The following is a 72,089-nucleotide window of genomic DNA, read 5'->3' on the forward strand; positions in this document are numbered from 1 at the left end:
GTACACACAGCACTTTTGGAGAATGTTTGTTTAGAAGTTCTTGGACATTGTCGAGGTTTCGAAGTAGTCCTCTGACGTTCCATTGTATAATTTGCGTCTCCATTATGGGAGTAAAGAAGTGCTGTGTGTACGAAATGAGTGTGGCTGGTGTCTAAAGAGAGAAGTGACTTATCTTACAGAGCCTTTAGAAGGCCCTGTAATTACCGTTTTGTCTTTTTTAGAGCGGTCGAGGGAACCCCGCCGCTTTTTTGGCGCAGTCTGCGCCGGTGCAGTTGATGTGTCCATCGCCTCAGGAGAAGCGACAGATAATGTTTTCGTTGTAGGCTTCGTCGTGACAGACGGAGCCTTAAACCCCACCGGGCTGGAGGTCGAGGGGACCTCTTTAGTTTGTGTGGTGCCCTGGCTGCTGCCAAGGTTCACAGGAGCCTTCGGTGGGGCTGTATTCAAGGAGGGTGGGGCAGCCGAGGCTGCTCCCCCCATGGGGGCTTGTGGCGTTTGCCTGGGCACGCTGGGCGTGGTCCAAGGCATTGCCGAAAACCGAAGTGGTGCTGACCCCCCTCGCACGACTTCGGCATACGATGTGTTCCCAGAAAAATGCGGGGAAACGCGCTGCCGCGCTTCTTTGTATTAATAATTTCTTTTTCCATTTTCCAGGCCACGCATGACCTGGAATATGCAGGATGGTCACCCTCACAGTGCACTTGTAGCTGAGAGTCATCGTCAGCGGTATGACCTTTGGTGCCGCATTTCGCGCAGGTAATCTGTCCTCGGCAGCTCTGGGAGCCGTGCCCGAACTTCTGACACTTAAAGCAGCGCCTCGGGTTGGGTATGTATGGTCTAACTGGCAGTTTAAGATATCCTGTTGCTATTTCAGTTGGGAGGGTGCTAGATGCGAAAGTTAGTATGATGTGCTTCGTTGGGATTTCCTTATTTTCTCTTCTTATTTTGATACACTGCACCTGAATGACGTTTTCCTCTTTCCAGCCTGTTAGAAGTTCATCATCAGAGAGGTCCATCAGGTCTCCATCTGATACAACACCCTTCACTGTGTTCATGGTTCGATGTGGTGTGATTGTGATAGGCTGATCCTCAAATGCTCTGAGTTTATGTAGTCTTCGGTACTGTGCGTTGTCCTTTATTTCAAGTAACAGGTCACCACTGGCGGTCTTTGTGGCCTTGTAGCCTGCGCCCAGCGTTTCTATGAGAGATTTGGACACTAGGAAAGGTGAAATACTTCTAGCTGTCTTTTCTGTACTTTCACAGTGAATTATGTGGTATTTGGGGAAGTTATCTTTTTTGTTTGGAACAAACTCAAAAATTGCATCGGTGCGCCACCTCTTGGAGGGGCGATTAGTTGTAAGAGGGCTAGGGGTTCTCATAAATTTGATAGCTTATTCGGCGGCCATGCCAGCCACCCACCACCGAGCCCAACAAGGGGACGCTGCGAGACGCGAAGGAGGCGCAGGCGCCAGCCGTACATGGCCGCTATAACCTAATATATTGATACAAAGTATCACTACCAGGAAAAATAAGGGAAGCGTGGGCAGAGAAGGAAGACGACGTTGCCTCCACTGCGATACCCCTGAGTGGGTACGAGCCATGGCGGTGATCATCGTCATTGGACTGTGATCGCGGACTCAGGGCCAATTAAAAACCCCCATTAATTTACCTCGCCTTGTGTAACATTAATTTACCTCGCCTTGTGTAACAATTTGGTGGAAGGTGCTGGGTAGGACGAACCCAAAGACGGGAGCTTCACTACCAGGACTTCGTCGCAGCCGCCGCCTCGCCGGACTTCCACCTTCACCGATCGTAATGGCCCAAGAGCAGCCATCCAACGCTTCGAGGCCAACTCCGATGGGTTCCGTGCCGTACTACAGAGTGCCACCAAACTTCGGCGGGACCTCAGGAGAAGACGTCGACGTGTGGCTCAAGAACTACAAGCGGGTGAGCAGAAGCAATGGCTGGGACTCGAACGAACAGCTCAATCATGTCGTATTCTCGTTAACTGACACCGCCCTTATGTGGTACGAGAACCACGAGGACATGTTAACGACTTGGGAACGTTTTGTTGAAGAAGTGCAGAAGTGCTTCGGCGATTCGGACGCAAAGAAGAAACGCGCGGAGCAGACATTGTCTCAGAGGGCACAGCTTCCAGCAGAAACATGTACGACATACATTGAAGAAATATTGAAGCTGTGCAAGATTGTGAATGGGAGGACGTCTGAAGAAGACAAGGTTGGACACGTTCTCAAGGGTATAGCCGAAGACGTGTACAATTTCTTAATTGGGAAAGACTGCTTGAACTCCGTGTCCGACGTGATGAAGCACTGTCGTACCTTTGAATCTCTCAAGATGCGACGAATTTCTCCCAAATTCGGCCGCCTGTCCAACGTCCCCACTGTGGCTAGTGTTGAAACAGTGCCACCTAACGACCTTGCTTTGACCATACGGCAGATCGTTAGAGAAGAGCTGCTTCGATGTCAGCAGAGCTATCATCGCCCCAGCGATTTTCAGGATAGGTACATAAGCGAACCAGAACGTGTGCGAACTCTTGCTTCTCTTCCACCATGGCAACCTTCGATAAACGCAACAGACGCTTATGAATATCAAGGCACACGGCAGGCTGGATTTCCCCGTCAACCACCTCCCAACTACGAACGAAGTTTTCGTCCACCTGTTTACCTAACATCTACTCCCTACAGGGCCCCCGAAGGACGGTACCACTATCCCATGCCTTCCGAGAGGAGTCGTTACTCTGAGCAACAACGTGCCCCTCGACCAAGTCCGGTATGCTACAACTGTGGTGTCCCGGGTCATATCGCACGTTTTTGTGACCACCGCCCATATCAGCGACAGTCTTGGCCTTTGTATCACCAACATTTCGACTATCCGCACTCCACGTCACGGAAACCACGCGCACCTACCGGGTCACGCTACCCCTCGCCGGCCTATGATCGAAGTTTGACGCCACTTCCAGCTCCCCGTGCTCCACGATCGCCGTCGCCACGGCAACGCGCACGTACACCGCCGCCGGAAAACTAGTCGGTGCGGCCAGTGGGGGTGAAGCCGCAAGATCACAGGTGCTATCTACAGATATACCCCCGTCAGCGTTTATGTTGAAGAACAAAGTTCATGTAGTTGTCGATGGAGTGGCTACTATGGCACTTGTGGATACAGGCGCGACAGTTTCGGTGATGAGTGTAAATTTTAAGAACCTGCTAGGACCAAAAGTGTTGTTTCGCCTGAACCGTGGGGTGACATTTCGTGGTGTAAGTGGTGACGTGTTGTGTCCGGTGGGATATTGTACTGTGGACGTGTTGCTGTGTGGCAAGGTGTTTTGCACAGAGTTCGCGGTTATTCCGCGGTCTACACATGACGTTATTTTGGGTATTGACTTCTTGTGTGAGTGTGGGGCAACTGTAGACTGCAGAAGTGGGCATCTTTCTATACACGGTACTTTCCCAACGGCGCTCTTGGAGAATTCTTGTCCGGAGGAATGCATCTTTTTCGTCTTCGTGGATACAGTGGTTCCTGCATTTTCTGCTGTGTGTGTTCCTGTGACATGTTCCAGTAAAAACTGTGGCACGTTTCACGCCACGCTCGAATTGATTCCCTCGGCATGCCTGAAAAAGAACATTCTCATTCCCCATTGTATAGTGTCAGTCGTTGATGGACGGGCAGGTGTGTGGACAATGAACAGTTCCATGGAGCCTGCAATTCTGCCAGGCGGCATGAAACTTGCAGTATTTAGACCCGAGTCATGTACGCCGCTGGTTGCGCTTGTTGATGCTACAAGCCAAAATGAACATTTAGGCTTAGAAGGTTCAGAAGATGCCCAATTGCTACAAATGGTCAGCAAGTCACTTGACCAAAGCAAACGTCATACCCTGCTCGACGTTCTGTCTAAGCACTCGAAAGTGTTCGATTTTTCTAAATACAGCCAAAGGCCCTTAATCCCAGCGTCCCGGATACGTCATCAGATCCACACCGAATCGGCGCATCCCATTAGGCAGAAACCTTACCGAGTGGCACCATCGGAGCGCAAGATCATCAACGAGCAAGTTCAAGAGATGCTGGAAAAGGGAATAATACAGGAATCGGCGAGTCCGTGGGCTGCTCCCGTCATTCTAGTGAGGAAGAAGGATGGTACGTGGAGATTTTGCGTTGACTACCGCCGACTGAATTCTGTTACCAAAAAAGACGTCTATCCACTGCCGCGCATCGATGACGCTCTAGACTGCCTGCATTCCGCGTCCTACTTTTCATCTGTTGACCTGAGATCAGGTTACTGGCAAATTCCGATGCACGCAGCTGACAAAGAAAAGACGGCATTTGTTACGACTGACGGACTTTACGAGTTCAACGTTATGCCATTCGGATTATGTAATGCTCCTGCGACATTCGAAAGATTTATGGACTCTATATTGCGTGGTTTAAAATGGCATATATGTATGTGTTACCTTGATGATGTCGTAATTTTTGGCCGTACGTTTGAGGAGCACAACACTCGCCTAGACCTCGTGCTCAGCTGCATTGAAAAAGCTGGCCTTGTATTGAATTCAAAAAAGTGCCACTTTGGCGAGCGACAGACATTGGTGTTAGGACATCTCGTCGATAAAGATGGCATTAGACCTGACCCACAAAAGACCGCGGCCGTTGAATCGTTCGAGCGTCCTAAATCTGTGAAACAACTGCGTAGCTTCATCGGGCTCTGCTCGTATTTCCGCCAGTTCGTACCCAAGTTTGCGGATGTGGTTCACCCCCTGACGAGCCTTCTACGCAAGAACAGCCTGTTTCAGTGGACCTCCGAGTGTGATGCCCCTTTTCACAAGCTGAAGTGTTTGTTAACTTCGCAGCCGATACTTCGGCACTTCAATCCTTCGTCGCCCACGGAAATTCACACAGATGCAAGTGGCATCGGTATCAGTGCCGTTCTCGTTCAGCGTTCTGGCAAGAAGGAGCACGTTGTGGCGTACGCAAGTCGTTCTTTAAGCAAGCCTGAACGCAACTACACAGTGACCGAACAGGAATGCCTAGCGGTAGTCTTTGCCGTGCAACGGTTTCGCTCATACATCTATGGTCGCCCGTTCCCTATCGTCACAGATCACCATTCCCTGTGTTGGCTGATCAACCTTCGTGACCCATCCGGCCGCCTCGCACGATGGGCCATTCGTTTGCAAGAACATGTCTTCACCATCTTATACAAGACTGGCCGTCTACACACTGATGCGGATTGCCTCTCCAGAATGCCGCTACCATCGACAGATTGTGAAGACGATAACTTTGACCACCTTATCGCTTCGCTGTCGTCTGGCTTTCCCGATGCCGTGACTTTCGCCGCTTAGCAGCGTAATGACCCAAGCTTGAAAGCTCTCTTTCCTGGAGCGAGAAATTCATTAAGCGAAGGCCGATTGTGCGTCCGAAATGGTCTTCTTTACCAGAGAAACTTGTCCACAACGGGCGCCCGCTTTCTGCTGGTTGTTCCTGCGTCCGTCCAAACGTCTGTTCTGCGTCTCACGCATGATGACCCCACCTCTGGCCATCTAGGCACCGCACGAACACTTAGTCGCACGAAAGAGCGGTTCTATTGGCCGAAAATGAGCAAAACAATTCAGAACTACGTGGCCAGCTGTATGCAGTGCCAGAGCCACAAGCGGCCCTCCTCGGGTCCAGTTGGTCACCTGCAAACTGTAAAGCCTCCCAGTTCCGCTTTTGAAAAGGTCGGCATTGATCTGATGGGACCATTTCCACGCTCCTCAAAAGGTAGCCGGTGGATAATTGTATGCGCCGACTACCTGACGCGGTACTGCGAGACGGCTGCCTTATGCTCCGCCACGGCAGTCCAGGTCTCGGAGTTCCTGTTGAACTCAGTCATCCTCCGACACGGACCTCCTCGCGTGATAATAAGTGACCGTGGTCGACAATTTACCGCTGATATTGTCGAATCATTACTTCATTTGCGTGCCTCCAAGTTCCGACACCTAACTGCGTATCATCCGCAAACTAACGGTCTCACCGAGCGTACAAACCGAACGTTGATCAACATGTTGTCAATGTACGTCGCCTCTGACCACGAAAACTGGGATGAAGTATTACCGTTCGTCACGTACGCCTTCAACACGTCGAAACACGAAAAGACAGGCTATAGCCCTTTCTATCTGCTCTACGCTCGCTCACCTCGACATACGCTGGACCCTATCTTTCCTTTTGTCATCCATGACGATTTAACAATTGCTGAAACCTTGTGTCGTGCAGAAGAGACCCGTCGACTTGCCTGCTTACGTACACTGGCAGCGCAAGAGTCCTCCAAAACTCGCTACGACAGTCAACACAGGCATGTAACCTATGCCCCCGGTGATCTAGTGTGGGTGTGGACCCCAATACGCAGACGTGGCTTGAGCCAAAAGCTACTGGCACGCTATGCCGGTCCTTTTGTGATACTCCGTCGTGTCAGCGAGGTCAACTATGAAATTGCACGTGTCACCACTAGTGGCCGACGTTCATGCAATACGGAGGTGACGCATGTTGCCCGCCTGAAGCCGTTTACACGAAGGATGCAAGAATGACTCGCCCAGAGGGCTTCGTCTGAGAGAGGAGGAATGATATACCAGGAAAAATAAGGGAAGCGTGGGCAGAGAAGGAAGACGACGTTCCCTCCACTGCGATCCCCCTGAGTGGGTACGAGCCATGGCGGTGATCATCATCATTGGATTATGATCGCGGACTCAGGGCCCATTAAAAACCCCCATTAATTTACCTCGCCTTGTGTAACAATATCTACCCAAGGTTGGATATTTACACTAGGTTAACCCTTGCCACCAGGAAAAATTGGAAGTAAAATGAAGTGAGGAGAAGACAGGAAAGATGTAGAGTGAGAACAAAAGACGAAGATGTAGGGAGAGAGAGATAGGAAAAGGCGACTGCCGAATTCCCCTGGGTGGGTCAGCCCAGGGGTGCCGTCTACGTGAAGCCGGGGCCAAAGGGGTGTGTTGGCTTTGCCGGGGGGCCTTCAAGGTCCAATCACCCAGCGTCGGCTCAACCCCCAGGATCACCTTTTCCCCGGACGCGGCAAAGCCACGCACGGCTAGGCGTGGGAGGGAGTAGAAACTCCCCCGTTAGCTCGGGTCCGTAGTGTCGCTACACACCAAACGCCTACTTGCGCAGGCGCCCCTGCGGGGGACTTCGAAACAAGAAAAGGTGAAATTGTTCTCACTGGTTTGCCGGGTGTGTCAGCATAGATAACGTGGAATCGGGGAAAGGATACTCTCTGGTGACCAAAAAACTGGAATACTTCATCGGTGCGCCCTCTTTTCTGAGGGCGATCAGGGAGTGGGGGGAAGGAACAAGCCATAAGAAAAAGTTCATTTTCGGCAGCAGCGCCAGCCACCCACCATGGAGTCCTACAAGGGGACGCTGCAGGGTCTGTAAGCACAGGACCTGCAGACGCCAGCTGTACACCACCACTATAACCGAATATGATGTATCCAAGGTAGGATAGCCATACAGGGTTAACCCTTCCCGCCGGGAAACACGGAAGTCAACGGAAGAAAGTAGAGGACAGGAAAGATTTGAAGTAAGAGAAAAGACGAAGATGTAGGAAGAAAAAGATAGGAAAAGGTGACTGCCGATTTCCCCTGGGTGGGTCAGCCCAGGGGTGGCGTCTACGTGAAGCCGGGACCAAAGGGGTGCGTTGCCTCAGCCGGGGAGCCTTAAAGGTCCAATCACCCAGCGTCAGCTCAACCCCCAGGATCCCCTTTTCCCCGGACACGGCAAAACCACGCACGGCTAGGCGTGGAAGGGAGTCGAAACTCCCCCGTTATCTCGGGTCCGTGGTGTCGCTACACACCAAACGCTTACTTGCGCAGGCGCCCCTGCGGAGATAGTAACATGTTGGTTGGACATATACGCAGTGCACAGAACGGAATACAACTCAATTATTACCGAATTTCTGAATGTAAAAAGTGATCTTAATGCAATAATGATGATGATATATGGTGTTTTTTTGGCGCAAGGGCCATTCGATGGCCAAAGAGCGCCAGTTCATGGGACAAGGAATGTGGACAATGATTGTGATTAGCGGCTGTATAAGGGCCATAAAATTCTTCGCAGTAAGGCCAGTAAGAACATACAAGTAATAAAATCATGACTATGCCATGAAAGGTGTATGTGGTGTTAATAGATGACAAAAGTTGGTGATAATAAAAGACGATGGTGGATATGTATGGCTTTACCACAAGTGCCTCACTCATTCATACACTTTCGTCCAAGGGCCGTGAGGCAAGTGCTTTCTTGTGTAGCCACCGCAGTGAAAACCTCTCTGGAGAGGTCGTGCTAAGGCATGCCCGGGTATATGATATGAAAACTATGAATTTCTTTTAAAAACGCTAACAATGATTTATGACTAAAAAGCGGTTCCCTACCGACGAACATAGCGGGGTGTAAAGGTATATGTTGTCGGTAGGGTAATGAAAAGTGTTGTTTTCTTATAGTGTCCAATTGTTTGCACTGAATTAAAATGTGAAGAACTGTTAGTGCTTCACCACATTTGTCACACAATGGTGGATCGCCACCGGACAGAAGATATGAGTGTGTCGTGTATGTGTGTCCTATCCTGAGTCTCATTAATGTTACCTTTGTATGATGCGATTTTGATACTGGAACCAATGGCCAAGGTGTGGCTGGATAACGTGTGGTTTGTTTTGTATGTGTCTATCCCACTTGCTCTGCCAGTAGTCCCTGAGCTTTCGTTTGAGAGACTGCTTAAGATCAAGGGCCAGGATTGATATGGGTGTAGTGGCGGTGCTTTTGTGGACGGATGCAGCGAGCTGATCCGCCGTCACGTTGCCTTGAATCTCATGGTGCCGCGGTACCCAGCACACTACAACATGTTGTTTGAGTGTGTGGAGTGTGCACAAAATGGAGTAAACTGAGACGAGGACTGGGTTTTTGTGTTTTTAAGAGTGTGCAGAGCCGTTACCACACTGAGGGAGTCCGTATAAAAACTGCTTTTTGTATTTGTAATTGCTTGATGTGTTTAGCCGCCACAACCCTACTGAAACGTTCCGTATGAAATCTTACGGAAAATATATGGACTCCGTAACATTTCCTTATGCTACATACGGAAACAATATGGAGTTTTATGGAAATATACGGAAGTTGTATGGCATTTAGGGAAAGCTTCTTATGGAGTAAATAGAAGGATAAGGAAATTTTATGGCGTATACGGAGAGTTTTTTATGGAGTATACGGAAAGATAAGGAAAATGTATGGCATATATGGAAAGCTTTTTATGGAGTATATGGAAGGATAAGGAAGTTTTATGGCGTGGATGGAGTGAGTTTTATGGAAAATATGGAAAGATAAGGAAACTTATGGAGCATACAGAGAGTTAATTATGGAAGATATGGAAGGATAAGGAAAGTGTATGTAGTGTACAGAAGCTTTCATAAGGAAAATGCAGAATGTAAGGTATTACGGAAATATACAAATTTTGTAAGGTGCTAACGAAAATGTGCAATAGTGTATGAAAGGCATGTGCATTGTTGCAAAAATGTGGAAACTCTACAGTTGTCACATTTTCAGCAGGAAATCCGAGCTCTACAAAGTTATAAATGAATGCACAGCGACATATATAGTACAAAAGAATAACGCAGGCTAGTCTGTGTTGTCAGTCACCGCTGTTCGCCCTTTTCCAGAATGAATACAACTTCTGCAGATGACCAGGTGCTAAAATCTGTCAAAAGGAAATTGTGTCATTCACAAGGAATGACAATAACTGTCATTTTACTTGCATGCTGTCACACGAAAACAAATCAAGCAAAAATGCATAACTTCAAGGGCTCGTTTTTTGGTAGAAACAATAATAATGAAAACTAAATTTAATGTGAATGAACTTGTCAATATTAATGAAATTGTTCTCATTAACATTGGCAAAGAGAAATGTCATTTTAAAATATCGACCATGAGCTTAGCTCTCCTGAGCACCGACAAAAGAAATAAAAATTTATGAAAACTAATTGCATGTAGCCTAAATATAATTTTTATTGATAGTATGTGCTCCCACAATATAAATACAGCTATACACAACTTGCCACAGCTTCATGACAGAAACGAGGTAGGGGCAGAGGGAGTGGTCAGAAAAATAATTAAGTATGAGAGCACAACTGATATGTACAAACACATAATGGTGCTTATTATTGATGCACGGATGGTCGTGTATAGAGCTGGGTCGTTTTGAGATTTTCAAAAGCATTGTTTCAGACCACCATGCAGATTACGCTTCAATTGTAGTGCTACATAAGACACAACTTATGGGCCAGCTTTAATGAATATTGAGATTATAGGTTAAACAAATGCTTTAGAATATATCATATCATGGCTGCATGGACGCATACAAGTTATGTAAAGCGCAATAAAGTGAGGACGCATGAGCTTCTCTTGATGCTTCAGTTCTACATAGATGCTTCAACTGTGCTGCAAAGAAATTTATCCAATGTCTGTGTGTGCAACATTGTCCATTTTAAACTATCTATATGTATATATAAAATTCCTACTGCGAGTTAAGCTACGAAGCACTTCATAACTCTTCCTTTTATTAAGGGCAATTTTTCAAACAATCAACATTATTCATTTTCTGTCTCATGACTTCGTGCCCGCAATTCTTGGTTTGGCTCGATCACAATTGTGCAGCCCTTATTTTGGAGGAATCAAAAAACATCAACCAAAATATATTTTCGAACTGCTTCTCGGTGATATTGCCTTCCCTCAACTGCCACAGCTTGAGATGAGTCATATAGCAAGTCTCGCGCATACCTAGGGCCTACCCTTGAAGAAACTGGTCCGGCTGTGAAATGCTCAGTTTTTTCTCAAATAAATTTTTTGGTTTGAGTTTTCTCACTTCTCGAGTCCCTTCACAATCAAGCAGACCCAATGTTCCCCTTAGTCCTTAATTGTGTTATATCATGAAATAAATAAAAAAAATTAATAATGAAAATAAAAATACTAATAACTGTTGCGCAAAAAACACAGTCCCACATACGTACTTGAACGCAATATTGCTTTTATTTTGTTTTAGAACCTAAGGCATTAGAAAAGATAGCAGTACAATAAAAACGTTAAGAAAAACAAAAAAAATAGATTTGGCGAGACTCGAATCTGCGCCACTCAGTTGTGCTCGCGTAGGTGAACTGAGTGCGTTAGCTTGCTAAGCTAATCGCGCTGAAGGGTATGCTAAGTTTAAGTTATGTATATAAACTTTATTTTTACACGCTATGTGTTGGCATATTTACGTACGATATACGATCGTATCTATTGTTGTGTGCATATGTTTTGTGATTGTATATTTGTCACATGCTTTTCCCATGTCTTTCAACAATAGATTGCTGCCCCGCCGCCGCGGATGAAAACAAGTATTTTCACACCCACACACAAGCTTGAGCAGTTGAAGGTTGTTTCCCGGGGCTCTCTTGCGATGGAGTCAGCCACCACAGGGAATTAGAGTGATATGCCATTAATTCCTGCATCTAGCTGTATTCCACTTTGGAGCTCTATCGCTTGATGACAAATCGAGCGCGGGGCGCGACGCTATTGCGCACGACCATGCCTCGCGTAGTGGCGACATCAGCTCATTGCGCCGGCCGGCTTGCTTCGATTTTCTTCAGAGCGAAGAAATGTCATACCTTGAAAGATTGCGTACTGCACTATGTCAAACAGTTACTGCTTTGTAGCCATCCTATGATTCATTGAGAATTGATAACTCTGATATCACTACTGTAGAGCTTTGCGTTGGCGACACGCACCGAACGTGAGACCGCACTACGTCAGTCATAGAAGCAGTAGGAGGCTGTCGTCTGCTAGAAGAAAAACAAAACAAAGACCTGCGAAAATATTATTAAGTTGTAACTTGTTTTTAACTAACCGTTTATCACTTTTAAAGTTATTTTGCCAGATAACATACATTTTTTTCAGTTTATAGCAGCGACAGATGTTTTTTTTATTTTCCTCACACAGATACCCAAGTCAAATCCATTCACAGCTAAAGCCACATGTTGTTTGTCTTCTTTGTTTTTGTGGGCATGCCGTTTCGGTGCGTGTCTCATGTGTTCGCGGTGCTACACACGAGAGCACGAAATGTTAATTTTAAGCAAGGAAGCGCCGTTCCTCGTTCGTGTGATGTGCTAAGATTGCGCCCTATTCCCGCGGTTGTTCGAGTGCGGATCAAGTGCGAGTCGTCCAAGGAATCGGCGGGTTGGGCGGGCGCTCGAAGGACTCCGAGGTGACGGCTGACGCCTGTGGTCGCTTCCCTCAGGACAGTATGAAAGAAACTAAAGGTAAGGGGGACACGTTTTTATGTAGACCAAGTATGACACTCAGTGCAAGTGTGTGTGGCTGCACTAGAACGAGGCGTCGTGAAACGGCAACCTTACGCGCCTTTGCGAGTGCGGTTGCCGATTCGCTTTGACAACGCTAACGCCCGCAGAGCCATGGCGCATCGGCGCGGCTTTACTGGAGCTAATTCGAGACAACTGCGGCAACATGCATGTGTATGGTGATCGATTTTTTCATATGTGCAATGTAGTGAGGAAGACGCACACGGTGCTTGCTACGTTGTTGATTGAACGAAGCCTGCAGTGCCATTTGATGCAAAGCAGCATTTTGTTTACGTTCGCGGGCGATACAATTTGTAACTTGGCTCGATTCACCTAGCCAACCACCTAAGTGGGTTGATTAGCATACGTTCACGGTAGAGCGTTATTATGCCCCTAAACAGTGGCGTGTGCTTGTTGAAAGATATAATATGTGTGCCTAGTGTAGAGAGAGAGAGGTGTTCGTGCAACCTGCATGTGTACCTGCAAGACGCCTTTGCTTGTAACTAATAATGTACCGGCCAGCACCTACATTGCACGCCTGACTTTCAAGAAAACTTGCATGCACAATGTGAGATTTTGTAATCTGTCAGAGTTGCTTTTTATAAAATAATACACTGCCAGCATGTTCAAAATATGTTTCGCTGCTGTGTGGCAGGGGTGCGGTTATCACGCTGTTGTGTAGTTGCTGATGCAAGCACTTATAGTTTTGATGCGTTAATATTTATCATCTAACTCATCAGGCGTTTGGCTGTTTCAGCACAAAGAAGGCAAAGAGAGAAGGAAGACGGGTAATGACAGGACCAGTGCCGACTTTTGTTTGCAGAAGAATACCCATGTTGGTGTATTTATTATGACAGCCTTTCTGTGTTGCTTTTTTGCCCAATTTATGCAACAACAAAGTTGTCAGCAATATGAGAGAGAACACTGAAATTAGCTTTTAAAGATCATGGTGACTAAATGCCTAGTAACTCACAGCACAAAGTAACAACAAAAGACATCAGTATAATCATTGTGGATGAGTACAGTCTTGCATCTAAAAAATATATTGTGCAAAATGTTGCCTAAGTAAGAAACCTCTCTATGTTTGCAAATAGTGTGACGTCACTTCGAGCCCCGTGCCAGCCATTCCCTCCCTCTGTGCAAGGGCTAGTTGGCAAGGAAGTTGTTTGTGACGTTCCTGATAGACCACTGAGATGTATGCGGTTCTAAACCTGTAGCCTAATATATACGTAATCTTTTGTGCAGTTACATCGCTGCATCTGACACCTACAACTTATTTGCATATTTACATTGCTCCCTTAGGACCTAACACACAAACTTGTTGTTTGCATTGTCACTTCATGAATATCGAGCGGTAAAGGTACTGAGTATATGTGAAACAAGAATCTCTGCTTATTACAAGAAGACATATGAGGCCTTCGATAAAACGAGTTATACCTTCATTGAGCTTGCGTACTCGTCGGGGCGATTCATACATGCAGCTTCAGCAAATGGTACCTTCCAGCCCGGTGACCTTGCAATTTTTTTCTGCACACAGCGCAAACACCGAGATGTACCCACTCGCAGATGGTCACGTCAAGTGCATATTTACCTTCACTAAAATGTCGAATCAAGTCTTTTCATCGACCGGTCCCTGCCATGAGTGCTAACGTCTTCGCAAACAAGACACATTGTTATTGACACTGCACACACCACGCACAGTATTCTCAGCTGAACCGATATTCTCAGTACCTTTCAATGCACACTACATGCCGCAATCAACAGTGCACATTTTTGAAGACTATGCCGCTGTTGCTCGCACAGGCCACCACGTGTGTTCACTTCTTCAAGATAAACAGACAGCGTGGCAAATATTTTACCACACAGTTTACCACACAGTTTACCACACAGCTGGATGTTTGCTGACACATACTACAGCTAATGTCGACATTGTAACGTGAAGTGCAAGCTTTGAAAAATAAAACTTGCCCCAAACATCGCACGACGGTACCAGGCTGAGCCACCAGCGGGAGTGTTTTTCTAGCCACACCTTTTACATGTGCCAGTGACATCATGCTGCGACGTACCTCGGTAGGGGCCTATCGCTGCATACTTTATGTGAATGAGGGTCCTGTTAGTGAAAGCAGGCATTGTTGATTTCGTAACTTGTTCATGCCCAACTGGACCTTCATTTGCACAAGTTGTCTGACTGATATTCAGGCAAACGTTTGTGTAATAAATTATACAGCTGGCAGTCTGTGCTTGCCCCATACTGTTGTAACTGGTGTTTCTTGTTGTTACTTTGCACTGCTCATTACTGCTCACCTACAGAAACTAGCCTATCTTGCCGCTGTTTTGGACAAGATGCAGCTGGCAAGTGCGATAGTGTTCATAACTCTAAATTCTCGAGCAAAAATTATCGTTTCATATTCAGTTAGTTGCATTCATATAAGTACACTATAAGAAATCATTGATTAAACATGAATCCGTGTTCCTTTACATAATGCTCACAACTTTTATATCAAATTGAATGGTGTTTATAAAAAACATGGGTTTTAGCTAAACTTCATGCTCTTTTCTCGAACAGCTGACAAAACGCTATTGCATGCTTACTTGCCATGAATCAGACTGTGTTCGAAATACATTGCAATTCTTCAGCGGACTGCCAGTTTACTTCACATTGGGGGAACATTTATTAACCATGGATTGATTAATTAAGAACGGAAAGAAAGAAGCGGCAGGCCGGGATACTTGATATTGGCATCCGTTTTGCTACCCAGCGCATTGTCATGCAAACTTCCTATAGAGTGGTTATGCGTCTTGCATGTGTGTCTGTAAACCAAGACCTTTGGGTGGAACTATATTTATCTTACAAATGGTTGCAGGACTGTGGAGGCTGTAGGGCTGCTTAGGAATGGTGGAATCCCTGGACATGTGTTCAACCTTGCTGCATCAGCTCCTTGGTGTTTTCACGGCATCTTTACAGATGTGTTGGGTGAGTAAAGCAAGCAGGTTTCAACACAAAGAAAAGTATAATATGGCAGCACCTCTTGTGCATGCCTTACATCCCAAGTATGTCAAATATTTATCTTGCCTTGTGGCCTGTAATTTTTAAAGAGACACTTCTTTTTGCTTTATATTTGAGCATTGATGCTTCGACAGCAATGTATTTGTGTTTGACAGCAAGTGTTCTTGAACAAATAACTGATCTCAATAATGAAAAGACACCCTTCATACTTGGTCCTTAGGATAAGCTAGCACATATCTGTAGCAGATTCAATTATTCATTTTTTACTGAGATGATAATGGGCAAGTAGCAAAGGCAAGTTCGGATTGGAGTGGTCGGTGACGTCTGTTTAGGCTCTGCCATATTGCTTTGCAACCAGAGTTACTTGTGGCCACATATACAATGAAGCCACATGACGTGCATTCTAAATGAGATTACCATATCACATTTCACTGCATCTTAGTATGTGCCAAACGAATGCAGATATCATTAGCTTGCCACTATAAAGGGAACCTAAACCAACACAAGGTTGAAATTAGCTTGCCACTATAAAGGGAACCTAAACCAACACAAGGTTGAAATTTAGTCGTGGTGTTGCAGCTGTGTATGACTCTACAATGGATGCATAGCCGTGATAATTTGTCTATATGTTGTCGCAATAGTAATGTTACACACATTGTACGATACAAAAGAGGTCCTCGCTTATTTCGCTTTTTTTTCGCTATGCTTCTTTCTTGTCTCTTCTTGCCATGTGCTCCTCCTCACTGTACAAGGAGCAAGAGCAGTGGGCACACAAACACGTATTTAAAAAAAATGTTGTAAGGTGAGCACTGAGAAGCTGAACACTTCCAAAAGGCTCAAAGAAGCAAAGGTATTGTTTCTAGCTACTTTTTGGGCACCCATAGCTAGTTGTGCTGCTGCAGTTAAAAAATACCGTAATTGTTAAAAATTAATTGGAGATGGTTTGGCACCCATAATTGCAGTTACATACAGAACTAGGTTTCAATGCGTAAGCAAAATCTGTTCACTCTAAATCAATCCTAATGATATCTGAAATTCAGAATATTCACAGAAAAGCTCAGGAAAAGGCTAAGTGGTTGCCCCTTGAACGTGAGGGAGATACCCTGCTTCTAAAAGGTCAATAGACAGTCTAGTAGTCTCGATATTACATGCACTATAAAATATTCTGGTGTGGTGCTTTTCATGCATGTTATAATGAGAGGGGTTTTTAATAGAACTGTTGTCACTTTGCCCTGCATTGCTGAAATTGTTCACATAGTTATAATACATGAATCACTTTATGCCTTTTGATTTTAAGCAAATGGTTTGCTTATCCAGTCGGTTTAACTTGATTTGGATAAAATCATAAATGCTCTAAATTTTTTTTTACTATACAGCAGGTTTATATTTAAAATACGCGACCATTGATGTGAACGCAGTTGGTGGCGTGGTTGATTAATCTTTCACTATCACCACTCTAACTACACCTGCTACAGTGCATAGTGTGACAAAATAATGGTACTTAACAACACTGGCAGCATACACTTTTATGTCTCAAAATCGGTTAAAAAGCCTGGTAAAAATGTGTGTACGTTTTTTTTTCGCTCCAACTAAATATTCCGGTCTACTCAAAGTAGCTTCCGCTCTTTTAAGGGCCTCAAACTTTTAGGTGTTCAAAAGAAGTATCAATGCCATATACTTTCTTTGTCAGCCTACTCACCACTCTAATAATGAGAATTACCCGACAACATTACCCAGTAAAATAAAGGGATGTTATAAAAAGTAATGTCTATTCAATTGTCAAAAAACGTTGCCAAGTTACGTTTTTGTTCACTTTTCTTTTCACAATTTTGTTAAAGTTACTTTTGATAACTTCCCCTATAGTTTGTTTGGCATCATTTTCTGCTAGTTCTCATTATAATGTGTTCAACAAAGACAACAAACACTTAAATTTATAGTTCTTCTTATAGTTCTGAAGTTTCCTTTACTCATGAATCTGAAACAGTGAATCTCAGTAATCTTAGCAGTGTGTGACTTGTTTTTTTTTTGATCAGTTGTGCATGTGTTCTATTACATGCATATAGGTGGGAGGGCGAACTATTGCCTCCTCCTGTGACTAGCAGATTTGCTGAGAACTGACAGATGCATAATGCTGCCAAAGAAGTATAAGGATATTGGAAGTAATCGTAACATAATTGCAATCGTAATGTAATTGCCAGTAGGCAAAAAAAAGGTGTCCCACACTCGCCATAATGGTAACAGGCAGCGCTGACTGACTCTTCCATGTATAATTGCACATATATACCGTACAAAAGGGAAGAGGTATAGCCGCCATGGTAGCTCAGTTGATAGAGCATTGGACATGTTATTCGAATTTCGCATGCTCGGTCCCTGTACAGGGCAGGTTATCTTTTTTTCTTTTCCTTTTCTTTCTTCACAATTACAACACTTCTATTCTTATTGAAGATTTTCTGGTGTAAAAAAGGTACCTTATAATCTGAAGAGGCAAACAGAATGTGCCAGTGTACAAGTTAGCTCTTGTAGTGGTTACAAGTAAGATATGTTTTGAAGAATAAATCATTCTGCCACTTGCCTAAAGAATGGCTACAGGACATGGCGCTGGATGCACTTTGTTATTTTTGAATCAAGCTATCTTGTATTCTATTTTTATAAATTACATGGGATACACATGACGGTATCACACACTTCAACACCACAAAGATTATGCAGCGAACAATGTTATAAATGCGAAATTGCATAAGGTTAAGGTGAAAACTGCACCCTCAACGAGAATGTACAGGGAGCACAGGGTGCAGGTTTCATTCCTTCTGCCCATGCTTTTCAAGTGCGAGCTGTTTTCACCCCGTTCTGACCAACTAACTAGATTGAGATGTGTTGTTATAGTGCAAAAGGATGCTCCACGGGAAACTAGGTTTGTCTGAAACTCTGTGTGTGTCTTTCAACCTATATGGTTCCCGGTTCAAGAGTTCATGCAGACCAGATTGCGTAAAACAGGACCGTGTAAAATGGACCGTGTAAATAAAATAAAGTGGACCATGTAAATAAACAGGATCGTGTAAAATGTCGTTTTCGTGTGCAACTGTAGTTGTGGTTGTGCTGAATGATCTTTCTTTATATACACTACATAACAAACTTGCTCCTTTAGAGTCGAGTGCATCTTCGGATCGATTGTAAATGTTTGCATATGCGAGGCCTTAAGTTTTATAAGAAATTCCTCAGTGTGCCACGAGGAACTGTGTGTTCAGTGAAAATTTGTACATCATTATATACAACTCTTGAAGCCTCGTCTACAACTTTGTGCAGGTTGACCTTGAGCAGAAAACGAGGAGCGGCAGCAGCCCCCAGAAAAGAGCAAACACCTTCCAAGCTCCCGAAGCTTTCTTCGACAGGAACAGCAAGGTCACTGTGTGGCATTGAAAACCATTGCAAGGAGTGCCTTATCAGTACACTGTGCTGCTCTTTCATCGCAGAAGACGAAGTTGATTACTCCAGAGGAACTTCACGCTGTGTATTGTGAGTGCTTCAGTGGTTTTGGTTTTGTCCATCCAGCAGTTAAAAAATCATGTGTCAGATTCAGCCAGGATGGCTAGAGGGAGTCGGGCAGGCATGTTTGGACATTTGTCTAGCCAAGTAGTGCCAATTTTCGCACTGGTCCTGTTGGAGTTACTGCCACAATCCCAGAAGCTACGTCACCTCTCTAAATGTACAGATGTGTCGGGGAAGATTAGCTGCATTAGGTTTTTCTATAACTGATAGCTGCCAACATTTTTCATTATACAGGAGTTATGTTCCTCACTGATGGGTGTAAAGCCCTCTACAAAAAAAAAATGCAACACGTCTACTTCCAGAAGACTCCAAGGCCCTACTTGTAGGTTTTTTCGGCTTGTATCATAAGCACCTCGTTTGGGGTACATGAACATTTTATAAACATGTACAGCGAAAAATTTGGGTGGCTGGTCGTTTTGTCGTTATCTTGTTCCTCACAGTATTCTTAAGCATGTTGTGCATTACGTTGGCAATCTGGTTCATGTGCATAGAAGACATTACGAAGTTTCAGGCTACAGTATAAAAAGCCTGGAAGCAAGCTATCAATAATTTTTCAACAGAGTTGCTTAATCTGATACATGATACATCACTAAACTTTCGTGCGTATTCATCAATGTAAGCTCGTCTTAGTGTTATCCAAAATGAAGATGTGAGTCGACAGATGGAAACATCTAGAGGGGTAATCAGGGTGAACAGTAGAAGTGCCTCAGACAGGCTGGCCGATGTTGCGAAAGAAGGACCTAATTTTTAGAAGTCACCTTGTCATCCTTGGCGTGTTAGTTTAAATAAGGTCAGTAATGACATCATCTTTTGGTGTAGGCGTGTGTGCCTGCTGGAAATGTTTGTCTGAAAAAAAAAACCTATAACGCAGAAGAGTGCAGCCCTTGCTTCTTTTCAGTTAGGTTGCGCTGATACAAAGTGTTCTCCTGTCGGAGGTTGGGGGTAAGGGAAGCACAAAAAAGATAAATGATAGAAAAGAAGAAAAAAGAAGAAAGAAAAGGGGAATGCAAAGTAAAAGTAGTGCTACACTGCTCCTACTTTGCATCCCCCCTTTTCTTCTTTTTTCCCTTGTTTTCTTTTTTCACCTTTTTTGTGACATTTGCATTGTCCCATATAGTGCATGAATCAATGACACATGGCTTTGCTATAGCAAAGATGCCTATGTGGTGTTGGATTGAACAGTGCATTGTACTTCATTCAGTTAATTACAGACTGATCAGTCTTGCAATAAGTGCTTCCTGTCTATCACCACACATGTTCAAATGAAAAGTTTGTGCTTGGCTCTTAGTATGCTGGTATATAGCTTGTAACTTGGACTACTCGAAATGAATGTTATTTTGCTGCTGTTTATGGTAATGAATTTATCCAACATGAAAATATCTTGCCTTGTGAACTTTGTCGGACCTGCCTTTTTTTTACTTTCCTATGCAGGCATTGTATGTGAGGGAGGCAGTAACACAGAGGTGATAGCTTGAGCTTCGGAAGAATAAATGCTGGCAGTGAGGCAATTACGCATCAAACATCCCAGCCATTTTTCCAACCGTTCTAAATGTGTTTTGAAAAAAAATATTGTGCTCGTTTACTGTATTTTTCTGAAAACAGCAAAATGCTAAAGTATATCGCAGAGAACAAAATATTAGGCCACGTTGGTGCCTTCTGGACTTCCCAGGATGTCGTCTGGGTGTTGTTTGTAAAAATTAAAAAGTGTTTCAAAAATACTGCCTCTTCTACACCAAATTCGGTCTAGGTATTAAGTAATGGTGATTGTGTGTAGTGAATGAAGCTCAATAGTATTAGTGCAATTTTTTCGCCACATCAAAAGCAAGGAAGCAGTTCTCTTTATATGGCAAGTTATATGATAACACTTTGTCTTAAAGTAGAAATGAATTTTTGAAGTTTTCTTATGATGGCTGTTTTCTGCATTTGATATACGACAGCTTCCGTTCTGAAGTTCCCCACGGTCCTCAATAGGAGACTTCAAAAATCATATTCCTCATTTAAACAAAAATTGTAATGATAACACTTGCCATATAACAAGAACTGTTTATTTGCTTTCAACTTACACATAAAAGTAATTTTCAATTAGACAAACACACAACTCAAATTGCATCTCAATGTGGACAAAAACGATTATGTAGTGATATTTGTAATCTGGACCTAACATTATTTTTTTCGTGAAATATAACTTCTGTGCAGTGAGTATTTGTGGCTCAAATATTCATACAAAATGCAGTATTGCCATACAAGAAATGCAAACGATAAACAGTTTGGCTGATTTCTTCAAAGCCTATGTAGCGCAAAAAATTGCACTAATGTTACTCGGCTTCAAATACTTTAGGAAGCACCTTTACTTAATATGTAGATAAAATTTGATATGGCAAGAAAAAGCGGTACTTTGAAATTTTTCTCACAAATAACACCCGCACGACATTCTGCGAAATTCTGAAGGTACCCACGTGACCACTACTTTTTTCTCTTCAAAACATTTCTGCAAATAACTATTTTCAGAAAAGTAAATTACCATCATTTTTTAAACTATACATCTGTAATGGTCGCCAGCAGTATGGTTTGTATGTTTGGTGTAGAATAGCCCAGTGCGAAAAACAACAAATGGCTGAGCATCCTTTGACGCTCGGGCAATTTCGAAAGCATTTGTTTGTAAGCAGCAATTCAGTTAAGCTCTTGTCTTTATGCTTAGGCCCAGAAACAAAACACAAGTAACCAGAGTAGTCCTAAGAGTCATGTAGTCTCGCTGTTCCATGGCTTGTGGAGCTTAATTTAGTGCAAGCTTCACCATTTTTTAAAAATTCAGATTCAACCAACAGGTTTTGGAGGCACGGTGCATTTTTAGCTAACTCGTTTCACACCAGTTACTTAGATAAAAAGCGGAAAGTAAAGGTAAAAATACCATTTTAAAGGCATTGTAGGTAATAACAAAAAGGACTGCTTTCTTTTTTTGTGTGGTGCTTTGCCTGAACGCTGTGCTTTTTGTGGTATAGTTCATTGTCTAGTTAACATAGGCCTTAAAAACTAACATTAGCCATGTTGAGGTTGATATCTTGGTTATAATCATAGTAGCCATATTAAAAATTATGACTTCAAACTTGATTGTTCTTTTGAAGATTTTTTCCTTGCATAATGATATTTGAGAGTGTTAGTCAATTTTGTTATAAGAAAACGTGATGTCATAATAGGGTCACTTTTTGTAGAGTCGTTCAGTTCTACCTTACATTTTACATTCCTAGTAGAGCAGTTATTTTCAATATCCGTAATTAAAATGGAATGAGCATGCTGTATGTAGTAAGGTGTAAGCACTTACAGATAGCACGTGCACCCAACTTTTCTGTTGGCAGTTTATTTCTGTTATTCTTGATTTATATGTGGGGTTTCACGTCCGAAAAGCACTATATGATTATGAGAGACGCCGTAGTGGAGGGCACTGGAAACTTCGACCACTTGGGGTTCTTTAACGTACACCCAAATCTGAGCACACGTGCCTACAGCATTTCTGCCTCCATCGGAAATGGAGCCGGGGTTTGATGCCACGACATGCGGGTCAGCAGCCGAATTTCTGTTACTCTTGCTCTCCTATATGTGTGCAGTTCGGTTACAGTTATCTGGCTTGCACAGATTTTTAATGACGCCTGCCTGGTCCTGCTTGCTTTCATAGTGACTTTAACATTCATAAGTTGCGTAGATTTAACTCTCAAAACTGTTCAAGATGCCAATTTTGTGCACAAACTGTATAGTATAAAGGCGGCAGATGTACACGCACACACTATTCAATGTACATTGAGAGCTTTCACTTGCAGTTCCTAAAGTTTTACTGTGCAGGAAGCATTTAAATCATAATTTCATAAGGACATAATAATCGATTATCTCTACCATTGAAAATCGTGACAACCTAGTTATTTTCACTGTGATAAGCATGCTGTTTTTTTGATGCGGCAGAACTAATTTATACACCCATTCCTTCTATTATTCACATATGCATAACATGAAGGATTGTGTGCCTTACATATTCAGTTTCATTCTGTGTGTTATATTTCTTGTGCATGTGAACTATGGTGCTAACACGTGTCTCTGACATTATTTGTGCCCATTATTTTCATTTCCAGCTGCCTATGAAGGACACATAAGTTCTATGGCAATGACCTTCGAAATTTGCAGTGGTGCCGGAGCCTCAAGCAGCATTTCGCCGATCTCCTCAAGGCATTCATGAGATAAACACAGCGCCACACTTTCACAGTGCTATGATTATTGTTTATGTTTAAACATTTCGTTCTAAAATTGCTGTTACATTGTGTTTTGTGCCACCATCTGTGGCTTAGGTGGAGCTCGTGAAATTACGGTGCAGTCACCTCATTTGTGTAAGATCAACACTGCAATGTCACTATTCACAGCTGGAGCATACAGAGAAATAAAAAAAATATATTGATTGTACCAGGGCTGATGTGTATATTTATGCTTCTCTATTGATAATAATAACTTCATAAGTTCTTTAGGTCTTGCATAGAACACTGCATTAATGTGTTGCAATGTAACCACCATTTATGATCGCTAGCAAGTTAATTTAGTAGTTTTGTAATGTATTTTATTTAAAAGGTAATTTTGCTTCCGCACCATGACAATTAGAAAGATGCCGATGATTCAATCCCTGATCATGCACACTTAGGAAACATTGTGATTTGTACACAGTATTGCATGTACTCAAGATGTGGACGTCTATTCAATTTACACATTATATTGCTTTGCACTAGATTCAGACGTAACATGCTCACATTTCAGTGATTTCCACATGATACGTCTTTCCATAAGATGCGGAGTCCGCACCATACGTCTTCCATATTCCAATAATTCCGTACTTGAGGTCTCCGCATCTTACGGAACGTTTCAGTAGGGAAGTATCGCGTAAGCTTCCGCTGTGAAGATACTAGTGCCAGAATGTAGAGGGCCAGCATCCGCAAAGGATGGGCCGACAGCAGCGAAGGACACAGAGGACTTTGAGGCATCTGCAAAGAACTCAGTACGTGTGCGTTTGTGTTGAAGTTCCAGGAAGTATGTTCGGATATGGGAAATAGGCGCATGTTTTGTAACTTCTACAAAAGACACATCGCAGTCTATAGTCTGCCATTGCCACGGTGGCGGGTATGCTACAAGAGCCATTAAACTGTGTTCAAGTGAGACTCCAGTTTCGTCAGCTAGACTCTTCAGGCGAACTGAGAAGGGCTGCCTCATCGAATGCCTGTTTTGAAACAGAATTGAGTTCGACAAATCAATAGTAGTAGAGTATGAGGGGTGCTTCTTGTCTGCTTTCCTCTTAAGGAAATAAACAAAGGACATGTAAGTTCTCTGCAGATGAAGCGACCACTCATTTGACTCAACATAAAGGCTTTCTACGGGGCAGGTGCGAAAAGCACCCGTAGAAAGGCGGATGCCCAAATGGTGCACGGGGTCCAGCATCTTCAAAGTACTTTGAGTCGCAGACTGATAAACAACCGCCCCATAATCTAAGCGGGTACGAATGAGGCTTCTGTACAGGCTCATGAGACAATGCCTATCACTACCCCACGTAGTGCGTGACAACACTTTTAAAACATTCATGGCTTTTAAATTTTATGTTTTTAGATACTTGATGTGCAGTACAAAGGTCAACTTGTTGTCCAAGATTAATCCTAAGAATTTGTGCTCCGTATTAAAAGACAGACGTTGACCGTTCAGTTCAATGTCGGGTTCTGAGTGCATGCCTCTCTTTCGGGAGAACAAGACACACGTGCTTTTTTGTGGGTTCAGTCGGAATCCGTTTTCCTCTGCCCATTTGGAGACCTTGTTTAAACCTAACTGAACCTGCCGCTCACACATTGCCAGATTGCAAGATCTAAAGCCAAGCTGGACGTCATCGACTTATGTACAATAAAACATATTGCGAGGATTGGACAAGTGCAAGGAATTTATTTTGATGAGAAAAAGTATGCAGCTAAGTACACCACCTTGTGGCACGCCTGTTTCCTGGACAAATAATTGGGAAAGAACCGTGCCTACTCTGACACAGAACGTCCGGTTTGACTGGTAATTTTCGATTATGTGAAACATTTTTCCGCGCACGCCAAGGTGGGCAGGTCTCTTAGAATTCCAAAACGCCATGTTGTATCATAGGCCTTTTCGATATCGAGGAATACAGAGAGAAAATATTGTTTATGGACGAAGGCGTCCCTGATCTGTGCCTCGATACGAACAAAGTGGTCTGTGGTGGATCTACTTTCTCGAAACCCGCACTGAAATGGGTCGGGCAAATTGTTTGTTTCAAGGATATGTACAAGTCGGCCGTTTATCATTTTTTCAAGACTTTGCACAAGCAGCTTGTAAGTGCAATAGGCCTATAACTCGAAGGTAAAAAAGGGTCCTTGCCCGCTTTCGAAATGGGAATAATAATAGCCTCTTTCCAGGAGATAGGGATATTGCCAGAAAACCAGATAGCATTGTACAAACAAAGTAAGGTTTTTCTTGTTTCGATTGGTAGGTTTTTTAACACTTCATACACCACACGGTCAGAACCTGGGGCAGAAGTACTGCAGGATTTTAGAGACTTTCGCAGCTCAGCTAGACTGAAAGCTTGGTTATATGCCTCGTAACTAGTGCATTTGTGTTCGAGTTTCTGCTTTTCTATTCTTGTTCTATATTTTTGGAAAGTGGCAGGATAGTGGGTTGAGCTGGACACCTGTTCGAAGTGTGCACCGAGGAAGTGTGCCTGATCTTCCAAGGTATCATCCTGAGTGTTTACAAGTGGAAGTGTGTGTACTTGTTTTCCTGCTATCCTACCGACAATGTTCCAGACTTTAGCCTCCTGTGTATGAATTGATCCCTGAAAAAAATTTCTGCCAGCTTTCTCTTCTGGCCTGCCGACGCGTTTTCCTGTCTTGAGACTTCATTTTCTTGAAGGTGTCAAGATATCCGGCTGTCGGTGAGTTTCGAAGCAGCCTCCAAGCTCTGTTTTGCTGTTTGCACGCGTTTCGGCATTCAGAGTTCCACCATGGCACATGCCGTTTTCCAGGGTGTCCATTTGTTTCTGGGATGCATTTTGTTGCAGCATCAATCAAAAACGCTTTGAAGTAGTTCACAGCAACATCAATGTTCAAAGTATATATGTCATTCCAACCTAGACGAGCGATGGTATAAAACTGTTCCCACTCGGCTCTATTTATGAGCCACTTGGGAACACGTGGTGGGCACTCAGTTACTCTAGTTGTGCTCAAAACTACGGGGAAGTGGTCACTTCCGCACAGATTACTGACGACTTTCCACTGGAGTAGAGGCACAAGAGATGGAGATACTATGCTTAGGTCAATGGAGGAGTAGGTGTTATTAGCGAGATTATAGTAGGTTGGTTCTTCTCGATTTAGGAGACACGCACTCGACGAGAGAAGGAACTGTTCGATCAGTCGACCTCGCGCGTCATACCGAGAGTCACCCCATAGCCTGCTATGCGCAATAAAGTCTCAAAGGAGAACATATGGCTCCGGAAGTTCATCAATAAAGAGTGTAAATCACGTTTTTGCAGCTGATAGCTAGAATGAATGTAAATAGTGCAGATTGTGATCAGTTTATCAAAAAGAACTGCTCGAACAGCCACTGCCTCAAAAGATGTTTGGAGTTGTAAGTGTGTGCATGCAATTCCTTGATGGCAACACCTCCGGATGATGTCATGGCATCAACACGGTCCTTTCGGAAAATAACGTATTTACAAAGAAAATTTGTGTGTTTTGAATTAAGGTGTGTTTATTGTACACACAGCACTTTTGGTGAGTGTTCGTGTAAGAGTTCTTGGATGTCGTCAAGGTTTCGGAGAAGGCCCCTGACGTTCCATTGTATAATTTGAGTGTTCATGGTGAATGTAAAATAGTGCTGTGCGTACGAAAACCGAGTGGCTGTTTAGACAGGGAGTTTGAGTTCACTTAACAGGGCCGTCACCAGGCCCTGTTTTCTGCTTTTTTCTGTTTTCTTGGCGCGCTCCAAGGAGCCACGACGTTCTTTGGGCACCAAGGGTACCGACGTATCCATTGCCTCTTCGGAGGCACTGGATGCCCGCACGTGCGGGCTGTTAGTTCGAATTTCAGGCCTCGCCTGGTGAGGTGAGGGCTTGAGACCGGAGGACTCTGGAGTCTCCGGTCTCTGTTTGAGAGTAGGCGGTGTAGCCTGGGCTACAGCCGCTTTGGGGGCAGGTGCCACAACCACCGGCACGGTATGCTCAGGCCGAAGGAGTGGCGAGGGCTGGTGCGGCGGTGCCCCCTGACGCGCCGCATCAGCGTATGTAGGTCCATAGAATGGAGCGACTCTTCGCCATGTTTCCTTAAATGATATGATCTCCTTCACCTTTAATGTAAATATTTCTTTTTCTGTTTTCCAGTATGTGCAGGAGCGTGAATATGCGGCATGGTTTCTTTCACAGTTTACACAGTGTGGCGGTTGCTTGCAGTTCTCAGACATGTGGCCTAGGACTCCAAATTGTGCACAATTCTGGCGACCGCGACAGGTTTTAGAGCCATGGCCATACCTCTGGCATTGGAAGTTACGACGAGGGTTTGCTATGTACGGCCTGACGAGGGTTTGCTATGTACGGTCTTCGTGTACCCTCTTTGAATAAATTCCGGTAGTTGACTGGATGCAATTGTGAGTATTAGGTGTTTTGTCGGTGTTTCCTTATTATCTCTTGTAATGATAATTCTATGTACATTATTGACATTTTGGCTCTTCCACCCTTCCCAAAGTTCAGTCTCAATCAAGTCAATTAAGTCCATGTCAGATACCACTCCGCGAGTTGTGTTCATTGATCTATGTGGTGTTATGGTTATTGGTATGCCACCGAACTATGAAAGACGGTCAGGCTTTTCAAAGTGTTCTTTGTCGCGGATTTTGAAGAGAAGGTCTCCTCTAGCCATTTTGGTTACCTTGTATTCTGTGCTAAGAGTTTCGGTAAGACATCTCGAAACTTGGAAAGGAGAGACGGTCCTGGCTTTCTTTTCAGTTTTTTTCACAGTGGATAACATGAAAGTGAGGATATGTTTCTTTTGGCTGGTTGAAAAAGTTTATATCATTAGTGCGTACCCGCTTTAAGCCGGTACGATCAGACAGTAGGGGGAATGCTCTATGCATGCCGGTCTTATTTTTGTTCAGCAGCGTTGGCGGCCACCCGCCACGGAGCCCAACGAGGGGACGCTACAAGTTTGCGGAGGCTGAAACCTGCAGACACCAGCCGTACAACGCCACTATAACCCAATGCGCCTAGACCAAGGTAGGCTGTTTGCACAGGGTTAACCCTAGCCGCCAGGAAGTTTGGAAATAAACGGAAGAGAGTAGAAGACAGGACAGATAAATAGTAAGTGATAAAGACGAAGAAGATGTAGGGAGAGAGAGATAGGAAAAGGCGACTGCTGATTTCCCCTGGGTGGGTCAGCCCAGGGGTGCCACGTGAAGCCGGGGCCAAACGGGTATGTTGCCTCTGCCGGGGGGCCTTAACGGTCCAATCACCCAGCGTCGGCTCAACCCCCCGGATCCCTTTTTTCGCAGACATGGCAAAGCCAAGCATGGCTAGGCGTGAGAGGGAGTAGAAACTCCCCCGTTAGCTTGGGTCCGTGGTGTCGCTACACACAAAACGCCTACTTGCGCAGGCGCCCCTACGGGGATCTTAATGCATTTACGATGCTTAATGAGTCTGTAAATATGATTGATTTTTGTATGTTTGATTTCCGTGTATGTTCCACAGCCGACAACAGTGCATAACCATCAGCCGTATTTATACTTGTTTCTGGGTGCAGTGCTCCGGTTTCCGAGAAGGATGGTACGACGGCTGCATAAGCCACCCCTGCGTGCGACTTAGAAGCGTCGGCATAAAACTCTACGCATAAGTAGTTGAACAGGAGTTGTCGGAAATGCATTTTAATATGTGCTTGTGCTTCTGGTGCATGTTTAGTGATCTCGACAAATGAGGTGTCACAGTGTATCAGCTGCCACTGCCACGGCGGTAAAAGTTTCGCTGTGGGCATAGGACAAAGTTTTAGCAGTAGAACACCCATCTCTTCACTTAAGTTTCCCACACGCAAAGCGAACGGCTTTCTCACTGCGGGTCGATTATGGAAGAGAGTGGCAGTGGTCATATCGTTTGTTGCTGAATGAGAAGGATGCTTGATGTTTCCGGAAAACTTTAGAAGTATGTGAAACTGCTATAGGATCGCTGCAGGTGAAGTGACCACTGATGCGACTCTACATAGAGGCCCTGGATTGGACTTGTCCTGAAAGCACCGGTTGCAAGTCAGATACTCAGATGGTGAACGGGGTCTAGGTTTTTTAATGCACTTGGCGTCGTGGAATGATAAATTATAGAGGCAAAGTCAAGGCGCAACCTGACAAGGCTTTTGTACCACTTCAAGAGGCACTTTCGATCACTACCCCATGTTGTACGTGATAGGAGTTTCAGGACGTTCATCACTTTCAAAAATTTCATTTTGACATATTTGATATGGGGAATAAACGTCAGTTTAGAATCTAAAGTCGTTCCCAGGAATTTATGCTCACTGCTCACAGAAAGTTGGTCTCCCTTAATTGCAACATTTGGTAGTGGCATTACCCCTCGTTTGTTGGAGAAAAGTACGCAAGTACTTTTCTTGGTGTTTATTTTAAAACCATTCTCATCCGCCCATTTAGACAATTTATTCATTCCAAGCTGCACTTGTCGTTCGCAGATAGACATATTGCATGATTTGAAACTCATCTGCACATTATCAACATACACGGAATAAAACATCGCGCTTGGAATGACTGACTGCAGTGCGTTCATTTTTACAAGAAAGAGTGTGCAACTAAGCACGTCCCCTTGCGGAACACCAGTCTCTTGGGTAAATGATCTAGGGAGAGCATTTCCCACTTTTACGCGAAAGGTTCGGTTAGACAGATAACTTTTAATTGTGTTTAGCATGTCCCCATGGATGCCCGTGGCGGCAAGATCGCGTAGAATCCCGAATCGCCATGTGGTATCGTACGCCTTCTCTAAGTCTAGGAATACCGAAAGTACAAACTGCCCATGAATAAATGCATCTCTGATGTATATCTCCATGCGTACAAGGTGGGCTGTTGTTGACCTCCCCTCTCTGAAACCACACTGAAGAAGGTCTAGTATACTGTTACTTTCTAGAAAGTGGATTAAGCGCCGGTTTATCATTTTCTCATATAGTTTTCATAGACAGCTTGTTAACGCTATGGGCCTGTAGCTGGTGGCCAAGTACGGGTCTTTGCCATGTTTAAGCACCGGAATGACTATGGCTTCTTTCCATAACAATGGAATATACCCAGCTTCTCACATGGTATTGAAGAGATTAGGAGTGTTTTTATTGCTTCGGGGTGAAGGTACTTGATCATTTCGTACAGTATACGATCGCCACCTGGCGCTGAGTTGTTGCAGTACGCAAGAGATGCCTTAAGTTCAGCAAATGAAATTGGGCAGTTGTAAGTCTCCCTAGACGGACGTTTACACTTAAGGGGTTGCGGCTCTCTGCGTTCTTTGAATCTTAAGAACGTTTCTGTATAGTGTGATGTACTTGAGACATAATCAAAGTGTTCACCTAGGCAGTCTGCCTGCTCCTCCAGGCTCTCCCCTCGGCGACATACCAAGGGTAGGGGGTGTGACTCACGACCCAATAATTTGTTTACCCTACTCCAAACCTTCGTTTCGTCAGTGTAAGAATTTATACCGGAGATGTACCTATTCCAACTTTCTTTCTTTGAAAGACGATGCGTTCTTTTGGCTTGGGACTTAACCTGTTAGAAAATCAAGGTTTTCAGCCTTTGGGTAATTTCGGAGTAGTCTCTAAGCTTTATTTTGTCCATTGCACGCTTTTCGACAATCGTCGTTCCACCATGGGTTGCGACGCCTATTAGTCATTCCGTTAGTTTGCTTAATACATTTCACTGCAGTGTCAATAATAAAACCTTTAGGTATGCTACAGCATCGTGTATATTAAAATGAGCAATGTCATCTCCGTCTAAAAATGTGATTTCTCGGAACAGTTCCTAGTTGGCTGACTTGGTGTTCAAACGAGGATAGTCAGGCGAGCATGTATCTTCAGTTCTTAATTTCAACATAATCGTGAAGTGGACACTCCCAAAGGGGTTCTTGAGAACGAAGCACTTCAGATATAGAATTAATGTACTCGAGGCAATACTCAGGTCTTTAGAAGAGTGTGTTGTGTGTAGTGCTATAATATGTTGGCTCTTTTTGTTTAGTAGACATACACCTGACGAAAACAGAAAGTGTTCTATTAGGCGTCCTCGCGCATCTAAACGGGAGTCGCCCCATAGGGGATTTTGTGCATTTAGATCACCAACGACTATATATGGCGAAGGAAGTTCATCAATGAAGCTTTGAAATTGTTTCTTCGAAAGTTCACAGCAAGGAGGAATGTAGAGGTAATTGTTAGTAGCTTTCCGAACAGCACTGCTCGGACAGCAACTGCCTCAAGAGAAGTTCGAAGGTTTAATTGCTTACAGGCAACACCTTTATCAAATATTATAGCGACACCACCCGACGAAGCGGCAGCGTCGTCACGGTCTTTGCGGAAGATGGCATATTGCTTTAGGAAGTTTGTGTGGACTTGAGATTTGTTTCCTGAACACACAGCACTTTTGGAGTATGTTTATTAATAAGTTCTCTAATATCATCTAGGTTACGGAGAAGTCGTCTCACATTCCAATGTAATATCTGTGTGTTTATTTTATATGTGTTTTGTGCTGGGTGCTCAAGGAGAGAAAGTAAGCTCACGGACCCTTTCCAGTGGCTGTGACACGAGATTTTTTTTTGATCGGTCGACGGAGTCGCGCCGATCCTTAGGTGCTGGCTGCGCCCTCACACTCGGTGTTGTGTCCATCGCCTCTTGCGAGGCGCTGGACACGCGCTATTTTGAGTGCTGCGTTTGTTTTGAGGGCCTCGCCTCAAAAGCGAGACCTTCGCGGCCCCCAGCCCGGAGGTTGGTGGGACTTTCTTGGACGGCGGAGCAGCACTGGCTGCAACCGCCGAGGGGGCGGATGGCGTCACCACTGGCTCACTGCGCATGTGCCAGACAGCCGCCGGGGGCCATCGTGGCGCTGCCCCCTGACGCGCCACCTCGGCAAAGCTAGTTTTTGGTAGGTAGGACACCTGCCTTCGTGCCTCCCTAAAGAAAATGTATTGTTTTACTTTAATTGGGACAATTTTTTCTTTTTTCCAGCATGGGCATGACCGTGAGTATGTGGCATGCTCCCCATTACAGTTCGCACAGTGAAGAGAGTTTTCACAGGCATCAGATGTGTGTTCTTCAGCACTGCATTTCGCGCAAGTTAGGTGGCCTCGGCAGTTCTGTGAACTGTGGCTGAACCGCTGACATTTGAAACATCGGAGAGGGTTTAATATATATGGCCTCACTCTAAGCTTGATGTACCCAGCCTCAACAGAGTCGGGAAGCACCCTTGAATTGAAAGTAAGTATCAGGTGCTTAGTTTGAACTTCTTTGCGATCACGCCTCATCCTAATTCGTTTCACGTTGATGACATTCTGTAACGCTAAAACCCTCCAGGAGTTCAGCCTCCGTCAGCCCTAACAGGTCATCATCTGAAACAACGCCACGGATGGTGTTCATGGTTCAGTGTGGGTTACAATTATTTTGGTATCTCCAACTTTCACTAAATTAGGCAGTCTCTCATATTGGTTTTGATCGTGGAGCTCCAACAGGAGGTCACCACTTGCCATCTCGATGCTTTATATCCTGGGCCAAAGATTTCCATCAAAGACTTTGAAACTAGAAAAGGTGGAAGTGTTCGCACTGATTTGCCGGTTGTGTCAGCGTGGATAACGTGGTGTCTGGGAAAAAATACTTTCTGGTGACCAAAAAACTAGAAGACTTCATCGGTGCGCCCTCTTTTCTGAGGGCGATCAGGGAGTGGGGGGAAGGAACTAGCCATATGTAAATGTTTACTTTCGGCAGCGCCGCCAGCCACCCATTACGGAGTCCTACAAGGGGATGCTGCAGGGTGTGTAAGTAGAGGCCCTGCAGACGCCAGCTGTATGCCACCACTATAACCGAATTTGGTGTATCCAAGGCAGGATAGTCACACAGGGTTAATCTTGCCGCCACAAAACACCGAAGTCAATGGGAGTGAGAAGAGGACAGGAAAGATTTAAAGTAAGAGAAAAGGCGAAGATGTGAGGTGGAGACAGAAAAAGGCGACTGCCGACTCCTCCCGGGCGGGTCAATACGGGCGTGCCATCTACGTGAAGGCGGGACCAAATGGGTGTGTTTCCGCCACTGGGAGCCTTAAAGGTCCAATCACCCAGCATTCGCTCAACCCCCAGGATCCCCTTTTCCCCGGACACGGCAAAGCCACGCATGGCTAGGCGTGGGAGGGGGTCAAACACCCCCGTTAGCTAGGTCCGTGGTGTCGCTACACACCAAATGCCTACTTGCGCACACGCCCCTGTGGGGCGTCCTATGCCATTATTTTTTGCTGAAATGTTCATCTTATAGGATTATAATACCTGTTCGCAAATGCACTATATAACTGGTAGACAGACCACAATATTTTTTGAATGAATTCAAAAGCAAACACCAGGCTTGTAATTGTCCTCTGGTGGTAACGTTGATGAAGGCTGTGATGGTCTGTCTAAAATGAAACTGCCCATTTGGCCAAGATTATGGCCAGCAAAATGAAAAATAGAACCTACAGGAAGCAATGCACGCTGTACACTGACATTGGCGAGAAGAGCGTTCTCCGTCGATAAAACTTCTGGAACACACTGTCTTACATACATCGCGCATCAAATTTGCCAGTGTTAATACTGGTCATCACGCAAGCTTTGGAATAAGCTCGAATGCTCGCTCTTCACGCGTACTTTTAACAAAACAATTTACTGTGACTGTTAAGTTTTCAAAACACTTTAGGCGCAGTTTGAGGTGACCATTGCGGAGAGTTTTGTACAGCTAAAGTGAAATAAACCCGCGTGGCAATAGAATAGTATCAATACCTGAAAAGGCAGCTTTGGATGGACTCTGGTGGTAGTATTTTTTGACAATTTTTGCGCTTGATATTACCGTATTTTCGTCTTACACGAGCTTTCAATATTTACGTTTCTTTAACCCCTCGTGTGACATCTGGGTAGGGCACATTGCGTTTCTCAGTTTTCTATAGTATCCATTTGAAAACAGGGTTCGGAATAATATATGTCGAAATTGTTCTCAATGCTTAGGGCATCAGTGAAGTACTTTGTTGTCATGCACATGTAAACGTTAGCTGGCAGGAGGTGGTTGAGCAATTGTCACCGTAAGTATGCGCGAAATGTTGTGGCGCGGCACTTGTGCACGAGCCTTCAACAAACACATCTGTAGGCTCGTCTGTCAACCACTTCCAAGTGGCCATCCTCAATGTTCGAGGTGAAAACACAAGGAGCGCGCGTATCTGCCAGCAGTGGATTGATTGATTGATTGACTTGTGGGGTTTAACGTCCCAAAGCCACCATATGATGATGAGAGACGCCGTAGTGGAGGGCTCCGGAAATTTTGAGCACCTGGGGTTCTTTAACGTGCACCCAAACCTGAGTACACGGGCCTACAACATTTCCGCCTCCATCGGAAATGCAGCAGCCACAGCCGGGATTTGAACCCGCGTCCTGCGGGTCAGCATCCGAGTACCTTAGCCACTAGACCACCATGGTGGCGCTGCCAGCAGTGGAACAGACAAGCTCGAGCGCCTTTAGTTTAGTAGCTTTAGGACCTAACGTTTCTCGCGTAGGCTGCGGCGTTGTCTTTAGAAACTGGTGGAACGATGGTAGTAAGTGCACGCAGTAAGAAACGTTTGACCAACCATACATTGCTCGGTTGGCAAACTGTGCTTCGGTTACGAGAGCAAGCATGCGTTACCGAGTAAACAGTTTTTTTTCGCCTGAATAACCAGGAGTAGCGCAGCCGTTTCTTATGCTCACGTAATTGAGAATGTTCGCTGAAGAGCGACGAAGGAAATGTATAACAGTGGATGGACTGCTCTTCTCATTATGTCGACATCATGTGGTTAACACAATATGTCACTTTTTTGGCACATGCCGGAACACTCTAATAAATGAAATAGTTGGTATTCCTGAATGAAGGGACATGAAAGACAAAAAACAGTTTATGACGGAGTGAGAAGTGAGACCTTGATAACGTCTAAAGCTTCAATATTTTGCACAACATCACTTCATTACTGGAGAAATAAATGTAGGACATGATTCACCTCACAGCAATTTAAAAGGCACACCTGATGACGTAGCAGGGCTTGGTTTTGATTGGTTTTGTGGTTCTTTAGAAACTTGGGCTGTAATACAAGATTGATCTTCAGTATATTTACTAACGTGGTGAAACAACCCATGACAGAATAGAAGCATTTCAATGCAAAGTACAGTGAAATAAAATCCTTGCATTTCTGTCTTAGTCATGTCAAAAGAAATTCAGAACTACACAAGTTCTGTTTTCGCAGGCGTACGCCGCACTAAGTCTTCTTGCTTCGTTGCGTAATCTGTGCGGTGCTGCTAAAGTTAAAAAGGAAAACATTTTTTCGGTACGGACTATCTGAACTGTGCCAACGGGATGCCGATTACTACAAAGTGTCATTCCTTCAAACTAAGCATTTTCTTTGCACGAAAGAAGCAGTACGTGGTTTCTTCACCTACGTGTTAAGTATACACGTCAAGTGGATTGCCTTTAGCGTACCTTAAAGAGGTGGATTCACACCCCCTGTCTCTGCCTTCAACACCACCTTGCTTTTAACCATGCCATTCCCCCCTCCCCACAATCTTCTCGCAGTCATCAGGTCCATCTGAGCACAGCGTGCCGTCATCATGGCCTACAATCGTACCGCCTCATCGCAGTCATAGGGCGTTGGAACCTTTCGGCAACTAGATTGGAGCGTTGATGATGTTTGATGTTTAGTGGCACAAGGGCCATTCCATGGCCAAAGAGCGCCAGTTCATCTTATTGAGATATGGACAATGATTGTGATAAGCGGCTGTATAAGAGTCATAAAATTTCTCGCGGTAAGGCGGATAAAATCATATAAGTAGTAAAATCATGACCATGCCGTTAAAGGTGTGGATGGTGTGAATAAATGACAAAAGTTGGTGATAATAAAAAACGATGGTGGACATGTATGGCATTAGCAAAAGTGCCTCACACGTTCATACCCTTGCGTCCAAGGGCCGTGAGGCAAGTGCTTTGTTGTGTAGCCACCCCAGCGAAAACCTCTCTGGAGAGGTCGTGCTACGGAATGCCCAGGTATATGATATGAAAACTACGAATTTCTTTTAAAAACGCTAACAATGATTTATGACTAAAAGGTGGCTCCCTACCGACGAACATTGCAGGATGTAAAGGTATATGTTGTCGGTAGGGTAATGGAAAGTGTTGTTTTCTTAGAGTTTCTAACTGTTGATTGATTTGTGGGGTTTAACGTTCCAAAACCACTATATGAGAGACGCCGTAGTGGAGGGCTCCGGAAATTTCGACCACCTGGGGTTCTTTAACGTGCACCCAAATCTGAGCACACGGGCCTACAACATTTCCACCTCCATCGGAAATGCAGCCGCCACAGCCGGGATTTGATCCCGCGACCTGCGGGTCAGCAGCCGAGTACCTTTCCCACTAGACCACCGTGGCGGCGTGTTTTTAACTCTTTGAACTGAATTAAAGTGTGAACTTTAATTCAGTTCAAAGAGTTAGCACTTCACCACATCAGTAACACAATGGTGGATCGCCACAGGACAAAAGATATGAGTGCGTCGTGTATGTGTGTCCTATCCTGAGCCTCATTAGTATTACCTCTGTATGACGTGATTTTTACACTGGTGGGCAGTGGCCAAGGTGTGGCCTAATAATGTGTAGTTTGCTTTGTGTGTGTCTATCCCACATGCTCTGCCAGTAGTCCCCGAGCTTTCGTTTGAGAGACGGCCTCAGATGAGGGGCCGGGATTGATATGGATGTAGTGCCAGTGCTTTCGTGGACAGATGCAGCAAGCTGATCCGCCATCCCGTTGCCTTGGATCTCACGGTGCCCTGGCACCCAGAACACTACAACATGTTGTTTGAGTGTGTAGAGTGTGCATAAAATGGAGTAAAGTGAGACGAGGACCGGGTTTTTTGTTTTTTATGATTGTGCTGAGCCGTTACCACACTGAGGGAGTCTGTATAAATTACTGCTTTTTGTATTTGTAATTGTTTGAGGTGTTTACCTGCCACAAGTATCGCGTAAGTTTCTGATGATGATGTTTGAAGTTTTGTGGCGCAAGGGCCATTTCACGGCCAAAGAGCGCCAGTTCATCTTATTGAGATATGGACAATGATTGTGATAAGCAGCTGTATAAAGGCCATAAAATTCCTCGCGGTAAGGCGGGTAAAAACATACAAGTAATAAAATCATGACCATGCCGTGAAAGGTGTGTTTGGTGAGGATAGATGTCAAGATTTGGTGATTATAAAAAACGATGGTGGATATGAATGGCATTAGCACAAGTGCCTCACTCGTTCATACCCTTGCGTCCAAGGGCCGTGAGGCAAGTGCTTTCTTGTGTAACTACCGCAGCAAAAACCTCTCTGGAGAGGTCATGCTACGGGATGCCCGGGAATATGATATGAAAATTATTAATTTCTTTTAAAAACGCTAACAATGATTTGTGACAAAAAAGTGGTTCCCTACCGACGAACATTGCAGGGTGTAAAGGTATATGTTGTCGGTAGGGTAATGGAAAGTGTTGTTTTCTTACAGTGTCCAATTGTTTGAACTCAATTAAAATGTGAAGGACTGTCAATACTTCACCTCATCTGTCACACAATGGTGGATCGCCACCGGACAAAAGGTGTGTGTGTGTCGTGTATGTGTGTCCTATCCTGAGTCTCGTTAGTATTACCTCTGTATGACGCGATTTCGATACAGGCAGCCAATGACCAAGGTGTGGCTTAGTAACGTGTAGTTTGTTTTGTGTGTGTGTATCCCACTTGCTCTGCCAGTAGTCCCGGAGGTTTCGTTTGAGAGACGGCTTAAGATCAAGGGCCGGGATTGATATGGATGTAATGGCGGTGCTCTCATGGACGGATGCAGCGAGCTGATCCGCCCTCACGTTGCCTTGAATCTCACGGTGCCCTGGCACCCAGCACACTACAACATGTTGTTTGTGTGTGTGGAGTGTGCATAAAATGGAGTAAAGTGAGACAAGGACTGGGTTTTTGTGTTTTTTAAGAGTGTGCAGAGCCGTTACTACACTGAGGGAGTCTGTATAAATTACTGCTTTTTGTATTTGTAATTGTTTTATGTGTTTAGCTGCCACAAGTATCGCGTAAGCTTCTGCTGTGAAGATACTTGTGCGTGGATGTAGAGGGCCAGCATCCAAAAAGGATGGGCCGACAGCAGCGCAGGACACAGAGGAGTTAGTCTTGGAGGCGTCTGTGAAGAACTCAGGACGTGTGTATTTGTGTTGAAGTTCCAAAAAGTATGTTTGGATATGGGCAAAAGGTGCATGTTTTGTAACTTCTAGGAAAGACACATCGCAGTCTATAGTCTGCCACTGCCACGGTGGCGGGTATGCTACAGGAGCCATTAAACTGTGTTCAAGTGACACTGCAGTTTCTTGAGCTAGACACTTCAGGCGAACTGAGAAGGGCTGCCTCATCGAAGGCCTGTTTTGAAACAGAGTTGAGCTCGACAAATCATTAATTGTAGAGTATGACGGGTGCTCCTTGTCTGCTTTCACCTTAAGGAAGTAAACAAAGGACATGTAGGTTCTTTGCAGATGAAGTGCCCACTCATTTGACTCAACGTAAAGGCTTTCTACGGGGCTGGTGCGAAAAGCACCCGTAGAAAGGCGGATGCCCAAATGGTGCATGGGGTCCAGCATCTTCAAGGCACTTTGAGTAGCAGACTGATAGACAACGGCCCCATAATCTAAGCGGGTGCGAATGAGGCTTCTATAGAGGTTCATGAGGCATTGCCTATCACTACCCCAAGTAGTACGTGACAACACTTTTAAAACATTCATGGCTTTTAAACATTTTGTTTTTAGATACTTGATGTACGGCACGAAGGACAACTTGTTGTCCAAGATTAGGCCTAAGAGTTTATGCTCGGCTTTGACGGACATACGTTGCCCGTTCAGTCGAATGTCAGGTTCCGAGTGCATGCCTCTCTTTCGAGAGAACAAAACACGCGTGCTTTTTTGTGGGTTCAGTTGGAATCCGTTTTCCTCTGCCCATTTGGAGAGCTTGTTTAAACCTAACTGAACCTGCTGCTCACACAATGCCAGATTGCAAGACCTAAAGCCAAGCTGGACGTCATCGACATATGTGCAATAAAACATATTGCGAGGGATGGTCAAGCGCAAGAAATTCATTTTTATGAGAAAAAGTGTGCAGCTAAGTACACCACCTTGTGGCACGCCTGTTTCCTGAACAAATGTTTGGGAAAGAACCGTGCCCACTCGGACACGGATTGTCCGGTTTGACAGGTAACTTTTGATTATGTGAAACATTCTTCCGCGCACGCCAAGGTGGGAAAGGTCTCTTAGAATTCCGAAACGCCATGTTGTATCATAAGCCTTTTCGATATCGAGGAACACAGAGAGAAAATATTGTTTATGGACGAAGGCGTCTCTGATCTGTGCCTCGATACAAACAAGGTGGTCTGTGGTGGATCTACCTTCTCGAAACCCGCACTGAAATGGGTCGAGATAATTATTTGTTTCAAGGAAATGTACAAGTCGGCAGTTTATCATTTTTTCGAAGACTTTGCCCAAGCAGCTTGTAAGTGCTCTAGGCCTATAACTCGAGGGTAAAGAAGGGTCTTTGCCCTCTTTCAAAATGGGAATAATAATAGCCTCTTTCCAGGAGGTAGGGATAGCGCCAGAAAACCAGATAGCATTGTACAAACAAAGTAAGGTTTTTCGTGTTTCGATTGGTAGGTTTTTTAACATTTCATACACCACACGGTCAGAACCTGGGGCAGAAGTACTGCAGGAGTTTAGAGACATTTGCAGCTCAGCTAGACGGAAAGCTTGGTTATATGCCTCGGATCTAGTGCATTTGTGTTCAAGTTTCTGCTTTTCTAGTCTTGTTCTGTATTTTTTGAAAGTGTCAGTATAGTGGGATAAGCTGGACACCTGTTCGAAGTGTGCACCGAGGAAGTTTGCCTGATCTTCCAAGGTATCACCCCGAGTGTCCACGAGTGGAAGTGTGTGTACTTGTTTTCCTGCTATCCTACCGACCATGTTCCAGACTTTAGCCTCCTGTGTGTATGAATTGATCCCTGACAAAAACTTCTGCCAGCTTTCTCTTCTGGCCTGCCGACGCGTTCTCCTGCCTTGAGACTTTATTTTCTTGAAGGTGTCAAGATTTTCGGCTGTCGGTGAATTCCAAAGCAGCCTCCAAGCTCTGTTTTGCTGTTTGCGCGCGTTTCGGCATTCAGAGTTCCACCATGGCACACGCCGTTTTCCTGGGTGCCCATTTGTTTGTGGGATGCATTTTGTTGCAGCATCAATCAAAAAAGCTGTGAAGTAGTCGACAGCAACATCAATGCTTAAAGTACATATGTCACTCCAATCTATACGAGCGATGGTATGAAACCGTTCCCAGTCGGCTCTGTTTATGAGCCATTTGGGAACACGGGGTGTATACTCAGTTGCTGTAGTTGTGCTCAAAACTACGGGAAAGTGGTCACTTCCATACAGATTACTGACGACTTTCCACTGGAGTAGAGGCACAAGAGATGGAGACACTATGCTTAGGTCTAAGGAGGAGTAGGTGTTATGTGCGAGATTATAATAGGTTGGTTCTTTTCTATTTTGGAGACATGCGTTCGACGAGAGAAGGAATTGTTCAATCAGTCGACCGCGCGCGTCGCAACGAGAGTCTCCCCATAGCCTGCTATGCGCATTTAAGTCTCCAAGGAGAACATAAGGCTCCGGAAGTTCATCAATTAAAGAGTGTAAATCACGTTTTTGCAGCTGATAGCTAGGAGGGATGTAAATAGTGCAGATTGTGATTAGCTAATCAAAAAGAACCGCTCGAACAGCCACTGCCTCAAGGGATGTCTGGAGTTGTAAGTGTGTGCATGCAATTCCTTTATTCACTATGATGGCAACACCTCCGGATGATGTCATGGCATCATCACGGTCCTTTCGAAAAATAACGTATTTGCGAAGAAAATTTGTGTGTTTTGAATTAAGGTGTGTTTCTTGTACACACAGCACTTTTGGTGAGTGTTCGTGTAGGAGTTCTTGGATGTCGTCAAGGTTTCTGAGAAGGCCCCTGACGTTCCATTGTATAATTTGAGTGTTCATGGTGAATGTAAAATAATGCTGTGTGTACGAAAAGCGAGTGGCTGTTTAGACGGGGAGCTTGAGTTCACTTAACAGGGCCGTAACCAGGCCCTGTTATTTGCTTTTTTGTTTTCTTTGCGCGCTCCAAGGAGCCACGCCGCTCTTTCGGCACCAAGGGTGCCGACGTATCCATTGCCTCCTCGGAGGCACTGGATGCCCGCACGTGCGGGCTGGTGGTTCGGATTTTGGGCCTCGCCTGGTGAGGGGAGGCCTTGAGACCCGAAGACTCTGGAGTCTCCGGTCTCTGTTTGGGAGTAGGCGGTGTAGCCTGGGCTACAGCCGCCTTGGGGGCAGGTGCCATAGCCGACGGCTCGCTCTGCGCAGGCCGAAGGGGTGGCGAGGGCTGGTGCGGCGTTGCCCACTGACGCGCCGCATCAGCATATGTTGCGCCGTAAAATGGCGACACTCTTCGTCTTGCTTCTTTGAATGTGATGTTTTCTTTGACTTTAAGAGTGACTATTTCTTTTTCTTTCTTCCAGTTAGGACATGAACGCGAATACGCGGCGTGTTCCCCGTCACAATTCACGCAGTGAGGCGTAGTAACACAGTTATCAGATGGGTGGCCGTGGCTACCACATCTTGCACAAGTTTCCTGACCCCGGCAGTTCTGCGAGCCATGACCAAATCGTTGACATTTATAACACCGTCTTGGATTGGGAATGTAGGGATGGACAGAGAGTTTGATGTATCCTGTGTCTATAGATGAAGGCAGTGTGCTAGATGCGAAGGTGAGTAATAAATGTTTGGTAGGTATTTCTTTGTTGTCTCGTCTGATGACGATTCGTTTCACATCTGTGACATTTTGCTCTTTCCACCCTTCAAGCAGTTCCTGTTCAGACATTTCAAGAAGGTCTGCTTCTGAAACAACTCCGCGTGAGGTGTTCATTGATCTGTGAGGTGAAATAGATACTGAGATATTACCAAATGCTACGAGACTGCCAAGTTTTCATAGTGGTGTTTTTCAGGCAGCTCAAGGAGAAGGTCTCCGCTAGCCATTTTTTTAACCTTGTATCCTGGGCCAAAGACCTCTGTCAGGGATTTAGCAACAAGAAATGGAGATATTGCTCTGGCTTGTTTTGTTGGGTTTTCGCTGTGCACAACATGGAATTTGGGAAAGCATTGTCTGGGTTGGCTGAAAATTGATATGTCATCGGTGCGTCCCCTCTTAGGCGGGAGACGATCTAGGAGACGGGGAAATGCAGGTGTTCCCATAGTAGTGTACTTTTTGTTCGGCAGCAATGGCGACCAAACACAATGGAGTCCAACCAGGGGACGCTGAAGCACCTATTAGCATAAGGCTGCAGACGCCAGCCGTACATTGCCACTATAACCAAATATAACTACTCAAGGTTGAGTAATTACACAAGGTTAACCCTTGCCGCCATGAAAAATCGGAAGTAAATGGAAGAGAGAAGAAGACAGGACAGATTTAAAGACGAGAAAAGACTAAGATGTAGGAAGAGAGAGATAGGAAAAGGCGACTGCCGATTTCCCCTGGGTGGGTCAGCCCAGGGGTGCCGTCTACGTGAAGCCGGGGCCAAAGAGGTGTGTTGCCTCTGCCGGGGGGCCTTCAAGGTCCAATAACCCAGCTTTGGCTCAACCCCCAGGATCCCCTTTTCCCCGGACACGGCAAAGCCACGCACGGCTAGGCGTGGGAGGGAGCCAAAACTCCCCCGTTAGCTTGGGTCCGTGGTGTCGCTACACACCAAACGCCTACTTGCGCAGGCGCCCCTGCGGGGATCGCGTAAGTTTCTGCTGTGAAGGTACTTGTGTCTGTATGTAGAGGGCCAGCTTCTGAAAAGGATGGGCCGACAGCAGCGTAAAACACGGAGGAGTTAGACTTGGAAACATTTGTAAATATCCCAGGACGTGCGTATTTGTGTTGAAGTTCGTGGAAGTAGTTTCGGATGTGGGCGATAGGCGCATGTTTTGTAACTTCAAGGAAAGACACATCGCAATCTTTGATCTGCCACTGCCACGGTGGCGGGTATACTACAGGAGCCATTAAACTGTGTTCAAAGGACACTCCAGTTTTCTCAGCTAGACCCTTCAGGCGAACTGAGAAGGGCTGCCTCCTCGAAGGCCTGCTTTGAAACAGAATGGAGCTCGATAAATCAATAACAATAGAGTATGAGGGGTGCTTCTTGTCTGCTATCACCTTAAGAAAATATACAAGGGCCTGTAAGTTCCTTGTAGATGAAGCGACCATCCATTTGACTCAACGTAAAAGCTTTCTACAAGGCTATTGCGAAAAGCACTTGTAGAAAGGCGGATGCCCAGAAGGTGCACGGGATCCAACATCTTCAAAGCACTTTGAATCGCAGAGTGATAAACAACGGCCCCATAATCTAAGCGGGTACAAATGAGGCTTCTGTACAGGCTCCTGAGACAATGCCTATCGCTACCCCACGTAGTACGTGAAAACACTTTTATAACATTCATGGCTTTTAAACGTTTTGTTTTTAAATACTTGATGTGTGGTACGAATGTCAACTTGTTGTCCACGATTAAGCCTAGGAATTTATGCTCCGCGTTGACAAACAGGCATTGACCGTTCAGTTCATTGTCAGGTTCTGAGAGCATGCCTCTGTTTCAAGAGAACAAGACACACGTGCTTTTTGCTGGGTGCAGCCGGAATCCGTTTTCCTCTGCCCATTTGGAGACCTTGTTTAAACCTAAATGAACTTGCTGCTCACACATTGCTAGGTTGCATGACTTAAAGCCAAGCTAGACGTCATCGACATATGTGGAATAGAACATGTTGTGGGGGATGGACCTGTGCATGGAATTCATTTTGATAATAAAAAGTGTAGAACTAAGTACATCACCTTGCGGTTCTCCCGTTTCTTACACAAATGTTTGGGAGAGAATACTACAGACACGGACACAGAATTTCAAATTGAACAAGTAACTCGCGATTATAGGAAGCATTCTACCACGCACACCCAGGTGAGACAAGTCTCTTAATATGCCAAAACGGCATGTTGTTTCGTAAGCCTTCTAGATAGAGAAAAACACTGAGAGTAACTATTGTTTGTGGACGAAAGCGTCTCGGATCTGTGCCTCAATACGCACCAGACGGTCGGTGGTGGATCTACCCTCTCGAAACCCACGCTGGAATCGGTCGAGCAGATCATGTGTTTCAAGAAAATGTAAAAGTCGGCGGTTTATCAATTTTTCAAAACGTTTACAAAGGCAGCTGGTTAGTGCAATGGGCCTATAGCTTGAAACTGAGGAAGGGTCCTTGTGCTATTTTAAAGTAAGGATGAGAATAGCCTCTTTCCTGGAAGCAGGGATGGTGCGAAAAAGCCAGATAGCATTTTATACGAGAGTAAAGTTTTTGCGTTTTGAGCGGCAGGTTTTTCAACATTTCATACGTGAAATGGTCGTTGCCTGGGGCAGAATTACTGCAAGAGTTTAGTGATGTTTGCAGGTCAGCTAAGTTGAAAGGTTGGTTGTATGCATCGTGATTTGTGCACTTGTATTCTAGTTTCTAGGTGCGGCGATGGCGTAGTGGTTAGAGCATCCGCCTCGCATGCAAGAGGTCCGTGGTTCAAATCCCGGTACCGCGCAGTTCCCAACCGGATTAAAAAAAAAATCCGCGTGCTGGTGGAACTGCATTAAGAGGCCTGGGGTGCGGCCTCACCGGCAAACACCGCCGAGAACGCACTCCCTCACGAGAGAAGGATTGGCCACCCTGGTGCAGTATCTGGCCACTACCTCCCACATGATTACGTCAAATAACTCACGGCCCTCAGTCCCCAGCAGCTGCGAAGCAACTGACCACGGCGGCGGTCAGATCTGCAACGCAGCAGATCTGACCGCCGCCGAATCTCTGGAATCCGGACAGGCCGCCATTGGAACCTGAACTTGGCAACGTTTAACGCTAGGACCTTATCTAGTGAGGGAAGTCTAGCTGTACTATTCGAGGAGCTAGAGGGTGTTAAATGGGATATAATAGGGCTCAGTGAGGTTAGGAGGACAGATGAGGCCTATACGGTGCTACAGAATGGGCACGTCCTTTGCTACAGGGGCTTGGCAGACAGAAGAGAACTGGGAGTGGGGTTCCTCATTCACAGAAACATAGCTGGCAACATAGAGGAATACTATAGCATTAATGAAAGGGTGATAGGTATCGTAATTAAACTGAATAAAAGATACAAGATGAAGGTAGTACAGGCTTACGCGCCTACATCCAGCCACGATGACGCTTCAGTTGAAAGCTTCTATGAAGACGTGGAATCGGCAATGAGTAAGGTAAAAACACAGTATACTATAGTGATGGGCGACTTTAATGCAAAGGTAGGGAAGAAGCAGGCTGGAGACCAGGCAGTAGGAGATTATGGCATCGGTACTAGAAACGCCAGAGGAGAGCTACTAGTAGAATTCGCAGAACGCAATAATTTACGGATTTTGAATACCTTCTACCGAAAACGAGAAAACCGCAAGTGGACATGGAGGAGCCCTAATGGCGAAAATAAGAACGAAATAGACTTTATAATGAGTGCACACCCTGGAATCGTGCAGGATGTGGAAGTGATTGGCAAGGTACGATGCAGTGACCATAGAATGGTACGGTCTCGAATTCGCCTAGACTTGAAGAAGGAACGACAGAACTTGATACGCAAGAAGCCAATCAATCAGCTAGCACTGAGAGGGAAAGTACAGGAATTCAGAGTGTCACTGCAGAACAGGTACTCGGCTCTCAGTAAGGAAACCAACCTTAGCGTAGATACAATGAATGATAATCTGACGAGTATCATTATGGAGTGTGCAGTGGAAGTTGGAGGCAGGGTAGTTAGACAGGACACTGGCAAGCTTTCACAGGAAACGAAGAACCTAATTAAGAAGCGTCAAATCATGAAAGTGTCAAGTACAACAGACAAAATAGAACTGGCAGAGCTTTCGAAGTTGATTAATAGACGTAAAGTATGCGATGTAGGAAGGTATAACATGGAGAGAATTGAACACGCTCTGAAAAACGGAGGAAGTGTCAAAGCATTGAAGAGGAAACTTGGGATAGGCAAAAGTCGGATGTATGCACTAAGGGACAAAGAAGGCAAAATAAGTACCAATATGGATAGGATAGTTAAGATAGCGGAGGAGTTTTACAGGGATCTGTACAGTAGCCGAGACAACCACGACCTTAATACTATAAGAACTAGCAGTAACCCAGATTACACCCCACCAGTAATGATAGAAGAAGTCAGAAAAGCTTTGGAGAGCATGCAAAGGGGCAAAGCTGCTGGTGAGGATCAGGTAACATCAGATCTGCTGAAAGATGGAGGACAGATTGTGTTAGAAAAACTAGCCACCCTGTTTACGAGGTGTCTCCTGGCGGGCAGAGTACCAGAGTCTTGGAAGAACGCTAACATCATCTTAATACATAAGAAAGGAGATGACAAGGACTTGAAGAATTACAGGCCGATCAGCTTGCTCTCTGTAGTATACAAGCTATTTACAAAGGTAATTGCTAACAGAGTAAAGAAAACATTAGAATTCAATCAACCAAAGGAACAAGCAGGATTTCGAACAGGCTACTCAACAATTGACCACATTCATACTATCAATCAGGTAATAGAGAAATGCTCAGAGTATAACCAACCACTATACATAGCCTTCATAGATTACGAGAAGGCGTTTGATTCAGTAGAAATATCAGCCGTCATGCAAACACTGCGGAATCAGGGCGTAGATGAAGTATATATAAACATTCTGGAAGAAATCTACAGGGGATCAACTGCTACCATAGTGCTTCATAGAGAAAGCAACAGAATACCAATCAAGAAGGATGTAAGGCAGGGGGACACAATTTCCCCACTGCTGTTTACCGCGTGCTTACAGGAGGTTTTCAGAAGCCTAGAATGGGAACAGTTAGGGATAAGAGTCAATGGAGAATACCTTAGTAACCTGCGCTTCGCCGATGACATTGCATTGCTGAGTAACTCGGGGGACGAATTGCAACTCATGATTAAGGAGTTAGACAAGGAGAGCAGAAAAGTGGGTCTTAAAATTAATCTGCAGAAAACGAAAGTAATGTACAACAACCTCGGCAAAGAGCAGCGCTTCGAGATAGGTAATAGTGCACTTGAAGTTGTAAAAGAATATGTCTACTTAGGGCAGGTAATAACCGCAGAGCCGAACCACGAGATTGAAGTAACTAGAAGAATAAGAATGGGGTGGAGCACATTCGGCAAGCACTCTCAAATTATGACAGGTAGATTGCCACTATCCCTCAAGAGGAAGGTATATAACAGCTGTATCTTGCCGGTACTTAGCTACGGAGCAGAAACCTGGAGACTTACAAAGAGGGTTCAGCTTAAATTGAGGACGACGCAGCGAGCAATGGAAAGAAAAATGGTAGGTGTAACCTTAAGAGACAAGAAGAGAGCAGAGTGGATTAGGGAACAAACGGGGGTTAAGGATATCATAGCTGAAATCAAGAAGAAGAAATGGACATGGGCAGGGCATGTAGCGCGTAGACAGGATAACCGCTGGTCATTAAGGGTAACTGACTGGATTCCCAGAGAAGGGAAGCGGGTTAGGGGGAGACAGAAGGTTAGGTGGGCAGATGAGATTAAGAAGTTTGCGGGTATAAATTGGAAGCAGCAAGCACAGGACCGGGTTAACTGGCGGAACATGGGAGAGGCCTTTGTCCTGCAGTGGACGTAGTCAGGCTGGTGAAGATGATGATGATGATGATGATGATGATTCTAGTTTCTGCTTTTCTAACCTTGCTTTATATCTTTGCAAAGCTTCAGTATAGTGTGACGACACCTGGTCGTAGTGTGGACCGAGGAAGTTCGCCTGATCTTCCAGGCTGTCACCCTGTATGTTTACGAGTGGGAGTGAGTGTACTTGTCTTCCTGCTACCCTACGAACCATGTTCCAGACTTTAGCCTCTTGTGTATATGAATTTATTCCTGATAAAAACTTGTGCCACCTTTTCTTCTGGCCTGCCGACGCGTTCTCCTGCTTTGGGATTTTATTTTCTTGAAGCTGTCAAGGGTTTGCGCTGTCGGCGAGTTCCGCAGCAACCTGCATGCCCTGTTCTGTTCCTTTCACGCATTACGACACTCAGTGTTCCACCAGGGGACGTGTCGTTTGCTGGGCAGTCCAGATGTTTGTGGGATGCACTTGGCTGCTGCGTCAGTAAGAAAAGCTGTGAAGCACTGCACAGCTTCATCTATGCCTAATCCGCATACGTCCGTCCAGCTTAAGTGTGCAATTTTTTGAAATTGTTCTTAGTCAGCTTTGTTTACCAGCCATTGGGGAACATGTGGAGGACATTCTTATAGTATTGGTTTACTCAAAACTAAAGGAAAATGGTCACTTACGTATGGAATATTTATGACTTTCCGCTGAAGTAATGGTACAAGTGAAGGAGATGCGATACTGAGGTCTATGAAAGAGTGAGTTTTGTGGGCAAAGTTATAGTATGTTGCCTCTTTCCTATTCGACAGACAAGCACCTGGTGAAACGAGGAAGTGTTCGATGAGACAACCTCGTGCATCACAGCGAGAGTCACCCCACAGACCATTGATTTGATTAGTGGTGTTTATTGGCGCAAGAGCCAGATATGGCTAAAGAGCGCCAGAGCGACGATAATGAATGGTGGGATGTGCAGTGTAGATAAAACAAATGTGACGTGGCTGTAAATGGGCCTAAAAACAGTCGCTGTAGGTGTGTAAAAATATACATATGGTAAAATTATGGCAATGACAAATGATGTGAGCTATGCAGACATAAAATGATTTAAAAGTGATAAGTATGTCAAATAAAAACTTGGCATGGAGCACCAGTGCCTCGACAGAGCCCTTAAAACAAGAGCATGGAGGCCTGGGCTAATTGAAATCTGCTATCACAGCAGCATCCTCTGAACAGAGGATGCGCTATGAACCTGTTGGGCTAAAAATATTCAATGTTGGGCTAAAAACATTCAGTACTACATCCTTTAAAAAGCTTAAAACTGATTTTGTATCAAAAAGCGGCTCTTCACCGAGAAACATAATCGGATGTAAAAAAAGATTTTGCGGTATGCTAAAGCAAAATATTTCTTTCTCTCCCTTTCAGCTTCCGCACACTCCAGGAGGACGTGGAGGACGGTTAGCCTGTCACCACATCTACCACAAGTAGGAGGTTCATCGCCAGTCAGAAGAAAGTTATGAGTACCATAAGTGTGTCCTATTCTGAGGCGACAGAATAGGACATCAGTTCGCCGTGTTCTTGTTGCGGAGGGCCAGTAACCCAACCGCGGCTTAATCAAATGAAGCTTATTATTTATTTCTGTGTCCCACAAGCGTTGCCAGTGGTTTCGCAGTTTCTTTCGTAGAAAGGGTTTTAGATCTGTTGCAGGGTCAGTAGCGGTGGGGTTAATAGCGCGCATTATAATTGACGCGGCCATTTGGTCAGCTAATACATTGCCCTCGATACTTCTATGGCCAGGTACCCAGCAAATAGTAACATGCTGGTTGGACATATACGCTGTACACAGAACGGAATATAGCTCAATTATTATCGAATTTCTGAATCTGAAAAGGGATCTTAATGCATTTACGACGCATAACGAGTCTGTGAATATAATTGATTTTTGTATGTTTGATTTCCGTATATGCTTCACAGCGGACAATAGTGCATAACCCTCAGCCGTAAATATACTTGTTTCCGGGTGCAGCACGCCGGATTCCGAGTAGGATGGTCCGACGGCTGCATAAGCCACCCCAGCATACGATTTAGAAGCGTCAGTATGAAACTCTACGCATTAGTAGTTGGACTGGAGTTCTCGGAAATGCATTTTAATATGTGCTTCTGGTGCGTGTTTAGTGATCTCAACAAATGAGGTGTCACAGTGTATAAGCTGCCACTGCCACGGCGGTAAAAGTATCGCTGTGGGCGTAGGACAGAGTTCCAGCAGCGGAACACCCATTTCCTAACATAAGTTTCTCACACGCAAGGAGAACGGCTTTCTCGCTGTGGGTCGATTATGGAAGAGGGTGGCAGCGGTCATATCGTTTATAGTTGAATAAGATGGATGCTTGATGTTTGCACGTACCTTTATAAAATATGTGAAACTTCTATAGGATCGCTGCAGGTGAAGTGACCACTGATTCGACTCTACATAGAGGCTCTGGATCGGGCTTGTCCTGAAAGCACCGGTTGCAAGTCGGATACCCAGATGGTGAACGGGGTCTAGGATTTTTAATGCACTTGTAGTTGCCGAATGATAAATTATAGAGGCATAATCAAGGTGCGACCCGACAAGGCTTTTGTATAACTTCAAGAGGCACTTTCGATCACTACCCCATGTTGTACGTGACAGGAGTTTTAGGACGTTCATCGCTTTCAAACATTTCATTTTGACATATTTAATATGGGGAATAAACGTAAGCTTAGAATCTAAAGTGGTTCCCAGGAGTTTATGCTCGCTGCTTACAGAGACTTGGTCTCCCTTGATCGCAACATTTGGTTGTGGCATTACCCCTCGTTTGTTGGAGAAAAGTATGCAAGTACTTTTCTTCGTGTTTATTTTAAAACCGTTTTCATCCGCCCATTTAGAGAATTTATTCATTCCAAGCTGCACTTGTCGTTCGCAGACAGACATATTGCATGATTTGAAACTCATCTGCACATCATCAACATACACGGAATAAAACATCGCACTTGGAATGACTGACTGCAGGGAGTTCATTTTTACAATAAGGAGTGTGCAACTAAGCACGCCCCCTTGCGGAACACCAGTCTCTTGGGTAAAAGTTCTAGAGAGAGCCTTTCCTACTTTTACGCGAAAGGTTCGGTTAGACAGGTAACTTTTAATTGTGTTTAGCATGTTCCCACGGATGCCCATGGTGACAAGATCGCGGAGGATCCCGAATCGCCATGTGGTGTCATACGCCTCCGCTAAGTCTGGGAATACCGAAAGTAGAAACTGCCTATGAATAAATGCATCTCTGATGTATATCTCTATGCGAACAATGTGGTATGTTGTCGACCTCCCCTCTCTGAAACCACACTGAAGAGGGTCTAGTATACTGTTACTTTCTAAAAAGTGGATTAAGCGCCGGTTTATCATTTTCTCTTATAGTTTGCATAGACAGCTTGTTAGCGCTATTGGCCTGTAGCTGGCGGCCAAAGACGGATCTTTGCCTTGTTTAAGTACTGGGATGACTATAGCTTCTTTCCATGACAATGGAATATACCCAGCTGCCCACATGTTATTGAAGAGAGTTTGGAGTGTTTTTAGTGCTTCGGGGTGAAGGTACTTGACCATTTCATATGTTATACGATCAACACCTGGTGCTGAGTTGTTGCAGCACGCAAGAGATGCCTTAAGTTCAGCAAATGTAAATGGGCAGTTGGAAGACTCACTGGATGGACGTTTACATTTAAGGGGCTGTCGCTCTTCTCGTTCTTTGAATTTTAAGAAAGTTTCTGTATTGATGCACTTGAGACGTATTCAAAGTGTTCGCCTAGGCAGTCCGCCTGCTCCTCTAGGCTTTCACCTCGGCTACTTACCAAGGGTAGGGGGTGTGACTCCCGACCCAATAACCTATTTACCCTATTCCAAACCTTCGTTTCGTCGGTGTAAGAATTTATACTGGAGATGTACCTATTCCAACTTTCTCTTTTTGCAAGACGACACATTTTTCTAGCTTGTGACTTCACCTGTTTAAAATTGTCGAGGTCTTCAGCCGTTGGGTAATTTCGGAGTAATCTCCAAGCTTTATTTTGACTATTTCGCGCTTTCCGACAATCGTCATTCCACCATAGAATGCCACGCTTATTAGACATTCCTTTAGTTTGCTTCATACATTTCGCATCAGCGTCAATAATAAAATCTGTTAGGTATGCCGCAGCATCGTCTATATTAAATCAGCAATGTCCCCTCCATCTAAAAATGTGTTTTCTCGGAACAGTTCCCAGTTGGCTGACTTGGTGTTTCAACAAGGAAAGTCAGGCGAGCATGTATCTTCTTTTGTTAACTTTAACATTATCGGGAAGTGGTCACTCCGAAAGGGGTTCTTGAGAACAGACCACTCCAGATAAGGAATTAGTGTACTCGAGACAATACTCAGGTCTATAGAAGAGTATGTGTTGTGCGTAGTACTATAATATGTTGATTCTTTTTTGTTAAGTAAACATGCACCTGACGAAAACAGAAAGTGTTCTATCAGGCGTCCTTGTGCATCCAAACGGGAGTCGCCCCATAGAGGATTATGTGCATTTAGATCACCAACGACTATATATGGCGGAGGAAGTTTATCAATGAAGCTTCGAAATTCTGTCTTCGAAAGTTGATAGCACGGAGGATTGTAAATAGAAGTAATTGTTAGTAGCTTCCCGAACTGCACTGCTCGGACAGCAACTGCTTCAAGAGAAGTTCGGAGGTTTAATTGCTTACAGGCAACACCTTTATCAACTATTATAGCGACACCGCCCGACGAGGCGGCAGTGTCGTCACGGTCTTTGCGGTAGATGGCATATTGCTTTAGAAAGTTTGTTTGTGTGGACTTGAGGTGTGTTTCCTGAACACACAGCACCTTTAGAATGTGTTTATTAAGGAGTTCTATAATATCATCAAGGTTATGGAGAAGTCCTCTCACATTCCACTGTAAAGTCTGCGTGTCCATTTTAAATGTGTTTTGTGCTGTGTGCTCAAAGATAGAGAATTAGCTCACGGACCCTTTCCAGGGGCCGTGACACGAGATTTTTCTTTTTTGGATCGGTCGACGGAGTCGCGCCGATCCTTAGGCGCTTGCTGCGCCCTCACGCTCGGAGTTGTGTCCATTGCCTCTAGCGAGGCACTGGACAAGCGCTCTTGCGAGCGCTGCAGTTGTTCTGAGGGCCTCGCCTCTAAAGGCAAGGCCTTCGCGGCCCCCAGCCCGGAGGTTGGTGGGTCCTTCTTCGATGGCGGAGCAGCACTGGCTGCAACCGCCGAGGGGGCGAATGGCGTCACCGCTGGCTCACTACGCGTGTGCCAGACAGGCGCCAGGGGCTGTCGTGGCGCTGCCACCTGACGCGCCACTTCGGCAAAACTAGTTTCTGGTAGGCAGGACACCCGCCTTCGTGCCTCCTTAATTGAAATATTTTGTTTCACCTTAATTGTGACAATTTCCTTTTGCTTTTTCCAGCACGGGCATGACCGCGAGTATGCGGCATGTTCCCCATTACAGTTCGCACAGTGAAGAGAGTTTTCACAGGCATCTGATGTGTGCTCTTCACCACTGCATTTCGCGCAAGTTAGGCGGCCTCGGCATTTCTGTGAACTGTGGCCGAACCGTTGGCATTTGAAACATCGGAGGGGGTTTGGTATATATGGCCTAACTCGAAGCTTGATATACCCAGCCTCAACGGAGTCGGGCAGTACACTTGAATTGAAGGTAAGTATCAGGTGTTTAGTATGGAATTCTTTGCCATCACGCCTCATGCTGATTCGTTTTACGTTTATGACATTCTGTTCGCTGAAACCCTCCAGGAGTTCAGCCTCCGTCAGCCCTAACAGGTCATCATCTGAGACAACGCCACGGGTGGTGCTCATGGTTCTGTGTGGGGTTACTATTAATTTAGTATCTCCAAATTTCACAAGGTTAGGCAATTTTTCATATTGTTTCTGGTCGCGGAGCTCCAACAGGAGGTCACCACTTGCCATTCTCGAAGCTTTATATCCTGGGCCAAAGATTTCCGTCAAAGACTTTGATACTAGAAAAGGTGAAAGTGTTCGCACTGATTTGCGGGTGTGTCAGCGTGAATAACATGAAATCGGGAAAAGATACTTTCTGGTTACCAAAAAACTGGAAAACTTCATCGGTGCGCCCTCTTTTCTGAGGGCGATCAGGGAGTGGGGGGAAGGAACAAGCCATATGTAAATGCTTACTTTCGGCAGCGGCGCCAGCCACCCACCATAGAGTCCTACAAGGGGACGCTGGAGGGTCTGTAAGTACAGGCCCCGCGGACGCCAGCTGTACGCCACCACTATAACCGAATATGGTGTATCCAAGGCAGGATAGCCACACAGGGTTAACCCTTGCCGCCAGGAAACACGGAAGTCAATGGAAGTGAGTAGAGGACATGAAAGATTTAAAGTGAGAGGAAAGACGAAGATGTTATTGGAGACAGGAAAAGGCAACTGCCGATTCCCCCCGGGCGGATCAATCCGGGGGTGCCGTCTACGTGAAGCCGGGGCCAAAGGGATGTGTTACCTCTGCCGGGGGGCCTTAAAGGTCCAATCACCCAGGATCGGCCCAACCCCCAGGATCCGCTTTTCCCCGGACACGGTAAAGCCACGCACGGCTAGGCGTGGGAGGGAGTAGAAACTCCCCCGTTAGCTCGGGTCCGTGGTGTCGCTACACACCAAACGCCTACTTGCGCAGGCGCCCCTGCGGGTACCCTTGTCCTTATACCTAAGGGCCGGGAGGCATGTGCCTCGTTGTAAATTCCGGCTGCAGCAGATGCCTCTCCGAAGAGGCTGTGCTACGAGTCACATCCTTCAAGTTTTGCTATGTCTAGCGGTAGCATAGTTTAGTGTAGTTAGACGTTGTTCAGAAGTTGTGCTTTCTTTAAAAAGCTGATCACATGAGCTATTGGTATAAGGGCGTCATCGCCCAAGAGTAGCATTGGATGAAAGGGAATATTTAACCTGTAAAACATACGGAAATGTTTTTCTCTTAATGTTTCCATATGTGGGCAAGCTATTAAAATGTGCATTACAGTTAGTTGCTCCTGACATTTGTCGCATGTCGGGGCTTCTTCGCCTGCCAATAGATAGTTATGGGTGATGTGCGTATGACCTATTCGTAGCCGACATATAACTACTTCGATAAAACGTACTTGATGAAGACAAGTCTTCCATTCACGAAGAACAGGTTTATTAGGGGAAGTTTGTTGTTTTGTTGTGATTTCCATTCCTGCTGCCAGTGAAAGGTGATGGCCCGGCGAACAGCTTGAATCCCATCTCTGGCAGGTATGCTGGTTTTTGACTCGCGCATCTCTTTTGCGGTTGCAGCTAGTTGGTCTGCCCTTTCATTGCCTGGGATCCCGACATGACTCGGGACCCATCAGAGGCGTATGGTGTGGTCATTAGGTGTGTGGGATAGCATGTTTAAAATATCGCCTATGAATGGTTCATACTGAGATTTACAATGTAGACTTTTCAACGCGCTTAACGAGTCTGTAAATATTACAGCTTTTTATGTTTTGAGCTTACAATGTATATTCTCCCATTCATAACGCATAGCACTCAGCGGTGTAGATGGATACGAACTGCGGTAGTCTAGTTATTTGGTCGTGTGTTGCTCCTACCACGCTGCTTCCGACATAAGCAGATGTCTTCGAACCAACAGTATAAAATTCTTCGTAAGTGTTGTACATTCGTTGTAATGTAAGGAATTCTTGTAGTATATGTTCACGTGGGGTGTTTTTTTTATATGTGTGAGTGAAAAATCCAAGATTTTGGAGAAATCAGCACATGGGGCCAAACTGGGTGGCCTTCTGGTGATGGAGAGTGCTGCGTTAGGAACATTTAGTGCATGAAATTTTTCTTCAAAACTTAGTATTAGTGGCTTAATTACATTTGGTTTGTTGGCGTAGTGTTGTCGCAGGTCACAGTGTGTGACAATACTGTGGCATATATGACCTGGTGAAGATGATGATGATGTGTGGTGCTTTGTGGCGCAAGGGCCAATTGATGGCCAAAGAGCGACATTTCAATGAGTATAGAGATGCGGACAATGATATGTTGCGTGGCTGTATAGGGGCCCTAAAATTCCTCGCGATAATGCGGGTAAAAACAAAAGTATTAAGATCATGACAGTGGCGTGATACGCATATTAAAAGGGGTGACAAAGATTTTGATAATAAAAACATGTAAAAATATTTGGCAGTAGCACACGTGCCTCATCATCGCCCTTGTGTCCAAGGGCTGCGAGGCAATGCTTTTAAATGTAATCACTGCAGCAGCAACCTCTCTTGAGAGGTCACGCTACGCAATGCCTGGGTATATTACATAGTACAAATTGACATCTCTTAAAAAAGCTAACAATGATTTATGGGTGAAAAGTGGTTCCCTACCGACAAACATTGCGGGGTGTAATGGTATATGTTGTCGGTAGGATAATGGAAAGTGTTGTCTTCTTAGAGTGTCTGACTGTTTACATTGGATTGAAACGTGAAGAACTGTCAATGCCTCACCACAATTGTCACACAGTGATGGATCACCACCGGACAAAAGATGTGTGTGTGTCGTGTATGTGTGTCCTATCCTGAGTCTTGTTAGTGTTACCTCTGTTAGACGAGATTTTGATACTGGTGGCCAATGGCCAAGGTGTGGCTTGGTAACGTGTAGTTTGTTTTGTGTGTCTTTATCCCACTTGCTCTGCCAGTAGTCAGGTTTCGTTTGAGAGACGGCTTCAGATCAAGGACCGGGATTGATATGGGTGTAGGGGCAGTGTTTTTGTGGACGGATGCAGCGAGCTGATCCGTCCTCACGTTGCCTTCGATCTCACGGTGCCCTGGCACCCAGCACACTACAACATGTTGGTTGAGTGTGTAGAGTGTGCAAAAAATGGAGTAAAGTGAGACAAGGAACAGGGTTTTTTGTTTTTTAAGACTGTGCAGAGCCGTTACCACACTGAGGGAGTCTGTTTAAATTACTGCTTTTTGTATTTGTAATTGTTTGATGTGTTTAGCTACCACAAGTATCGAGTAAGCTTCCGCTGTGAAGATACTTGTGCCTGGATGTAGAGGGCCAGCATCCGAGAAGGATGGGCCGACAACAGCTTAGGACACAGAGGAGTTGGACTTGGAGGCATCTGTAAAGAACTCAGGACGTGTGTATTTGTGTTGAAGTTCCAGGAAGTATGTTCGGATATGGGCAATAGGCGCATGTTTTGTAACTTCAAGAAAGGACACATCACAGTCTATAGTCTGCCATTGCCACGGTGGCAGATATGCTACAGGAGCCATTAAACTATGTTCAAGTGAGACTCCAGTTTCCTCAGCTAGACTTTTCAGGCGAACTGAGAAAGGCTGCCTCATCGAAGGCCTGTTTTGAAACAGAATTGAGCTCGAGAAATCAATAATAGTAGAGTATGAGGGGTGCTTCTTGTCTGCTTTTACCTTATGGAAATAAACGAAGGACATGTAAGTTCTCTGCAGATGAAGCGACCACTCATTTGACTCAACATAAAGGCTTTCTACGGGGCTGGAGCGAAAAGCACCCGTAGAAAGGCGGATGCCCAAATGGTGCACGGAGTTCAGCATCTTCAAGGCACTTTGAGTAGCAGACTGATAGACAATGGCCCCATAATCTAAGCGGGTGCGAATGAGCCTTCTATACAGGTTCATGAGGCATTGCCTGTCACTACCCCACGTAGTACGTGACAACACTTTTATAACACTCATGGCTTTTAAACATTTTGTTTTTAAATACTTGATGTGTGGTACGAATGTCAACTTGTTGTCCAAGATTAAGCCTAAGAATTTATGCTCCGCATTGACAGACAGACGTTGACCGTTCAGTTCAATTTCAGGTTCTGAGTGCACGCCTCTCTTTCGAGAGAACAAGACACACGTGCTTTTTCTCGGTTCAGCCGGAATCCGTTTTCCTCTTCCCATTTGTAGAGCTTGTTTAAACCTAACTGAACCTGCCGCTCACACATTGCTAGGTTGCATGACTTAAAGCCAAGCTTGACGTCATCGACATATGTGGAAAAGAACATGTAGCGGGGGATGGACAGGTGCAAGGAATTCATTTTAATAATAAAAAGTGTACAACTAAGTACACCACCTTGCGGTACTCCCGTTTCTGGCACAAATGTTTGGGAGAGAGTACTGCCCACGCGGACGCGGAATTTCCGACGGGACAAGGAACTCTCGATTATGGAAAGCATTCTACCGCACACACCCACGGTGAGACAAGTCTCTTAATATCCCAAAACACCATGCTGTGTCGTAAGCCTTCTCGATATCAAGAAACACTGAGAGGAAGTATTGTTTGTGGACAAAAGCGTCTCGGATCTGTCCCTCGATACGCACCAAATGGTCGGTGATGGATCTACCCTCTCGAAACCCACACTGGAACTGGTCGAGCAGATTGTGTGTTTCAAGGAAATGTAAAAGTCGGCGGTTTATCTTTTTTTCAAAAAGTTTACAAAGGCAGCTGGTTAGTGCAATGGGCCTATAACTTGAAACAGAGAAGGAGTCCTTGCCCTGTTTCAAAATAGGGATAACAATAGCCTCTTTCCAAAAAGTAGGGATGGTGCCAGAAAGCCAGATAGCATTGTATAGAGATAGTAAAGATTTTAGCGTTTTAGACGGCAGGTTTTTCAACATTTCATACGTGACACGGTCGTAACCTGGTGCAGAATTACTGCGAGAGTTTAGTGATGTTTGTAGCTCAGCTAAGTTGAAAAGTTGGTTGTATGCCTCGTGTTTTGTGCACTTATATTCTAGTTTCTGTTTTTCTATCCTTGCTGTATATCTTTGGAAAACTTCAGTATGGTGTGCCGAGCTAGACTCTTGCTCGTAGAGTGCACCGAGGAAGTTCGCCTGATCTTCGAAGCTGTCACCCTGTGTGTTTACGTGTGGGAGTGAGTGTACTTGTCTTCCTGCTACCCTACGAACCATGTTCCAGACTTTAGCCTCGTGTGTATATGAATTTATCCCTGATAAAAACTTGTGCCAGCTTTCTTTTTTGGCCTGCCGACGCGTTCTCCTGCCTCGAGATTTTATTTTCCTAAAGCTCTCAAGGTTTTCCGCTGTCGGCGAGTTCCGCAGCAACCTCCATGCCCTGTTCTGTTCCTTTCGCGCATTCTGGCACTCAGTGTTCCACCACGGAACGTGTCGTTTGCCGGGCAGTCCAGATGTTTGTGGAATGCACTTGGTTGCTGCGTCAGTAAGAAAAGCCGTGAGGTACTGCACAGCTTCATCTATGCCTAACCCGCATATCTCAGTCCAATTTAGGTGAGTAAGCTTTTGAAATCGTTCCCAGTTGGCTTTGTTTACCAGCCATTTGGGAACATGTGGAGGACATTCATTTATTATTGGTGTACTCAAAACTGAAGGGAAATGGTCACTTCTGTATGGATTATTTATGACTTTCCACTGAAGTAATGGTACAAGTGAAGGAGATGCGATACTGAGGTCTATGGAAGAGTAAGTTTTGTTGGCAAGGTTATAGTATGTTGCCTCTTTCCTATTCAACAGACAAGCACCCGATGAAATGAGAAATTGTTCAATGAGACGACCTCGGGCATCACAGCGAGAGTCACCCCACAGACCATTATGTGCGTTCAGGTCCCCAAGGACCAGATAAGGTTCAGGTAGTTTGTCGATTAAAGACTGGAATTGAAGTTTCTCGAGATGGTGGTTAGTGACAAGTTTGTTTAAAATAACTGCTCGGACAGCCACCGCCTCGAGGGAAGTTTGAAGGAGTAATTGTGTGCATGCTATACCTTGACTTACTATACCGCTACACCACCGGATGGTAGCATGGCATCATCTCTATCCTTTCGGAAGATTATGTAGTTACGTAAAAAGTTTGTGTTAGTTCGTTTTAAGTGTGTCTCCTGTACACGCAGCACTCTTGGATTGTGTTCATGGAGGAGTTCTTGTAAGTCATCGAGGTTTCGAAGAAGGCCTCGGATGTTCCACTGTAATATTTCTATCTGTTCCACTATAATATTCCACTATGTTCCACTATAATATTTAAACAAGAGAGATACTGCTGTGTGTACAGAGAGTATCCTGTGTTGGAGTGAGCTCGTTAATTCAGGTGGCAGGACGGTCGTCCGGCCCCGTTATTGGTTTTTTATTTTTCTTAACGCGCTCCAAGGAGGCGCGCCGCTCTTTTGGTACCAAGGGTATCGTTGTATCCATTGCCTCCCCAGAGGCACTGGTTGCCCGCACATGCCAGCTGGTGGTTCGGATTTTAGGCCTCGCCTGGTGAGGGGAGGCCTTGAGACCAGAGGACCCTGGAGTCTCCGGCCTCATTCGCTAGGCGGCGGAGTAGACTGAACTACTGCCGCCTTGGGGGCAGGTGCCACAACCGTCGGCTCGCTCTGCGCTGGCCGAAGGAGTGACGAGGGCTGGTGCGGCGTTGCCCCCTGACGCACCGCATCAGCATATGTAGCGCCATAAAATGGCGACACTCTTCGTCTTGCTTCCTTGAATGTGATGTTTTATTTAATTTTCAATGTGATAATTTCTTTTTCTTTTTTCCAAATTGAGCAAGACCGTGAGTATGCGGCATGATTTCCGCCACAGTTCACACAGTGTGATGGTTCTTCGCAATTGTCAGAGTTGTGGCCTGACACTCCACATTGTGCACAAGTTTGGTGACCACGACAGCTTTGTGAGCCGTGGCCATACTTCTGGCATTTGAAACAACGACGTTGGTTAGGTATGTATGGTCTGATCGACGTCTTTGTGTACCCTGTTTGAATACTTTCTGGCAGATTACTGGAAGCGAACGTGAGTATCAGGTGTTTCGTTGGTGTTACCTTGTTGTCTCTTCTAATGGTGATCCTTTGTACATTGGTCACATTCCGACTCTTCCACCCCTCCAGAAGTTCCTCTTCAGTCAAGCCGAGCAAATCAGCATCAGAAACTACTCCACGGGTTGTGTTCATCGATCTGTGTGGCGTTACAGTGATGGGAGTGTCACCAAAAGTTGATAGACTCTGTAGCTTTTCAAACTGTTCTTTTTCTCGAACTTCAAGGAGGAGGTCTCCGCTGGCCATTTTGGTAACTTTGTACCCGGCTCCAAGAGTTTCTTTGAGACATCTGGCTACTACAAAGGGTGATACGGTTCTAGCTTGCTTGCTGCTTATCTCACTATGTATAACATGAAAATGAGGAAAGTTTTCACTTGATCGGTTGAAAAAGCCTAAGTCTTCGGTGCGTACACGCTTTAAGGCGGTACGATCATTTAATAAGGGAAATGCTCTATGCATGCCAGTTTAATTTTCTTCAGAAGCGTTGGCGGCCACCCACCACGGAGCCCAACGAGGGGACGCTACAAATTTGTGGATGCTAAAACCTGCAGACGCCAGCCATATAACGCAACTATAACCCATTGCGCCTAGACCAAGGTAGGCTATTTGCACAGGGTTAACCCTAGCCGCCAGGAAGTTTGGAAGCAAACGGAAGAGAGTAGAAGACAGGACAGATAAATAGTAAGAGATAAAGACGAAGATGTAGGGAGAGGGAGATAGGAAAAGGCGACTGCCGATTTCCCCTGGGTGGGTCAGCCCAGGGGTGCCGTCTACGTGAAGCCGGGGCCAAAGGGGTGTGTTGCCTTTGCCGGGGGGGCCTTAAGGTCCAATCACCCAGCGTCGGCTCAACCCCCAGGATCCCCTTTTCCCCGGACACGGCAAAGCCACGCATGGCTAGGCGTGGGAGGGAGTAGAAACTCCCCCGTTAGCTCGGGTCCGTGGTGTCGCTACACACCAAACGCCTACTTGCGCAGGCGCCCCTGCGGGGAAAGCTCTTGTCTTTGAGGTTCCCTGATGCCCATTATGGAGCTTGTGTAGTACTTCTTTTCTTAGACATCGAGGTGCTACCAATGTAGTCCCCTTTAGCAACATTCCATTGCATTCAGCATTTACGGCACGTTCCTGCCGATACGAAGCTCGGTAGCAAGGCAGTTTTGGTTCTTCCGGCCAGCCTTGGTGACAGAACTTCATCAAGGCCTGACAAACAACCTCCGCTTTTGAGCATCACATGCTCTGTTAACAAAATTGTCGCCCATTTGAATCCCTTGAACGCAAGATTTAACGAATGACAAGACTTCCGAGATGGTCGGTTCACCGGCGAGTTTATCTCCTTTCATCGGCGGTCATGAAAGAGCGTCCGCAGTAATCGAGCTTTTGCCGAGAACGTACACGATTTCAAATTGATACCGCATCAACCGCATTCTGAAGCGCTGCACTCTTGGCGTCAACAAATTGCTAGGCATTTTACCGAGCCACGAAACAAGAGGTTTATGGTCTGTTTCAAACGTCACATTGATACCTCGTATATATTCGTCAAATCTTTCGGCAGCCCATGTTAATGCTAGCGCCTCCTTTTCGACTTGCGCATTGCGCTGCTCAGTTTCGGTCAATGACCTTGAAGCGAACGCTATCGGGCGGTGCTCAGCATTACGTTGTTTTTGGAAAAGGACGGCCCCGAGACAAACGAAGCGGCATCCGCCAAAAGAATTGTGGGAAGTCGTGGATCGTACATGACCATACACTTTGCCGAGCAAAGAAGAGCTTTTAAGCTTTCAAAAGCTATGTTTTGAGATGGACTCCGAACCCATTCAGTCTCTTTCTGCAAAAGCGCCCGTAGTGGGGCAGTGGGTTGCGCTAAGTTCGGCAAAAAGCGGCCCAGGTGGTTAGCCATGCCGAGAACACTGCGCAATTGTGAAATATTCGAGGGCGGATTCAGCTCTTTATTAGCTCTGAGTTTAGCCGGATCAGGCTGTACGCCTTTTTCACTTAGAAAGTGACTCAAAAAGCTCATGCTTCGCGCTGCCATTACACACTTTGCTTTGTTAAGCGTAACGTTAGACAGGACCAACCTAGCCAAGACATTCGATAGCCTAGAATCATGTTGATCTTTGCTGTCGCCAAATATGAGAATATCGTTCGTAAGGTTAACGTCACCAGAAAGAGTGGCCAGGATTTCAGACATTCTCCTTGAAAAGTACCCCGGGGCATAAGTAATATCAAACGGCAACCGAGTGAAACAGTACCGCGCAAACGGCGTTTTGAACGTGCTTAGCAGTTTTTAGGCCTTGCTGAGTCGCGCTTGGTGGAATCCGCAATTCGCGTCTAGTTTTAAAAACTATTTCACGCCATCAAGTGACCCTAGTGCTTGGTCTTCAGTAAGCAACGTATACCTTCCTCTTAGGACAAACTTGTTCAACTGCGTAAGGTCGACACAGATCCTTACGTCTCCCGAGGGCTTTTTTACGGGAACAAGGTCGGCACACCATTCGGTTGGCTCATCGACTGTTCGAATTACGCCCTTTTGTTTCATCTTATCCAGTTCCTTCTTCACAAGTACCTGAAGCGGTATAGGAATCTTGCGTGTTGCGCTTACTGCAAATGGAAATTCGTCTGGTTTTAGCCTGACTGTATACTCCCCGGGCATACAGCCTAAGTCTTCACAAAACCTGAGGGCACCCAACCTCGTAGTCAGACTTTTTCTCAGCGACAGAGTCAGCGAACTTAACTCCTAATGCTTCCAGAGCTTGACACCCTAGCAGTACATGGAGCAAAGAACTGACGACATAACATGTTGCCCAGAACATTTAGTCGGACACCGCGAGCACCTGGCAAGATGTCGTCGTCCTTTTCTAAGCTCGTGAGAAGTCCAGTAAATGATATTGGAATTACGGACACTTCTGCCCCCGAGTCAACCTTGTGGGAAACAGGCACTGCATAACCAATACCTGAACGTAACGTGGATTGGCTCCAGGCGCCTCCATTGCGCCTAGAAAAATTTCCCCAGCGTCACTTTGTACGGATGACACTCGAACCTTTCGCTAGTTGCTTGGAGAAATCTCTTTGAGGCACACCTTTCCAAAATGTCTTTTTACGCCGCAGTTAAAGCACTTCTGCGCTCAAGCTTGAAAGTCTGCCCTAGGGTGGGAGCGGCCGCCGCAGAAGATGCACTGTCTTTCGTAACGAACTGCTGGCGGCCGGGGGTCCTCACTGCGGCGCAGTTTCGTGCGGTGACCCACTGCTTCGACGTTCACTTCTTCACATAGATTGGACTGAGTGCTGTCGTGAACCTCGTTGGAGTTCGAAGCTCTGCTTGTTGCTGCTGAACTGTCTCTTTCAGGCGGGCCTTCGCTAGAGCTGTCGCGAGAGATAGCTTCGGGTCCATTTGGAGCGACTCGGAAAGTTTTTTGTCCCGCAGGCCAACGACAAACTGGTCTCGGATAAGGAGCTGCTTCAATTCTCCGAAATCGCATTTTTCCGCCGAGATGTGTAGAGCCGTCATTAACTGGTCAATAGACTCGCCCGGCATCTGGTGCCGCTAGTGAAAGCAAGCGCTCTCGTACACAATGTTGGTCTCCTAGAGGAAGTACTCGTCCAACTTCTTTTTGACCAGCTCGATCTTCTTTGAATGTTGTGCAGAGAGTTTGAAGGTAACGAAGATGTCCCTTGATTGCTGCCCCATGGTGTACAGCAGAGTGCGCACTTGCGCCTCCTCCGAGCGCTCATTCAGGCTTGACGCATATCGATAGTCGTAGAAGTGTTGTATCCATGCCGGCTACTCCAAGGTAGTGTCAAAGTCCAGCGGCGGTGGTTGCTGAAGGCCCGGTGGAGGTGGCGGTGGTGCAGTGGCCATTGCTGCCTCTGTTTGTGCCGACGTCTCGACGGCTCTTTTTTCCCGATGGCGTTAAAGGTGGGCGGACCACACAAGTTCTAATACCATGTTGTAGCGGCGCCCGCCGCTATCAGTCTGTGATCGGTGAAAGAAAGGAGGCGACGGCAGTCCAGGCAATATAAAATCAAGAAAAAACCCCGCCGTTTATTTCGCAGTGGTTTAAGTAGCAACTGTGACGTCAGTACCACGTGTTTCCATACATGGGCCAGGCTCGGTGAATCGGCGCGTAATGTAGGAGCGCCCTTTCAGCACACGGGGGAAACACGTTCCGGCACAATATGTTTATATAGGCAGTTGTTTGCCCTTGCGCAACGATGCCAACTGAAACATGTGTATTATGAACACACAAGCTAATATGAAGCGCTGATGCTCGCGAAGGTGCTTGCCCTGGACACTGCTACATGAATACTTCAGCGCATGGCAGCTAACCACAACTGAAGGTAACCCGACGGGATGCGCTTTGTAGTACATATGTAATGTTCATAAAATTGGGCAGGCAACACTGAAACCACTATTATCGTTTCGCGAAGATTAGCGTCCATTTGAGAAGTAGTTCCGACACCTGGCGTATAGCTCTGTGGTGAAATGGTTCATTGGCACCCAGAATGTTTGGGTTCCATTCCAGCTGGGACTCATCGAGTCGACGCTATCCACGTTGGGTATTTCTTAACACTCGTGCGTTTAAATTGCCCACGTGTATTCGCGTCATTCCATAGCCGATACCAAGTGTCAATCACCTGTCTGACGGGAAGTGTTTGACGACGTTGATTTTTCGTTTATCAGATTTCGATTACAATTACCTGGCATAACATATCCTATACTTCACTTGGCGTGATTGTCTGTTTGATTTATTTAACATTGTGTGTAACGAAGAAAACGAGCCTTTCATTGAAGTATTCTTTCCTTCATTCATAGCGAGAGTCTCGTTCTGGCAGACTTGAGGCCTTAAGATGCTGTGGGTTGGATTATTGGTAAGCTGTCATCTAACAATATCACGTGCTACGTGACGCCAAACAGGCAAGAAGAGGGCTCTACAGTCGTCGCCATGGCAACAGGTGGCACTGACAGACAATCCCACGTTCATTTCACATATTTATTGTCACGAGTTATGATTCGCAGGTGGGTTATTTAAAAACACGGACAGTGGAACTCGTAGAGATGCTCTCAGAGAAGTCTGCTAAGATTGTCGTCTTCTGCACTCGCCTGCGCTCGGCCTCTCAAGCGAATCCGCGTTTTTCGTTGTCGTCGCTACCTCGCCGCTAAATGCAGCTATGCACGTGGCATTACCCTCCTGCCTTGTGAGCGTCGTTGCAATGTTCAACAGGTAGATATGCGGCGAGCGGGTGTTTACAACACTGAGAGTGGTAAAGTTTCATGCGAACCACGTGCACTGTCTAAGGCAGATGCTGGCGACGTTTCAAACAAGAGGAGGCGTTGGGAACGACTTCGTACGCCACGTCGCTAAGAAGTCGCGAAACCTTGTAGGGTCCGAAGTATCGGCGAAGGAGTTTCTCTGAGAGGCCTCGTCGTCGTACAGGAAACCAAACCCAGACTCTATCTCATGGTTGATAAACGACGAATCGATGGCGAAGGTTGTACCGTTGGGCGTCAAGTTATGCTGGTTCATTATGCGGACGCGGGAAGCTGCCTTGCTTCCTCGGCGCGCTCAGCGAAGTCTGCGGCATCTGTCTCTGAATTATTGCAATCGTAAGGCAGCATGGCGTCCAGGATTGTAGTAACTTCTCTGCCATGAATTAGTGAGAACGGCGTCATTTTTGTTGTTTCCTAGCACGCCGTTCCCAATTATTGTGTTCCACGTTGACGTACATGCAAAGAATGTCAGCGATTGTCTAGTTAAGTCGTTCTGTAAGCCCATTCATTTGTGGGTGGTAAGCTGTCGTCTTCCTATGCGCTGTTCCACTGAGCGTAAGCACAGTGCGCAAAAGCTTGGCTGTAAACGCGGTACCTTTGTCTGTTATGACGACAGCTGAAGCACCATGTCTCAGGACAATGTTCTCAATGAAGAATTGGGCCACTTGAGCTGCAGTGCCACTCGCATTTGCCTTGGTCTCCGCGTATCGGGTGAGGTAGTCTGCCATCACTATAACCCATTTGTTGCCGCTGTCCGATGCTGGGAAAGGACCCAGCAGATCCATTCCGATTTGAGAAAACGGAGTTTCTGGTATGGGCACAGGATGTGATAGTTCAGCGGGTTTGACAGGTGGCACCTTGCGCCGCTGAGAGTAAATGCATGTTCGGACGTAATGTTTCATCTCTGCTGCGATTCTTGGGCAGTAATATTTTTCTTTAATGCGTGTCAGTGTTCTTGTGAAACCGAGGTGGCCCACAGTGGCTTCGTCATGGCAGGCTTGTAAAAGTTCGCTGCGGAGAGCTTCAGGGACTACTAGCAGATAGCTTCTACCTGTTGATGAAAAATTCTTTTTGTACAGAATTCCGTCCCGTAAACAGAATGAGGATAAGTTCTTCAAAAACACTCTTGGTGCATTGGCGGCTCGTCCGTTCAAGATTACTATGAGCGAGTTGAACTCTCGATCACGCTGTTGTTGCCGAGAAATTGTAGTTGCATCAACAACTCTTGAAAAACCCGTGAATTCATCATCCTCTATACCCGGTGATTCAATCGGTGACCTTGACAAACAACCGGCGTCTAAGTGTTGCCTTCTGGACTTGTAGACTACGGCCATGTCGTACTCTTGGAGCCGTAAGCTCCATCGTGCTAAACGTTCAGATGGGTCTTTCATGTTCGTCAACCAACAAAGAGAGTGACGGTCGCTTATGACTTTGAAAGCGCGGCCATATATGTACGGGCGGAACTTCGCAACTGCCCAAACGTCAGCCACATACTCTTTCTTTGTTGTAGAGTAGTTGGACTCCGTGCGTGCCAACGTTCTGCTAGCGTTGGCAACCACTCTCTCCACGCCATCTTGGCATTGGACAAGAACAGCACCTAGGCCCACATTGCTGGCATCTGTATGGATGGCTGTTGGTGCATTCTCGTCGAAGTGAGCAAAGACAGGTGTAGTTTGTAGACGCTGTCGCAGCTCGCTAACGAAGCTTCTTGCTGTTCACCACATACAAACGCAACAACTTCCCTTGTAAGGTGGGTGAGTGGATAGGCGATGTGTGCAAAGATTGCTATAAATTGCCGGTAGTAGGCGCAGTGACCACGAAAACGCCTGATCGCTTTCTTATCAACAGGCCATGCGAACTTTGCGACGTCTGCAGTTTTATCTGGATCAGGCTTCACACCTTCGTGAATGACCACGTGTCCCAGGAAGTGAAGTTCTGCGAAGCTGAAGCGGCATTTTTCCGGTTTGAGTGTGGGTCTAGCGGACCGTATGGCTTGAAGGACTGGCAGTAGCCGCTTCAGATGCTCTTCAAACGTGGCAAAAAAAATGATAACGTCGTCGAGGTACACAAGGCATGTTTTCCATTTCTGGCCGGACAAATTGTATCCATAAGTCCCTGAAACGTGGCTGGGGCTGAGCATAGACTGAAAGGGAGGGCTTTGAATTAATAAAGCCCGTCTCGCGTCACGAAGGCGGTCTTTTCTCGGTCGCGCTCATGTACTTCTATTTGCCTGTGTGAGTGTAGCCTGTCCAAAGAGTCATCGATCCGTGGTAATGGATAAAAGTATTTTTTACGTCGTTCAACTTACGATAATCGATGCAGAAACGCTAGCTGCCATCTTTCTTTTTCACTAGTACCACTGGCGACGCCCAAGGACTCATTGATGGTTGGATTACATAATCCTCTAGAATCTTCTTGACTTGCTGCTGGATTACCTCACGTTCTTTCTGAGCGACGCGATATGGGTTTTGTCGGATCGATCTTGCTTTGTTTTTCGTAATGATGCGATGCTTAGTCAGAGGCGTTCGACCCACTTGTGATGTTGATAAGAAGCAGTCCTTGAACTGGTCGAGCAGCTCCATAAGACGGCATCTTTCTGTCGGTGTTAGACTCAGACCGGTATCGACTGGTGGTGTATGTGGAGGTGATTGAGCTGTGGCTTCCCCTTCCATTAGAAGACAGCCGTGAAAGTAGTGGAGCGGCCCCGCAGGGGCGCCTGCGTAAGTAGGCGTTTGGTGTGTAGCGACACCACAGACCCTAGCTAACGAGGGAGTTTTGACTCTCTCCCACGCCTAGCCGTGCGTCGCTTTGCCGTGTCCGGGGAAAAGGGGATCCTGGGGGTTGAGCCGACGCTGGGTGATTGGACCTTTAAGGCCCCCCGGCAGAGGCAACACACCCCTTTGGCCCCGGCTTCACGTAGACGGCACCTCTGGGCTGACCCACCCAGGGGAAATCGGCAGTCGTCTTTTCCTATCTCTCTCTTCCTACATCTTCGTCTTTATCTCTCACTTTTTATCTGTCCTGTCATCTCCTCTTTTCCGTTTACTTCAGAATTTCCTGGCGGCGAGGGTTAACCCTGTGTAGTTACCCAACCTTGGGTAGTTATATTCGGTTATAGCGGCGATGCATGGCTGGCGTCTCCAAGTGTTCAATAGTCAACCTTGTAGCGTCCCCTTGTTGGGCTCGGTGGTGGGTGGCCAACATCGCCGCCGAACTTTATTGTATTTTATGGCAAATTCTTTTCCCCCACTTCCTGATCGCTCCCTAAAAAGGTGGCGCACCGAAGATACTTTCCTGCCTAACACACCAAAGCCGACATTCCCAAAGTACCATGTAATCCACAGTCAAAACAAAAAGAAGACAGTCCGAGCTATTTCACCTTTCCTCGTTTTCAAAACTCTCACAGAAGCAATAGGCCCAGGTTACAAAGTAACAGATGAGAAGTAGCGATCTTCTTCTGGAGGTTAGTGACAAAGCTCAATATGAAAAGCGGTCTAAGCTTGTAGCCTTTGGGGAAACCCCTGTTTCGGTGGGCCCACACAGGTCCATGAACACTGTCCGTGGCGTAATTTCTTATGATGATCTTACTGAGCTTTCTGAAAGTGAGCTGCTCGAAGGTTGGCAGGACCAGAACGTGGTCAAAGTCCAACGAATAACAATAAGACGCAACAACAAACTGACCCCTACAAAACACGTAATAATTACGTTTGGAACAAGTGACCTACCAGAATCAATCGAAACTGGCTATTGTAAGCTTCGTGTAAGACCATACATTCCCAACCCTCGTCGATGTTTCAAGTGCCAACGTTTCGGCCATGGATCGCAGAGTTGCAGAGGGCGCGCCACTTGCGCAAAGTGTGCATCCATTCAACACATATCAGACAACTGCACCTCAGAAACAACTCATTGTTCGAACTGTGAAGGAGACCACGCTGCCTACTCACGATCATTCCCCGCATGGAAAAAAGAAAAACAAATAGTAGAACTTAAGGTTAAATTCAATCTCACATTCCAAGAAGCGCGCCAACGCTTCGCAATACACAACCCATTTTATCCCTCCTTTGCAGATGTGACGCGCCGGGGCGCCGCGCCACATGCCTCAGCACCCGCGAATGTCACACAGTGTGTGGCCGCGGTCGTGCCGCCAGCGTCCCCGGCTGGAGCAGCCTGTACTGCTCCGCCACCTGACAAACAGGGCCGGCAGACCCTAGTGTCTGCTGAACCTCGGACCACTGCAGGCGCAGTCAGGTCTGAAAGTTCAGTGAATGTGCCTGCCCAGCAGGCACCATCCACCGCCTCTCAAGAGGTGATGGATACAAGTCCCACTCCTCCGGCGCCTCAGACGCCGAAGGATAGGCGCAACTCCTTGGAGCGCGCCAAAAAAGAAAAACCTCGAATCACAGGGCCCTCAAAAGGCCCTGTAAACTAACGCAACACCACTGTATGCACAGCACCAGACTAAATTAAAATGACACAAATACTACATTGGAACGACAGAGGACTGTTAAGAAACCTCGACGATAATCAGGAACTTTTACACAAACATACACCTAAGGTGCTGTGCGTACAAGAGACACACCTGAAACCGAAACACACCAACTTTTTACGTCACTACGTTATTTTTCGGAAAGACCGGAATGATGGCATTGTGCCATTCGGTGGTGTTGCCATTATAGTCAATCAAGGGATTGCATGCACACACCTAACACTACAAACATCCCTTGAGGTGGTGGCTGTTCGAGCAGTTCTATTGAATAAGCTCGTCACGATCTGCTTTCTCTACATACCTCCACAACACCGTCTTGAAAAGCATGAATTCGAGTCCCTCATAGACGAACTTCCAGAACCTTATATCCTCCTTGGAGATTTCAATGCACATAGCAATCTATGGGGTGACTCTCGCTGCGATGCTCGAGGTCGCCTGATTGAACAGCTCCTTTTTTCTTTCGGTGCGTGCCTGCTGAAACGGAAAGAGCCAACATATTACAACATCGCTAACAATACGTACTCAGCAATAGACCTCAGCATAATATCCCCATCACTCCTGCCTCTACTTAAATGGGAAGTCATTAATGATCCATATGGTAGTGACCATTTTCCTATCGTTATCAGCACATCAATAACTAATACATGTCCTGCACAAGTTCCCAAATGGCTCACCAACAAAGCTTATTGGGAAAAGTTTCAAAAAATGACTTTATTATCTTGGACTGACATGGCGGCATTGAGCATAGAGGATGCTGTATGCTACTTTACAGCTTTCCTGATTGATGCAGCAACAAAATGTATTCCCCAAACATGTGTACCGTCAAGCAAACGACGAGTACCATGGTGGAATAATGAGTGCCGTGATGCTCGAAAAAAAAACAAAATAAGACATGGAGCTTGCTTGGAGACTCGCCCACAGACGAGAATGTTGTAAACTTTAAGAACGTCAAGTCGCAAGCAAGGAGGACGCGCCGACAGGCGAGAAGAGACATTCCGACGTACATTCCGTGTCTAAGTGGGCACTGTCTTATCTCGATTATTTGTGCAAGAAACAGGAGTGCCACAAGGAGGTGTATTGAGCTGCACACTTTTCATAGTTAAAATGAATTCCTTGCACCTGTCTCTCCCACAAAATATTTTTTACTGCATTTATGTCGATGATGTGCAGATTGGTTACAAATCGTGCAACATCTCAATGTGCCAACGTCAAGTTCAACTAGGGTTGAACAATGTATCTCAATGGGCAAACGAGAATGGTTTTATACTCAACGCGCAAAAGAGCACTTGTGTCTTGTTCAGCCGAAAGAGGGGCCTCCATCCTGATCCCGACATTGACCTGCATGGTCAACCTCTGTCAGTGAAGACCGAGCCCAAGTTTCTTGGTCTCATATTAGACACTAAGCTAACCTTCATCCCACATATCAAGTATTTAAGGGACAGGTGCTTAAAAACAACGAATATTTTGAAAATGTTGTCACACACCACATAGGGTAGTGACAGGAAAAATTTATTTAACTTATATA

The sequence above is a fragment of the Rhipicephalus microplus genome, chromosome 1, assembly GCF_043290135.1.
Source record: "Rhipicephalus microplus isolate Deutch F79 chromosome 1, USDA_Rmic, whole genome shotgun sequence".
Taxonomy (NCBI): Eukaryota; Metazoa; Arthropoda; class Arachnida; order Ixodida; family Ixodidae; genus Rhipicephalus; species Rhipicephalus microplus.